The sequence below is a fragment of the Amblyomma maculatum genome, chromosome 10, assembly GCF_055883805.1.
Source record: "Amblyomma maculatum isolate TAMU_Amacu chromosome 10, ASM5588380v1, whole genome shotgun sequence".
Taxonomy (NCBI): Eukaryota; Metazoa; Arthropoda; class Arachnida; order Ixodida; family Ixodidae; genus Amblyomma; species Amblyomma maculatum.
The window spans coordinates 96,342,513-96,414,601 of record NC_139353.1 but is presented as its reverse complement, the minus strand read 5'-3'; the positions used below and the strand labels follow the sequence as shown (position 1 = coordinate 96,414,601).

Sequence of the window (72,089 nt, the reverse complement as noted above, 5' to 3'; positions counted from 1 at the left end):
CGAAAACGTATATTTCATATTGGGAGGTTTGACGCGGAGCCTCAAGGGCTTCGGCCTTATAATACTGGGTGGAGACCCTAGTCAGGGATCCCATTGGCGGTTGCCGCCGCCCGCGCACGCCGCGTTAAGGCCCTTTGGGCCTGTAGGTCGCAACAGCCGAGCAGGGTCGCCTCCCAGTCCTCCCGGGACGGGTTAGCGTTGGGGGGAAGGGTTGGGTTTTGTTGGCAGGCCCATACCATGTGGTAGGTGTCAGCCACCTCCCCACCGTACTGGCACGGTCCAGCGAATTGGGAGTAAAAATGTTTAAGTACTGCCGGGCACAGCATTGTGTTAGTGAAGAGGCGCAGGAGCAGCCTCTCGTTCGCTTTTCCTAACCCTTTGCAGGGGTTAGGGTATTTGCGATGCGAGGTTTGATAAAAAACTACAATATCTTTGAGTGTTCAGACCGAATTGGAATCGATGTCCTCAGCCGATTCGAGTCCCGAGGAAACTGCCCGGAGAGAAAGCGCGCTGGCGGATGCGTCAGCTGCCTCATTCCCTACTTGACCCTGGTGGCTAGGAGCACAGACGAGATATCGGCACGCGGGATCCGTGTGCCGACAGCAATTTTGAAATATATAGGTTAAGGGGGTGGTCCACCCTTGGGCGACGTTCCGAGAAGCCCCTCGAGAGTCGGTGATGTGATATTTAGAAGTGTGGTCTGAGGCAAAGGTGGAAACAAAAACAGAGAGAAAGAGGTGGCTTAGGACCACAGCCCAACAGAGGCTATCGCCTCGTCGCGCTTTGGTGGTGAAACGTCTCCTCTATGGCATAAATAAAGCTGAAACAATACATTAAAGCAATATGTACCTGTCTTCACTTTCAAGCCGCTCCTAAGCGTAGCCATGCAGATAGCTCTCGCGAAACTGCAGTTTTAACCACAAGCTAAACCACAGCTATTTTTTTTCTTGTTTGATACGCAATTGATTATCGCGCTAGCGATGTGTCTCGGCGATGAGAAAAAAGGTTTTAAGGAATCTCCTGAGCTGAATTAAAGTATCTATTTATAGTTTCAACCCGGTCAAAAAAGTATAGAACCGTGTCAAAATTACAACACAGGGTGCAGTTCTGTCGTTGGCGTAATAATGTTCCGTAGATCTGTAATGATTGTCCTTGGTACTACAACTTTTCTGTAGTACTATTCTGTTGTGGCTAGAATGAATTCTGACTTCAGTAAAGACATTTCTTTTGTGAAAATAAATTAACTCAAACCCCCCGCAAAGATATTTTGTTGAGACAAAAAAAATCCTGTAATTTATGTTCTGACTTGGTTGTGTTCAATACGTTGCCTTAGTTTCCTTATATTTTGGCTGGTAGCTTACTCCATGGCGTCATCGGAAAGGTGGAAGCAAAAACAGAGAGAAAAAGGTGCTGTAGTGGATGGCTTCGGACCTAATCGTGCCTTATATAAAGAGGAAGCCCATACCGTATTTTTATGCCTCATAATTTGGTGTCTCGGCCCCTTTAGGGCATAGCTTCTTATAACTTTTGTAGCCGTTTTCACGATCTAGGATTCTTCGATCTTCCAGAGGCTTTCAGAGCCAGTGGTTTTATGGTCTTCATTGTTGTATCGTGTCAACGTTAGAATGAGGGGCTCTTGTTTGACAATTATGTGAAAATTTTTTGAATCGGAATGTCTCATTCGTCCATGTGGCTTTCAGTAAACCAATATCCAAGCAAGAAATTGATGTGTTGTTTTAAGACCATCTATAATTTAAAAAGCAAGCTCTCGACAGTCGAAAACATTCGCACAATTGTGATAAGTGACGGCAAATATACAAGCCGTAGTACACCGCCGCCTAACGCTTTTGTCAATGAATTTATTGTGACCTACAACAGGCAGCTAACGGAAGAAACTGCAGGGAAACATGCCGTTTTGTTAACAGATGAGTGGATAATTTAAGCAAGTTCAAGGTTGCGCTGCGTTGTGATGGGAGCTCAGATCACGTAATCTTTTTCTTTTTTTTTTCAATTTGAGCATGTGTGACATGGAAACCTGAGTAGACCGACTTTGGATTCAGACTTATCTATCGGCACAACAGGGCATGAAATTAGTGGAACCTTTGCGAGTACTATTTGTTTTCGCGGAGCTGTTAAATAAGAAGCCTATTTTGTTGCATTAAACTGCAAGAAAACGAGTTCTTGTTCATTCTACATCTATTATTGTGACAACGTATTCGTTTTACGTCGCGTGCACATTTGCGCGTGTCTCACTTGACCGCTAGCGTCCTTGATAGGGAAGACCCTGTCAACATTTCAGCAGGTTTCGCTTGCCCTGTTCAAGGAACCGTTTCTAAGCAATTTCTTACCGTGAAGACACGATAATTACACCGAAGATAGAGTACCATCAGCCGACGTTTCACGTGACGTCAGTGCAAAGAAAAGGCCGTAGCTAGCGGCTGCTCCCTCTTGAGCGGCAGTGTCCGTTTCTCGAAATAAAATCATCTCACCTGTCATCAGGCAACAATAAATTGTCACGCCTGCTGTTTTCGTATAGCCGTGTAAATGAGACGAAGTTCTCTTTGTGAGAAAAGTAACCGGAGAGGTATGCAGACTCAGGGTTGAAAACTGACGGTTAATTAGAAAACTATCCCGGAATAAATACACACTGATGGTAGTGACATTTGTGTTCAGAATAAAAGACCAAAATAACAGCCGGCCTCGGTCATACGTGTCATACGTGGCATACGGTCATACGCGTCGGCCTCGGTCAGAGAAGCGTCATGAGCGGTGTAGAAACAAATGCATAGTATCGATTATTACTGGAAAGTATCGACTTTTCGTTTTCTAAGTAGCGTACGCTGTGCCATAAAGCACAGAAGAGGCCATTCTTTTTATGGTATCTAACAATGACATAAATTATGATAATATAGTCATAATAATTTTGTTTTCTTTTGTCGGTACGAATGCGGACCTACCAAAGCCTCAGAAGACTTGAGTGGCAGTGCCCGGCAGTAGCCAGGATATATGTCATGCTCCGACCAGAGAAGGTGGAAAAAAAATGATAGGAGGATAAAAAGAAAAAAGCGAGCAAAAAAAAAGAAAGGATTGCAGAAGAAAAATATATTCGAAAACAGCGACCGAAAAAGAACACACAAAAGGAGTGAAAATCAAAACATGTAAAAAGCAGTGTCAAAAATGTATACTGGAACTAACAACGTAATTTTACAAGGCAAGCTTGCACTATTTTTTCGAATTAGCAGAAAATATTTATTTGGGTAACAGGTTAAAAACAGAAAGAACAGAATGTTTTCTAAGACGCTCGACACAACAGGTTCGCGCTCTAGCACGACAAAACGATTGCAACTTCGCGGATCTTGGTGTACAAAAATATGGCGTACGAAAATCATTTGTCCAGATGTGCTTAAAAACTACTCTTTCAGAAACTAGAGGAGAAAAGTCAGACATATCTAAAAGATTGAAAACGCTGCTATCTTCATCTCGTGACATACTATGTAATACCGATACAAGGGTGTATTTCAGTATGCTGTTGACCTCCCATCGCCAAAACGCAGAGCAGAAATAAAGGAGCAAATACCATAGCGTAACACCCTGTAGGCTAAGGCATATACTATTTGCTTGTGTACATACATAGGGCAGAGTGTCGTTACAGAATGCAGCAAACGCGCAACTTTTTAAAGGTGATAACAGAAAAAATACAAATGGGTATTGTAAGACATGTCGGAATCGAAAAACACTCCTAAATATTTGACTGTTGACACCGGCATGATTGAAGGACATTTCCAACGAGCAAAATTTGGTCTGTGCAAACTATTTGTCACATGATTAGGAATTCCTTTTAAGTACTTGTGAAAAAATACTAATTGTGTCTTTTTATTGTCAACATAATTTAAGTTAGGCTGAACGATTCCATAACAAATTCGCTGTCGTGTTTAATAAAAGATAATGCTATCATATAGTCCTTGTGCATAGCAACTAACAGCGTATCATCAGCGCATTCAAAAATACGGCACAGTTTGCAGATAGAGCTCAAATCATTGGCATATGAATTGAACAAAATAGGTACAAGTATAGATCCTTGAGGAACATCGGATTTATTTGCTGCAGGCCACATCTACATTTACCTAACATAACGAGCTGTGAACGATTGGATAGATAATTCCCAATAAGAGACAGAAAAGGACCTATAAACAAAATATTGTGGAGTTTATCTCACAATGCACCATGATAAACGGAGTCAAACGCCTTGGACACATCCAAAAATAAAACACAAGCAAAATCATTTTCTTCCATGAAGGTGTTTAGAAGATAACATAGTTCATCAAAACACTGTTTAATGCTTAGAACGTTCTGTTCACAGCAGTCTAGCTACGACCGCAATGCGGCCCAGGCTCGCACGTGGTAGGTGCGCCTCAATGAAGCCCCAGGTGTAGACAAATACGACTGTTCAAGCTTCATTTCATTGCATCCACTTGGAAGGAATAGCTTCACGTCTAGATTAGGCAATACAGCACGGTTCGGTTACGGAGTCAAGCCCAAGGAGATCATTTTGTGCGTTTCTGTCGACAAAAGAAGGCAACGTAAGGCGCAGCGCCATTTTCACGGATGCACTGTTTAGAACAATAAAATTTGCGTATAGCGTTAACCGTTCTAGTCTCGTTGTTAACAGAAGCTATATAGCATACACCTGAAAGCAATTTCGTTTACGCATTTCAGTTCTTAAATTTTTACTGATTAACGGTTGATGAAGAAAACCAGTGTGGCATTGCGGTTAGATTCGAGGAGCTCTTCTTCAGTGCAAAACATTCTTCCCCAAACATTTACACCACTTCTGATATTGGCAAGATGGCAAATTCTTGTTCCACAAAATTTATCCACCCAAATTATTCTTTCTAATACTGACCATATATATATATATATATATATATTGGCACATGTCATTCATAGACGACGACGAAGCAATGAACGGGCGATTGAGAGAAGACGACGAAGAAAAACTGTGCTCCGTTCGGTTTCGCGATGACCTGAAAACAAGGAACATGACAATGCATGAACTTCCTAGCGCGCTCCATTGACGACATATTCGGCATTTTGTTCGTTCTTATACTGAGATAACGAAGGAAGGCAGCGCTTACAACAGAAAACGTCTGTGTAGTTGTTGTGTCGACAGGGTAAATAAAACAAGAGCAGAATAATTTCTCAAGTTTCAACTCTCGTACGTACAGTATGACGTCTGCAATGGTGAGTCGCTATTTCGCATCGGCACATCAGGAATTTATTTATTTGTTTATTTAGCCACTTAAGGAGTCTAATAGAATGAAGCCGAAATAAAAGTTCCTTTTTCAAAAACAATTATCGCTTCTCAAAGAAAATAACTCATTCCCGAACCTTGTCGATATTTTAAATGACTTTTGAGAACCCACAAATTGGACAGTTATTACTGCAAGTACAGTGACGTGCTTCAAAACAATGTATCACAACAAAACGACGAGGAGACAAGACTAGAAATAAACCCCACGAGCGGCTGCTCTCTCTCACAGAGCAGCGAGTATTCCGTCCTTCAGTTTTTAAAGCTTCCAGTGAAAGTTTCATAAACCGCCTAAACAACTAATATATAGTTTATATAAATTTTTATACTCCGATGCTTTTATTTCTTTTCAGTGCACAGACAATGATATGATTTATAGAGACTATAGTGAAAAAATTGCCGGGGAGCACTTTGGAATATTGAAGTTGTTGGGTGTGCAGGAAGAAGGAAAAGAAACAGCATGCGCTTGCTACTGTAGCTGAGCCACCTGCGCTACCTCGTGGGAATATAGGAGAAATAAGAGGAGGAAAAAAATTAAAAAAGCGGACAAAAAGACGTGCGCCACGCCATCCGCCAGCGAAGAGGTGGCGGGTGCAATGACAGCCTACAACAGGTACAACCTCTGGTGGCAGGCTGGCCGCCGTCGCTAACGGCGGGGGTCTACCATTCTCAGCACTGTAAGGTGAGGAGCTGCAAACCTACCCCCCACTAAAGTTCGACGATGCGAAAGCCTTTATAGCGCTATGATGCGTAGCACTCTAATACAGCATCTTTCTCTCTCTTCTTTCATTCCATTCCTGCAGAGAATTGTGACAGATACTGTGCCTTCTCTTTTCTGTAAACCAATTTTAAAGTACTGCCTCGGCTTCTGTATGCTGTGTGGTGCGGCGTTCGAGCAAGCGCTATTGAAAGGCGCCGCGCGAACGCCTGCACCAGACGCCCGGTGGGATCAGGTTCGTAATATTTTCAAAGAGGTTTAAAAAACTGCTGGAGCGGAGGAGACGCCCCTGAGCTGAAACTGCTATTGTTATTGTGGCTGTAGGAAGAAAAGAATGCACGGGCCTTCTACTGGATTTGTAGCTCGGCCATTGATTTATTTATTTATAGGAAGGGAAAGGCGCAGTAACTATCTTTCAGTGGACACCGCAACCGCGCCGTAAGGGAAGGGAGGAAGATGGGAGTGAAAGTGGAAAGAGAGAAAGAGGAGCCGTATAGGAGGGCTACGGAGTAATTTTGACCACCTGTGGATCTTTAACGTGCGCTGACATCGCACAGCACACGGACGCCTCTTCGTTTCGCCCCCATCGAAATGCAGCCGCCGAGGTCGGGTTCGAACCCAGGTATTCCAGCACAGTAGTCGGGCGGTAGCTCAGCCACCTCCGCTGCCTCGTGCGGACAGAAGAGAGAAATTAGAGAAGGAAAGAAAAAGATGAGGGAGAGAAAGGCGCGCTCCGCAACCACCGTTGTCCACCACCAATGCGGTGGCGGGTGCAATGACGGCCTGCAACAGATAAACATTTGGTGGCTGCCTAGCCCCCGCCGCAAGTGGCGTTGACCTATCGTCCCAGTCCCGTAGGGCCAGGAACAGCCCTCGCCATCATCTTGCCATTGAAAACAAACGCAAGGTCAGGTACGGTGTGTAGTTGCCGTGGTGGCTTCTGGATATTTCAGTGAAAAAGGGCTGCTTCATGCGTGGCGTACGGTTGTAGAATTCGAGCGCGAAAGGGCTCCGAAATACGTTTTTTTTATTCGCATACCCAAAAGGCCCTTTACGGGCAATACATAGGGGTCTGAAAAGTACATAAACTCATTATATTACATAACAGTTAAATATAAGATAGCGAACCATAAAGTACATGCGCTGACAGAAGCAAAGAACATAGCTGAACAAAAAAACATAACATATACACAAGTGGAACACAAGGGTGGATGTAAAGTATAAAAGAGTACAATTCTGACAACAATCTATTATATGTCGGCATGGAGTAAGCACTTCAGTTTAGTAACAAATGTGTCGTAATTTTTTTCAGAAACCACATGCAAGTACCCATTATCGAGTATATTGAAAACGTATCTGTCTATCGACGCTCATGCTGGCAGCTCGCCTTCTAACTCAGCTTTGCCATCTGATGGTCACGTTTTTCTAAACTGGTTTCCCAAGGACCAAAATGTGCGAAGTATGTGGGACCTTGTTGTCCGGCTGAAAGGCTGGCGGGCAAAAGACGGGGACAATTTATGTTCGACGCACTACACGACTGATTGCTTCCATCGGTCATTGTAGTCGATCAGTGTGGTCATTACCACACATCGCTAAGCATTTTTACTCGTTTCCAATCAGTCGTGATCATTTCAAGCCGTCGTTTGACATATTGGTCGTTTTGTAGTCATTAGCAGTCATGTTGAGTCATGTCAAGTCATAATTTTTATTTTTGTATTCACTACATCTACGATGTCTATTACAGCCTATATTAATTATTAACTGCCACCAACAATTACCATAACACATAAAAACCACGGAGGGGCAAGGCATCAAACGCGGCGAGTGAGATGCGGCTCCCGTTTCTTTGCCATGGCAATATGGTCGCGTGGTTAAACCTCCCCCCATCGATTATAATAGGCTGCCTCCGCTTCAGCAGTATTTTTTAAGCCCCCTTGTGCCCCTTGCATATGTGTGAATTGTCTGGTGGTGTCATGACCATCCATGACGTCAAGAAGAAATGTGGCAACATTGTGACGTTAGTTCCCGTTATTAGATATTGACCGGATGTGTCGTCATGATGACGTCACATCTAGCGACTAATGACTATTTAGTAACTAGTTAATTATTACAACTTTAAACAAATAAATTAGCAAAAGTTAGTGACTAGTACTTGATTAGTTAGTGCTGTTTAGTGACTAGTTAGTAGATACGCATAACTAGTGCTTGTTAAGATGTGATAGTCGTGGCCAGACGGGACAGGGTCACGGCCCAGAGTATGAGTCAATAAAAGCACAATCTGCAATATCCCATGGAATCTTGCATTAAAGAGTAACATTTTCCCGTAGCTGGACGGCCAGGGTCATGGCTGCGAGTACGAGCCTTACAATTCTCTCGCTTTAAAAGTGGAAAGTGCTCCCTATAGATGAGGATACCAAGAGGCCAGAGGGCTATGGCTAATGCAAAGATGTAGAACATTCCGCTCGCTCAGTTACAGATAAATATTTTCTTGGACGAGTATAAAGCAGGTGCTCCACGCTCGTTTGTGTTCACACGAATTTAATGCGTGAATAATGCGGGAATTTATTGCTCAAGTGCCTCCTTCAAGGAGGCACTTGAGCAGTTATGGGCGATAGTACTTGGCCCCTTTCCCAGCAATTATCGTACAGCGCCCTTTCTTCCTAGTGAACGTCGTAGACTGGAGATCGAATATCTTCCATCACCATACTACTAACGATCGGGCTCGTGCAGCCAACCCAAGAAGTAGACGCGCTCTGGAATGTGTTCTCTGGTTTTTATAATATGAAACTATTTTCTTTGCCCCGCTAAACAACAACCCTTGACATATAGCGCATCAAAATACACTCGTCACTGAGGGGTACACATCTGAATTGTGTCTGTAAGGAAAATAACAAGTCGATTCACTACATCCTGAAGATAGATGTGAGGCTTGTCATTTTGCCTCATCGTCCGTTGGCTCGTCCCGTACTGCCATTTCCCGAGAACTGCAGCATGATGATGAATAATTTTATTGACACCCGTCAAGGAAAAGGTTTCTCCCCTTTCAGCAGGCTGGAATCCCTTGAGATTCAGCGGTGTCCAGGGCAAGTTGGTATATTTCTGCTGGACTTCATTGTTGTGGCTATTCATTAAAGCCTCCCAGGACTCCGAATTTCTGCCTTGTTCGTTGTATCTTGGACTTGTCCACGCCATATGTATCATAACTGCAATTTAGTTACAGTGTTTGCACCGCGAGTCCTGTATCACCAGATGCTATCTGCTTAGTGCAAGTGGGTTGGGAAAAACACCCGCCGGCAAGTTTCTCCATATAACCTGTTCTTTTCTGCTTAAAATTTTATCTCCTCGAGGCAGTGTCTGTCTTTCTAATTTCTAACGACTGTTAATATCATGGTATGTTTTCAAATCTTCGCTCTGAAAAGGCTCCCTGCTCTACGAGGCCGCACTGGTATCCCAGTGTATAACTCCTCGTGCCAGTACGTGCTCTGTCTCGTATCCTCGCAGGCCATCGTGGGCTGGAGTCCAGACAAGGTTAATCAGCTCTGCCGGTGGCGGTTCAGCGGCCAGAATTTTAGCCGCTTCGGCCGATATCCTGCCTGCCTTGTAGTTTCGGGCAGCCGATTGAGAATCGGTTTAATCACCCTGACATTCCGTTGTATTAGGGCCAGCGCAATGGCCACCTCCTCGGCCGCTGTTTTGTCCCTGCGTCGAATGCTGCAGCAGGAGACCCTATCCCCCTCCTCCCTGGTTGTCAGGGCTAGGAAACCCGTTTCGCGTTCGTATTCCGCCGCTTCCGTGTAAACCATGCCCTGTCTGTTTGCTAGTTTTTTTCTGCACAGCTTTCGCTCAGTCTTCTACCTTCATAGTGTACCGGGTGCATGTTCCTAGGAAGAGGTGGAATCCTTATTTTGTTCCTTATGTATGATGTTGGAATATCATCAGTCAGTTTTAGCCTTGCTCGAGGCTCGACGCCTAGCTTTTCCAGTACTTTTAGTCCCGATTGGTCACGTAGGAGTTGTTGCTGCTGTGCTACTTTGGTAGCCTCAATGAGATTGTCAAACGTGTTTGAAATCCCCATGCTGAGAATTTTCTGGATGGGAGGAAGGCGTAGGGTAGTTTTTATGTCTTTTTTAATTAGGATTTCAATCTTGTTTTTTTTTCTGCTTTTGTCAGGCGTAGGTGTGATCCTACTGATTACAAATGAATGAATTAGTCTCAATAGGTTCGCCTCTTTCTTCCCGCGGGTTTCTTTGTTATTCTTTTGATTTGCCGACACATCTGGCCTACAGTCGATTCGAGTTTTTTGTATCGTTTTGGTGTTCTTGCCGTTTGACTGGATCCGAAGACCCAGCACTCTAATCGTTTCTGCCCGCAGTATTTTGTCCCCATTTACCGTTAGCGTTCTCCGGGTGATTTCTTTGTCTATTTTGTCGGCTGAGGAAGAGTGCTTCCGATTTCTCGGCAGAGCATTTGAGCCCTATTTGGTATTTTCTCCTAGTCTCTTTTTTTCTAGTCTCGTTTTAATTACGTGCTCCAATTATTTATCTACACATGAGGTAAGCGAAATGGACATCAGGTTTTCTAGACTTAGTTCTTTGCCTGGCTTTAGAATAAGGATAAGGTTGGCCTCCTTCCCCGCGGGTAGGATTTGTACCTTGTCCCAGCATTCTGCATGTAAGCTGTTAGCTTAGCTATTGATGCATCATCCAAATTCCTTAGCATGCGATTACTGATTTTGTCAGGACCTGTCGCCGTTTTTGTTGTATGTTTAATTCTGTTCTAACCTCTCCGATCGTGATGGGCTCGTCCAGAATGGGATTCTCTGCCCCCTCGTACTCGAGGAGGGGTGTGGGGGCCATCCATCTCAAGTACCTGTTCCTCACTTGAGAGATCAGTTGGTCACTAATGCCTTCGTAATTATATAAGTTTCTGTAGTTGGCGTGCCTCGTGTTTTGTCTTATTCGGGTCTAAAAGATGTCTAAGCATTTTCCACGTCTTAGCTTTGCTGATGCCGCGGTCCATCGGCTCGCAGATGTTGCCCCAGTTTTGTCTAGTTAAATACAGAGCATGCTCCTCAATATTTCTGCTCTGTTTGACCAGGAGCTTGCGTACATTCTTGCTTCTAGCTCCCTTTTCTTGCGCCACAGGCCTATTACGCGCTTGTCATCACTTCTTGCGCATCGTCTGCTTCCACCTCTTTGGTGGCTTCTTTAACTGCCGCGAGAATGACTGTGCCCCAAGATGCTATGTCTGTAATTTCGTCTTCTGTATGAAGGTTCTGCCTGAATCCGTCCCAGTTTACAGCTGCGAACGTTTTGGGTTTTTGTGCGATGGTCCGGCTTCTACAACGATCCGAATAATTTTGTAGTCGCTTCCTAGGTCCTCCCCCGTGTTAAACGACCGGCCCGTGATTTGGCCTCCGATAAGGGTTAAGTCAAGCGTAGTGTCCCAACTCATGTTATTTTCTTGTCTTGTTGGCTTCATAGGGTCAGTCATTAAGGTTAGCTCATCCTGTAAAATGCTGTCCCAGAGCTCCCTCCCGTTATTGTGCGCAATTTTGTACCCCTATGCGGGATGATACTCGTTAATGTCCCCTAAAATGACTATTGGATTATTGCTTGCAATCTGTTTCGTTTTTGCGAATAGGTTGTCGAAGCCGCAATCGTTTCTCTCTTTCGGAGAGCTGTATGCGTTTAAAACATTTAAGCTTTTTTTCTGCTTTCGCGATATCATTTCAATGAGAGTGACAGGACCGCCAGGGGGCGTCGAGGAGTTCGGACGCGCTCACGTTGGCTCCGCGAAATCAGTGATTTAATGGCAAAAGGTTTCCTACATTAATCGTAAAACGTTCTAAACGTGCTTTCCGAAGGTGGAAGCAACCCGAGGATATCACATGTGCGCTTGGAGATGCATTTTAAGAAGTTTGTCGTCATTCAAAGTTCGCTAGCGTGACACGCCACGATAGGCCTACTTCGCCCGCGGAGGCGGCGACCGGTGAACTCCCGCCAACGCCGACCACAACCGGCTCAACGATAACGATGCAGGTGACGGTGGACGGTACCAACATCGACCCCAAGGAATTAGAGAAAGAAGAACTGATCATGGGGCTCAAGAAGCGAGCTGAAAGAATCACTACAGAAGGACGCTATCATGGAAGCCGACATAGCGCTGGAGAAGTGGCTGCAGCAAACGCCACCCATGTTGCGAAGACCGATGGTGGAGACACCAGAACCTACAAAGCGGTGGGACGGAAACTCGCTGAAAGTTCAATAGCCTATGCTGCGTGATCATGATGTGTTACAAGTAAATAGCGTATGTAAACAGCGTTTTGTAGGATTTTTGCTAAATTTGTTTTTGTGAAATGCGATGGGTGTAAATGCCCGGCAAGAATTGAAAAAAATTGCATCTGTGGTGCAGTAGATTAACACCACTTATTACAGCTCTAAAACAAGTAGTTCGAATCCTGTGAGTGTCATAATTGTTTATTTTTTTTTATTTCACAAGATTCAAATAAATTACGAAAACCTTTCCTGGACTGCGTTTCCCTTTAGGTTGCATAATGTAACGGTTTTGATTGTTGATCGCTGCAAAACCGATGGTCAAAACAGCCAGGGGGGGACGCTATGATAATGGTTGCCGTATGAATTTACTTACACCATAATCAATTCCCTTCAGTGAGTGTATTTTAACTTTAGGCTACGTGCAGAGGCATCTGTCAGCAACAATCGCCGTTTACCTCGCTGAAGGATGACCAGCGAGGAGAAATGTTGCCGCAGCTTACCGTTGAGTATAAGGAATTACGCCGAGCCAATATCCAAGTTTGTTTATTCAACTTAGCAAAGATGGCGCGACGGACGCAACCGATGTGTTAAGCCCTCTGCTGTAAGTATTTTTAATTACGACAACTCTTTATAATTGTCCATTTCAGTTTGCGTGCGGCGCTGTATGCTCGAACAAAGTGTTTGGCTTTTATTGCCTTGCTTTGAGTTGTGTTTTATTTTTAGTGACGTACCCAGCACTACAGCTGCTGGAGTCTTCGGAAACGGCAATACGCTGGCTCGTCAGGATAGTAACTTGAGAACACCTAACGGTGTTTGTACATATTTCCAGGAGGAGGAGGATAGAACATATTTTCTTCGACAGTAAGAAGTAAAATTTTGTGGGGTTATAGCTCCCTCAAGGGGCCATGAGCTCATGGCGCTCGGCGACGTCTAGGGCTCTCTCACGACCCGGATCTTTGTGCCCGAGTCGAAGCTGAGCAAAGCGGCCTCCCACTGGTCTTGATTCGAGATTTGCAAACCTGCGGGAGGGGTATTCCGAGTTCAAGCGTGAGAGAGTGGCGTTTTTGCCAAATAGCATAATGGATGAGAAGTAGACGCCAGGATATATGCGAGCATATATCGCAGGGTTCGGGAACGTGTTCATTTGGAGTCGCCTCAACGCAACCTCTTGGGGTTTCGTGAGTGAATTATGGGCGGGGGAATAGATACCTCTACCTAAGCGGTAGTGCATTGTGACGTCTTCAAACGTAATCATACGTTCGCAGAACGGGTGACGCCACTACCTGGTGGACGAATCGTCGCGCTTAATTGTGGGCCGCCTCGTTCCTTGGATAGAATGAGTGCGCTGGGACCCAGGTCAGTTAGATCAGGCGGAGATGGAAATTGGTGGAATTGAGGAGGGATTGAATGACGAGGCAGACCCGGCCTTTGGCGAAGTTGGGAATTGGAGATTTGGAATCCCCGAAAGGGATCGCAAGCAGCGTACACGTCCTCCATCGAATTCAGGTAGACTAATTTATTAACGGTTATCCTTAAGTAGACTGATCTGGAAGTCTCATTCGGAGAATTCAGCAGAGTTAAAGATTTCCAACAAGGGGCCGCGTTTCGATAGAGCCGAAAAAGCAAAGAGGTCCATGTGTCGCGTGACGTCAGCGCCCATTAAAGATTCCTAGGCGATCAAAATTATTTCGAAGGCCTTCACTGCGGCCCCTTTTCTATCTCTCCACTTTCACTTGCCACCTTACTCCCTTCCATTACGCGCGGTCCAGTTGTCAGAGGAGAAGGTACTACAGATAATTTGCGTTTTCTTTTCTGTAGACCAATTTAAAATTTAGTTTTCCCCCTTGCAGTAGTACAGCTTAGGCTCCAAAGGTTTGGTTTGGATTATGCTTTACCGTCCCAAAGAGCTCACTCTATAAGAGACACCTTAGGGCAAAGCTTCGGAAATTTTGGCCACCTGCGGTTCTTTAGCGTGCACTGGCATCACACAGCACATGGGCGCCTTTCTTTTTGCTAGATCGAAATTCGGCCCCCGTGAGCGGGATTATGACCGCGGTACCACCACGGCGGTGCTTTTTACGTTCTAAAAAGACCGTACGAAATCGATATTTGCGCAAATAAGAAACAACGGGACATGACATCTACGATGCTTCACATCCACCTTTTTTCATTTGCGACAAAGAAGCGCGCGCACAAGGGACGAATAGCGAAAAGCGCAGTCTGTGTGCGCCCTTCACCAGTAAGTAAGAGGCACAAGTAGATGCTCTCTCTGCGGGGCGCGCCATCGCAGACAGGATTGATCGTATGGGCACAGAAGCAATTTCTGCTACTTTTCACGGTGCCCATTATTGTAGGATTTTGTAGACAATATCTCTCATACCTGAACCTAGCCTTGGCTTGTTTAAAATCTCCAAATCTTGGTCAGTAGCCTTTTACTGTTGAAAAATCCTGAGGATTGCAGGTTTCCAGTCTGCAGAGCTACTTTTCAGGACACCTATATTCAGCACTTTATTACATGTGTACTCCTCCATATAATATTATAAACTTCATAGTGTAGTCGAACCAGGTATGCTTCCAAATATTACCTAACTAGTTGCTGTATTGCACGAACTGGCAGCTGGGGCACTACTGAAATTAGGTTTTAGAGCAGACAACCAAACAAAGAAAGGAACGAAGTCATAGTACTGAGCGCTGTCTTCTGTCAGATCATTCCTAGTGTTTATCTTTGATTAATCCCAATTTCACAAATAAATAAAGAACTTTGAATATAGAAAAAAAAGGTGTAGTATCGGTCACCTCCCCGTGGACATCCTAACGCGCCTTAAGGCAACTAGGAAGGTGGGAATGAAAGCGCAAAAAAAAAACGAAAAAGGAAACAAAGAGATGCTTTAGTCGAGAGCTGCCGAGTAATTTCGATCACTTGGTATAATTTTAACCACTAGGTGCCTTTACCGGCCCTGCCGCGTTTGTCTAGTTAAGATCAAACGGCTCTAGGTAGTGCGGCTGAAGAAGAGTGCGACAGGGGTCTTGCCAAACAAAAGCACGTGTCGCTGCTCTGAGGCCGGGAAGGGGAAACAGTTTGGGAGGAGGGAGGAAAGGCACCTTTCAACTCCGCCGTTAAGGGAATCACATTAAAGCGTTAATGTCCTCGTTTACGAGATCTACAAAGGGACCCTCGTTCATTCACAGTACATTCAGTGAGCTACATTCAGTACATTCAGTACGCACAGCAAAGCCACAGCGTACTCAATGGCGGCAGTGGTTGGAAGCACAAAATTGCGATGGAATCGAAAAATGAAAGTTGTAAAAAGCGGTGTAGAAATTTTATTTCACCTGGAATTTTATATGTCCGTAAGATGCAATTGCTAGACTATGAAATATTTAGCACGGGACCCTGAAGCAGCGGTACCATCTCAATGGATATTCTCGTTAAATGCGCTAGTTCTCATTTTTTCTCTTTGCTAAACCAAGAATTGCAAGTTCATACTCTCGTTCAGTAGCGCCTTGCTGGCCTTTTTCGCATTGTCTTTTAAGGTGTCTTTTTCAGAAGTGCTGTTTGAGACATTAAATGTTGGGTTCTAGACAGCGGCGCTTATTCGAGCAAAGAATCATTAGCTCTGTTCTGCATGATTCCCGCGAAACAGCATCCGAACGAAAGCGCTTACTGTATTCACATGCCTGTTTGCAACTGCACACATCTTTAACAGCACTGCTATAGCCACGGTTGTTCGTTGATTAACGCTTTCGAGCTCCTAACAAGCCGACACATGAAAAGGGCTCGGCGGAGAGACATATAACTTTCACATCTCATGAATGTTTAAAATTGGCAGTAATTTCAAAACTGATGTCGTGCCTCCTTAATGCGGACACCTTGGTTTCCGCACAAAAATGTGTATAAAGCAAGTTGTTCGTAATAACGAATCAGATTTTTTTTATCTGCAAAAAGAACAACCACAACGCTAAAGACAAGTTCTTCTTTAGAGCATAACACAGGCCTGCAAAGTTGGCATTAAGAGCTACAAGAACATTATCCGAGTGCCCGTTATGCTCCAAATGTGAGGCAATGGAAAGTGTTGTGATGCAATTGCATATTGTTCTCGATGGCGTTTAAATAATACATTACTTGACTTCTACTTTTCATCTCCCACGAACCCCTGCAGCATACATTTAGTCGAGTTCACAAGGCGCAAGCTGCTGTCAGAGAGTTGTTAAGTGAATTCATGCAATAAAAAAAATCGTAACGTGCATCGACTGCGCAACTCCGCATTGTGAAATGTGAAACCACAAGCGAAAAGGGCAATCAATCAGTCATTGGCACTCCGTTCATGTGGCATATGTCAACAAAATATAGAAGAGAAATTATCTTTGAAGCAGTGTAACGATTTGGTTTTCATGACTGTCCATATTAACACGACAAAAGTACGTGGACCCGAATGTTATTTTTGCATGTTCTCCATGTCCATTGTCCGGGAAGCAAGTTTTCATATTAACGAGACGTAAATGCATGGAACACGTTTGGTCACCAGCAACACTGTCCATAATTCAAGTCATCCTTATTACCTGGGGTCGTATTAACAAGGCACAACGTATGCACACGCTCAATATTCAACGCAAAAAAACTTTCATTTTTCGCCTGCACCAGCCAGGTAGGTCAGGAAATCACACATTTGTTCCACTATGTTAGCGAACTCTTTTTATTCCCTCATGTCTTTGGGCAGGTCCGCGTTATCCGGAACCAAAGGAGGACCCCTGAATGGTGGCTCTTTACGAGAAGGTTCTTTGGATTCTCTGCAAGGATCATTACGGCGGCGGTCCCACCAAGTCCACCAGCTTCGTTGTCTGTTAACGACGACGGTGCCGGTCTTCACGAATTCTTTGATGCGCCCTGTCACGTGAGTGGGGCATTCTCTCAGCGGAAAGTGTCCGGCCCCCTCGTAGTAGATCAGCTGTGATTGCGTTAGCCACTCCTGGTTGTACCGAGCAACTCGCCTGGTGATGAATGCGTCACGCTGCCCCCATAGTATGAGAGTGTGTACATTGATCTTGCGGAAGGGAAGCTTGTTAAACTGATCGCTGTCGTTGTTGAAGGCGCGGTAGTAGTTTATTGTCCCTGTGAGTGCTCCTGCAATTAGAAAGCATCGGTTTCTTAAAATTTATCTTCTCCCATCCCGCGCGGAAGGCACATGACGAAAGCCTTGGCAGATTTTGTCTTCCTTACCCAAGTTATTACTTCGTTCTTTATTGTAATTAAGTGTGCTGTTTACTGGCATATTAGAGTTAAACGGCAATATGTTTTCTTTCGAGTGCAGATATGCCATGTTAAGGCCTCTTAGAATTATTATTATTATATTTAATCCTCCAAGAAATTAACCAGGAATAGTTTATCATATTTTAAGCGGTTAAGTCTAGAGGATAAACTCGCAAATATCAAGATTCCCTATTATAATTTACGTTTGAGGAAAATAAAAATATACAATAAAAAATGTGATTTGTCTTTTTTTTGCTTTCATAAAATATTTACGAAATCAATTATTGCTCATGTGCTTTCATCAAATTTTCTTAATCATATGCTGATTCCTCAGTGGTAAACCGCTAGAAGCTTTTTAAAAAAAAAAGAAATTCAGCTGGAAGTGAATACGAAGTGACATAAGAGTTTCGTATAGTTTCCAATGAATGTGCTATACTTTAGACATTTCACTTTCCTAAAAGAGTCGCTAATATTTAGTGATATCGCGGAATAATAGTGATGCAACAGAAGCACTTAGTCATTAATTACTTGAAAGATAAAGTGGCACATAGGCATGTAAATTGGCTTAAGCCACTGCTTCCTAAAATATCAGAAATATTTGGCTGGACACCCACAACCTCAGCAACAGAGTCAACTTCCACTACCTATCAAACGCCATTAAGTGACGGTCTTAAAACGTCGTCAATAATTGAACGTAGCCTTGCTTCGCTTCGGGGCAGGCCGCTTGTGGGATACACAAGTGCCAAAAATTACAAAAAAAGTCTAGAAAGACATGATTTGTTTCAACGCATCGTCGCGTTATACGTGTCCTGAACAACCCGAGGTATGCTAAACTCGGCGCTGTCTCTCCCGCGTACATAGCAGCCAAGCAGGCTTCTTGTACACCTTAAAATATCTATGTTTTCTACCGGCGTTACCGTTCAGCAAGAAGCTCTGTCAGGTGCTTGACACCTATCCCCTGCTTTGTTATTGAATCGCAGGATCGCATTTCTTTTTCGGCTCGCAGAAAATGCAACAGGTGGCATGAAGTAGAAGAGAGTGACATAAGTACTTTAGTTCCCCCAAACAGAGCGTGATCGTATGACATCAAGTTGAAAAGTAGGAAAGCAATGCAAGGCAGAACGCATTGATTGAACTTTGCATGTCCTATAACAAAAAACGAATATGATTCAGTTTTTTATTCTACTATGTGTCTTCATCTTCCTTTTATTGATTATATGTGGCGTACTACGCACGTTGTTCTTTTCAGTACTGTACACCGCGTGTTGCGATTCCTCCCTCGCATTGCTCTTCACGCAATCTGGGTTCAACACGACGAGATTACGGCTGCCAAACATTGCCGGGAAGATATTTTTGCAATTCTAGGGTGCGCAATCACGTCGTAGAAGAATGAGGTAGGGTCTACATCGTTTCTGCTTGCCCTACAAGTGCTGCGTTTTTAAATTCTATTTGGAGGAAGTGAGTCGGGGATGTGTGCCACAAGCCCACAACGACTCTCCGAAGTCCGATGCGCGCAAGGATGAAAGGAAGGGCTGGTGGGCTAGCCTGGTGGCCCTGTACTGTTGTCTTTAGGCCTAATGCCTCAGGAGCCAGGAAACGACACATACGGCGCATTGCAATCGGAGCGCGTACAACCGAGTGACCGCTTCGGGCTATCCTAGATGCTAGCTGAATCGTGGGGTGGGGTCTAGTTCTCCGCGAGCAAAGCACAGAACATCAAGCACACTTCCTTCTTTTCACCCTTAGCAGTCAGGTTTGGGATGCGATGAGCTGAGCGGCAGCTGAGGCTGATGTGAAAATTCCCCTCCTGTGCACAGCCCGTAAAGCACTATAGGCTCAATCGGCCGCTTTTGTTTTTTGTACCTAATGTGACGGCATTAAATGTGAAACTGTATTCTGACCGAAACTCGTCCATCCATCGGCTCATTAATTTAATTCCATTTGTATAATTCCAAGCATGAACGTAAACAAGCTCTTTAGCAGATGCTGTCAAATAATGATTATTTATGCCCCGCTGGTGCGGTGCAGTGGTTAGGGCACTCGACTACTGTGCTCAAGTATGCCGGATAATATCCTGGCCTGGGCTGCCGCTTTTCCCTAGGTGAGACACGTTAGGCACCCGTGTGCTGTGCGATATCAGTGCAGGTTAAAGAGCCCCAGGTGGTTGAAATTTTCAGAGCCCCCAACACCAGCGTCTCCCATAGCCTGAGTCGCTTTGGGACGCTACACCTCATAAACGTTAATGTAAATAGTTATTTATTTTCCACCACTACAAAAGTATAAGTGTGTGTGGGTGGGCCCCTTACAGCAGGAGATCAATATACCTGCCGCACTGCATATGGTTAGTACATATGTACATTTCTAAAGAAATGAGGAAAGCAAATGCACAATTTCTGAGCGCTGCACATAAGCAGACTCCTGACGACTCTCAGCGCCGCTTCGCGTTCCAGTCACCCTGCCAAACCGCTGTGCGAAAAAGAATGACAGTAAAATATACGGACGCACAGAATCGCCGCTCACATGCATCCATTCCCGCCCATTGAGCTTTTTGAATAAGCAGCGTGCTTCACTCGAGGGAAAAGGAAAGAAAAAACATAATACTCGTGAATCTGACGTATACTCGGTGTCACAAAGTGTCACGTGATTGCGCGCTCAGGACCTGCAAGAACATGTTCTCCCAATGAGGCCAGCACGCGACTTTTTTTACCACCAAATCAGTCGGCAGGCCCTCTCATGCAGAGTTCTGCCCCATGAAGCAACTAATCATGTATAGTTTGGAGACATCATAAACTGACAGCTCATCCGCGATTTGTATGGCATCTGACTCTGCATGCCACAAGCTAATATGATTTCTGATACAACCTCATTGAAAATCAAATACCTATCTTCAATGGCGTGTTGGCTCCTGTTGTGAGAAAACTATAATTTTGAGTCTAGCACAATCTTTTTGTACTAATCATTGTTATACTACGACACATACCTGGCTGCGAGTACACATACTTGTGGGCATATTCTTCTCTTTCCGTGAACCCTTTATGCACTTTGTCGAAGAACTGCAAGTCTTTCATGATGAGATATTGTTCTGGAACAACCGGACGCCGGAATGGGAGCATGTACCTGCGTACGGGACAAGAGCCTGTAGCAAACCTCAAGCAATAAGGCGGTAACATGGTCTTTTCAAAGCCATAAAGTTCTCCTTAAAATTGGTTTTGAATGGCTTCTAGGATTAAGGTATTGTGCAGAAAACATATTGCCGCGAACCATTCAAATCTCTATTTGTTGTTGTTTTCAACAGCCCCCAGCATTCCACCTTATCACTGTTATTGGATCGATAATGTACTTTGCGCTTGCTCATTGTCACGAGACGCGGCTTTATCATTTACCTCGTTATTGATGATGCTTTGAGATGTATTTCAAAAGATTCAAGCCACACGCTTGTGTTTCAACAATTTTCCTGGGTATAATATTGAACGTTTGCCGTTTATCTAGATCTTTCTTCGCCACATTTAAATTCAGCGCTGACTAATGAAACTGGCACTATTTGTTCGACGAACCCATTTGCTGCTACGCTGACGCCGAGTTGCTCAGTTCTTTTGCGGGCGCAAGTCAGCCCAATTAATTGTTCATTCAGTCCAACGCCAGTCACTTCGTTTACTGGTGCTGCCCCTTCGATAACCGGCAAGAATGCGAATCACCACGCACATGCGCTGTGAGCGCGAGAAGTGAAGTCACCTTTGCGTCGTCTGCTACAGCCTTCTCTCACGCCTTTCTTTGTGGAGGGGGAATATCTAGAATGCTAAATCGAAACTATAATTATAAACTGCATTCTACTCGCTGATATTTAGAAGGCGAGTATTTTTCATAATATATTGCATTCATTATCATTCATTTTTTTACTCTTCTGCATTATAGAGGAGATAGGGGAGGCATCTATTTCTGTCCTCTTTCTGCTTAAAGCTATGACATTCTCCTATTACTGCAGTGGGGCGATTATAATGTAGAAGACTAGGCGACCTGTCAGGGTGTTCTCCCTGCTTTGTGCTTTGTTGCGTCGCCGTCAGCTCGATCAGTACTTATTTTAATGTGATAGCTTTTACTGCCTCCTGCTTTGTGTCACCGAAACGCGTCACCGGAATGTGTGAGCAGAAAATATTCTTTGTGCCTCTCAGTAACACAGAAATTAATAATAATAAAGTCAATTACGGATAATTTATCGTAATAATAAGATTTATATTAATAGTCATAATCATAGTCATAATTAGTCTATGATCATGACTCTCCATGACTATGACAAACAACACTGTTATAATGCCTTAAGATGAATATGAACCACTATGACAATGCCAAGACTGACAGTTACTAACTTTGATAATGGCTTATCTTTATACTGCATAAATATGAATATGAATAACCATAGCTATAACCATAACAAACTATAATTATGAGTAACCAGTATCCTGATTACCAATAAAACATAGCTACCCATAAATAACAATCAATAGCGGCGAGAAAATATGAATATCTTTAGTCAATCATGGTTAGTCAGTTAAGGTTAGTCAGTTAAGGTTACTTATCATATCGCCGCGAAACCTTCAAAACTGTATTTGTTGTCTTTTAGCAGTGGTTAGGGGGCTCGACTACTGTGCCCAAAGACACGGGATCGAATCCGGGCCTCGGCGGCCGCTTTTCTGTGGAAGCGGAAAGCTAGGCACCCGTATGCTATGCGATGGCATGCTCGTTAAAGAACCCCAGGTTGTTAAAATTTCCGGAGTCCTGCACTACGGCGTCTCTCAGCCTGAGTCGCTTCGGGACGTTAAACCCCAAAACCAAACCAAGACTAACCATGACTAAGCGTATGACTGTGACTAGCCGTAAGTATGACTAACCATGCCTATGGGCAACCGTTTTCATAGTTTGTCATAGTCAGTCATCGATAGTGACACTTATGTTTAAGCGTAGTCATTTTCATAATCACAGTCATGGCTATTTATTCATAGTCAAGGGTACTTATCAAAATTTCAGTCGGTCAAAATTAGTCATAGCATAGTATAATTGGTCTGAGTGACGTTAATCACAGTGAACAGCAGGCATAGTCATGACGTGGTTAGTCAGAATCATAGACATAGATGGTCATATTCATGGTTTGTCATAGTCATCAATAATTGTAGTCATAATTGGTTAGTCATAAGTGTCGCTAGTCATATTCCTATTAACGGTTAGTCATGGTCATGATCATAGACTTAATTAAGCGTATAAATATAACACATAACCGCAAACAATGATTATAACCATGAATATATTATGACTATCACTAATGAAGACTACAACTAACATTTGTCAAGGCCATGGTCATATTCATAATGATATTCATGGTTAATAATAGTCATAGACATCAATATCAATAGTCCTAAATATTTTATAATCATAGTCATGGCTAGTAATGATCATGGACTAATTATATTGGTACGAGCTAAGGGTGCAGATGTGTCAGTAGGCTTAGGGTCATGCAGGCTGACCCAAGTGTGCTTTTAATCTTCGAACACGGTCTAGCCCGAGCACTCTGAGCGCGTCAATAACCTCTTGGTCGTGATTGCCGCCCTGTGCGGAGACCTCCATGCGACGATAAACCGGTGTCCAAACATGTTTGTTTCACACGTTCCTTAATCAGAGTCCGGAAAAATTTATTACTGGCCACAGTTTGCGTCCAAGGTAAAGCATTCATAAGAACCTGCCGGCATTCAAGCCGTTAAACAAACATGCACTAAAACAAACAGGTGCAGCGGTGGCGTAGCGGTAGAACATCCGCCTCGCATGCAAGAGGACCTGGGTTCAAATCCCAGTGCCCCGCAATTCTCCACCGGATGAAAAAAAAAATCCGCGTGTCGATGGATTTGCATAAACAGGTTTGGGGTGCAACCTGATGCCGGTGAACACCTCCGGCAACGCACTCTCTCACCAGAACAGGATTTGGCCACCCTGGTGCAGTAATTGGCCACAACCTCCTATGATAAGCTCCATAAAACCCCGGCCCTCAGTCACCAGCGGCTGCGGAACGACTGACCACGGCGGCGGTCAGACTTGTGACGCAGCAGGGGGTGCTAAGAAAGCCTGGCTCCGCTGGACAGGCCGCCATTGGAAACTGACCATGGCAACGTTTAATGCTAGAACCCTAGCTAGTGAAGCTAGTTTAGCAGTGCTGTTAGAGGAACTAGAGGGGATGAAATGGGATGTCATAGGGCTTAGTGAGGTTAGGAGGCCGAATGAGGCATATACTGTACTGAAGGATGGAAGGATGGGCATGTACTGTGTTATCGAGGTTTACCACAGAGGCGACAACTAGGAGTTGGTTTCCTTGTCAATAAGTATATAGCGGGTAATATAGATAAATTCTATAGTATTAATGCGAGGGTTGCAGGCATCGTAATTAGGCCTAATAAGCGGTATAAACTGAAGGTTATACAGGCCTATGCACCTACATGTAGTTACGATGACCAGGCAGTTGAAAGCTTCTATGAAGACGTAGAATCGGCAATGCGAAAAGTAAAGACGCAGTATACTGTACTAATGGGCGACTCCATTGCCAATGTAGAGAAAAAACAGGCAGGAGACAAGGCAGTAGGTGACTATGGCATTGGTTCTAGGAATAGCAGGGGGGAGTTACTAGTTGAGCTTGCAGAGCGCAATAACTTCCGAATCATGAATACCTTCATCAGCAAACGGAAGAACCGGAAATGGACATGGAAAAGTCCTAACGAAGAAACTAAAAATGAAATCGACTTCATAATGTGTTCAACCCCCGCCATTGTGCAGGATGTAGAGGTAATCGGGAAGGTGCGATGCATTGACCACAGGATGGTGAGGTCCCGAATTAGCCTAAATCTGAAGAAGGAACGCAACATATTAGTAAGAAAGAAACCCATTAACCAATTAGCGGTGAGGAGGAGTGCAGAAGAGTTCAGGATCTCGCTACAAAATAGGCATTCAGTTCTAACTGAGGATGGCGACATTACCCTAGCGGCAAGGAACAATACTTTCAGAGATATCATTACTGAGTGCGCGGTAGAAGTAGGCGGTAGGATAGTTAGAGAGGATACCGGTAAGCTGTCTAATGAGACGAAAGATTTGATTAAGAAACGCCAGAGTATGAAAGCCTGCAATCCAACAGACCAGATCGAATTGGCCGAGATATCAAAGCTAATCAATAAGCGCAAGGTGGCCGATATAAGGAAGTATAACATGGAGAAAATTGAGCATGCTGTAAAGAACGGGGAAGCCTTAAAGCGGTAAAGAAGAAATTGTGCATAGGGAAAAACCAGATGTATGCGATAAGGGACAAGGCGGGTAACGTCATCACTAAAATGGACAAGATAGTCAAAGTAGCCGAGGAGTTCTATACAGATCTCTACAGTAGCCAAAGTAGTCAGGACCGTAATGAGATTGGCGGTAGGGAAAAACAGTCAGACGTTCCACCAGTGACAAAGGACGAGGTAAAGAAAGACCTAGAAAATATGAAAAGGGGGAAATCAGCTGGAGAGGATCAGATAACTACAGATTTGCTGAAGGACGGGGGGGATATTGTGCTAGAAAAACTGGCCACCCTGTATACGCAGTGCCAGGTGTCATCGACGGTACCGGAACCATGGAAGAATGCAAAAATTATCCTCATTCACAAGAAAGGGGACTCTAAGGACCTTAAAAATTACAGACCATTCAGCTTACTGTCTGTTACGTATAAGGTATTTACTAAGGTAATCGCTAATAGAGTCAGGACAACCTTAGACTGCAATCAAACAAAGGATCAAGCAGGGTTTCGGAAACGGTACTCTACTATCGATCATATCCATTCCATCAATCAGGTGATAGAAAAATGCTCGGAATATAACCAGCCCTTATACATAGCATTCATTGATTACGAAAAAGCATTTGACTCAGTTGAAACATCGGCGGTGATGCAGGCATTGCGAAATCTGAGGGTAGACGAGCCGTACGTGAAAGTGCTGGAAGATATATATAGTGGCTGCACAGCAACCATAGTTCTGCATAAAGAAAGTAACAAAATTCCCATAAAGAAAGGTGTTAGGCAAGGAGACACAATCTCCCCAGTACTATTCACAGCTTGTCTAGAGGAAGTATTTAGAGATTTGGAATGGGAGCAGTTAAGGATAAGTGTAGATGGAGAATACCTCAGTGATCGGAGATTTGCTGATGACATTGCCTTGCTAAGCAACTCGGGGGATGAACTGCAAATAATGATTGATGACCTAGACAGAAAAAGTAGACAGGTGGGCTTGAAAATCAATATGCAGAAGACTAAGGTAATGTTCAACAGCCTCGGGAAGGAACAGCAGTTTACATTAGGTAGCGAAATACTGGAAGTAGTAGGCTAGTATGTCTACTTAGGACAGGTGGTAACCGCTGATCCGGACCATGAAAAGAAAATAACAAGAAGAATAAGATTGGGATGGAGCGCATTTGGCAATCACTCGCAGATTATGACTAGCAGCTTACCGGTATCGCTCAAGAGGAAAGTATACAACAGTTGCACCTTGCCTGTACTCACCTATGGGGCTGAAACGTGGAGGCTGACCAAGAGAGTTCTACTTAAGTTCAGGACAACCCAGAGGGCTATGGAACTAAAAATGGTAGGGGTAACATTAAGAGATAGAAAGCGTGCAGAGTGGGTCAGAGAAATAACTCAAGTTACCGACATTCTAGTGGAAATTAAGAAGAAGAAATGGACATGGGCAGGACATGTAGTGCGAAGAGAGGATAACCGATGGTCGCTGAGGGTGACAAACTGGATTCCAAGGGAAGGAAAGCGTAGCAGGGGGTGGCAGAAAGTTAGGTGGGCGGATGAGATTAAGAAGTTCGCAGGGGTCAAGTGGATGCAGCTAGCTCAGAACCGGGTTAAGTGGAGAAATATAGGAGAGGCCTTCGCCCTGCAGTGGGTATAATCAGGCTGATGATGATGATGATGATGATGATGATGATGATGATGATGATGAAAACATTCCCGCACGCATGCTTCAGTCTATCCAACTCCCACAAATGCCATTCGGCAAAGTATGCATGAACGTCCTGGTGCCCTTCCTCTGTCGTCGACGGGTCACAAATTGCACAAATAAATCCTAATTGCCACGAACTAGTTGACTCGCTTTGCTGAGCAAAGAACTACCAGCCAAGTGGCTCAACCCTTTGTGCCCGACGGCGCGCCGTCTACCATCATCCACTCACAGGGAAAGATATTGACGGTTCAGCTCCTAGGAATCTCTTCATGCTGAACAGTACTGAACATCAATGATCCAGAGCATACCTCCCGCAAAGAAATGACCTAAAAGAACGGCTAAACAAGGCTTTGGTGGACATGACTTCGATGTAGGTGGACGTTGAGAATACTACTTGGGATGAAATCTGCTTTACATAACATTCGCTTATAATATCGCGAGAATGGAAGCAACCTGTCTGGCCCGTTCCGTGTTGTGTACCGGATGGAGGTACTTGTGATGCTAAGCGCCATACTACCAAGCGACGATAATGAGATCTCACCAGACACTGGCCAATTTGTGAAACAAGCAGGGCAAGCATGTCAGCTAGCCCGTTTGCACATGAAATATCAATAAGTTGCCGATGCCCGATGTTGCAAACGTAGCCACAGGACTGTGAACTACGATCGGGCAATCAGGGGCTAGTCGGCCCCTGTGCGCCGCAAGAGCCTCTAGGAAGGCTCCTACACTGCTATTTGTGGTAGTACAAACTTCTCCACAGCGTCGCCAATGTCAACTACGAAGTAGTTCCTCACGGAACTGTGTCAGTGGGTCATCGGCGTCAGCGGCCCGAAATCGTGCACATAGTGAGGTTGAAGCCCTAATTTTTGCTTGACTTCATAACCGACGCTCTATTCGCCTCGTATTTCTTCGTTTCCCATGTGGCCCTGACAGTGTAGTGCTTCTTTTTTTAGTGAATGTGTAGCTATTTTTCTGTTTCTTTATTCTTCTTCCACGCAACTTTGTTTCGCACCAAGACAGTGCTTATTATTCTCACCAGGAATAATGCCATGTGCATAGCATCGTGCGGCATCCGCGCTGAGTCACAACGAAGACGGTGCGGTTATTGGCGCGTGAGCAGCGCTCCGGCTGGATCATGTTCGAAGAATAAACAAGAACGCTTCTTATGCTGGTCTTCAGCGGCATTACCACAAAAGGAAACGCCTAGGTTGAGAAGTCTCGAAACGTAAGTCTTGCACGATGTACTGGGTGGACCCTAGAGGCAGGGGGTGGCGTTGTCCGACTCAGAAGGAAGTATTGATGGCATCTCAACTAGTCTCACGACCCAAGAGACTACAGACGTGAGAGTAGGCGTAGGGTAATACAATCTCAGCAGAAAGCTTGGCTAGTTGATAAGTCATCAGTAATTAAAAAGACTAGCGCATGTAACTAGGACACAGACATACAAGAAGGATTCGTCCTGTCCTCTTCTGTGTCTGTGTCCTTGTTACATGTGCTAGTCTTTTTAATTAAGGATCATGCAGAGGTGCAGGAATGGACAGGCCGACACGAAGAGAAACGTAGTTTTTTTATTTTCAAACATGATCTAACTTGAGTGCTCCTCACGCGACAATAATCGCTTCGTGGTCGTTGTGCCCATCGCCGAGGCCGCGATAAGCTAGGCTCGTGGCACTATCAATAACTAATTATTATGAATATCACCATGAATTACTATAACTATAACTGATCAAGACTATAATTATCAATATGACTATGACTAAACATAGTTGCGATTACCGAAGACTGATTAACCATTGCCGTAGCCATGTCCATTATAACACATATTTACAGTTACTCATAATCGTATTCTATTCACGCCATGATTATTCAAAATCATAGTAATAATTAGTCGCCAATAGTTATAGTAGTAGAGAGAGCTAGCAAATGTATAATCATAGTTGCTGACAGCCATGGTTGTCATACTGATGCCATGGTTTTCTCACATTTATTGTCATAGTTACTCAGTCATACTCATTTTAGTTATATTGCAGAAAGAGTTAATAAATCGTGTTAATGGTTGTCATACTCATGGCACGGTTTTCTCACAATCCTTGTCATTGCTACTCAGTCATAGTCATTTTACTTATATCACAGTAAGGGTTATTCAATCCTAGCAATAGCCATATACAAATTTTGACTAATCATGACCAATAATAAATATAACAATAAATAACTTTTGTTATGAATAACCATGACTTCGACTATGTATAAATAAATGTTTACCATAATCGATGATGAGTGTCTGATTACATTGTTATCGATTTCTGAGGGACTGATAGGTGCAAAGAATGTTTTCAGGTCAGACGAAGCATGAGGCAATAAATGCTATCACATTATTAGAAGTGCTGGCCGAGTGCTACCGCAGTGCAATAAACCACAACGCCACGACAATGTCTTAAATGATTGCTTGGTCTTTCCCATTATGATGGTTCCACTGCAGCACCAGGAGAATGTCGTAGGTTCAGCGCAGAAAGTGAACGAGAAGTAGATGTCTCCACCATCGCATTTGTGGCAAGGATAAAATTGCATTAAAAAAATCAACAATGACAGCACTCTATGTTGAATAATACTCGCCTTCTATATACCAGCGAATAAAATGAAGTTTATAATTTCAGTTAATCCTTCTCATTTAGATATTCCACCTCTACAAGGCAAGCCTGGATAAGCGCCGCAGCAGATGTCGCAAAGCTGACTCCACCTTTCACACTCACTACGCATGTGCCTGGTGTTTACAATTCTCTACCGTTATTGAAGGGGGCGCTCAGCAGAGTGTTGTGGCCAGATGGCCGAATGTACCATTTAATAGAGGACATCACTCTACATCCACGTCAGTGCATAGTCATGTTCCGACGTGCCATTTTCACTATTTTAAAAGCCTCATTTTGTTGCGTGGTAAAGATATCAGCAACAAGTGAATTGATAATTTCTAGGATGGGACTGCACCGAAAGGATGGTCTGGAAACATATTGACAAATACACTTAGCAGAAGAGTGGTAACAAACGATTGACTCTAACGCGGAAAAATAGCGAAACGTTAAGGCTTTAAATGTTTCGCGGTTTTTAGGTTATACGCGTCGCAATGAACATGCTTAAATTCAGTATATCATATAATACAGCGTTGGTGCGTTCTTAGAAACATATTTTTTATATCTGCAAGCAATGCAGGACTAGGATAAATCTCTCACAGAAGCGAATCATCTTGCGCATTAGACAGCATCGGTTAATGCTGGTAATAGCCGCAGCAGGAGTGGTGCATTTATGAACACTTTTTTAGGCTGCAATTCTGTTTACTCTACTTTGTCATTCTCCAACTCTATTAGCAAAGACTAAGGGCAGAAATGCTACACTTTTTTAAAATTCAAGATCCTTGCCACCGCTTTATTTCCCTTTTGTAATCTCCCATGTGCTGCATGATACCTCTCGTTATATTAGCCAAAGTATCAATATTCTATTGGGCTCGCGTCGCTGATTTTTACTGCAATGAAATCACCGAGAACCACGGAAGTATTTCTCGTTTTGTTTTCCATTCCCTATAGTGGCATAAATAAGTGCATGCACAAGACAATGCGGAGGAGAAAAGCCGGTTAGTACGAATATATGTAGGTATATATAGGTTGATCCACACTAGTCAGAAAAGAAAAGACGAACTCACCAGGACATTTTCATTTGCGTTGGACTCTTAAAGAGTTGTTTCAGGAATGCTTTGGGGTGCATTCCATTTATGATGACCATCTTGTCGATCAAAGTCTCGTGCAGGGTAGCGAAGCATAGGCTGATCATGCCTCCCCAGTCGTGCCCGACTAGGACAACCTTTCTCTTGTGACCAGGATCTAGAATGTGAAACTCGAATTTATGCCTTTCGGAGCCTTCGACAAAATATCCGCGCCCGCCTGTCGCTTTCATAGAAATAATACATCTTTTCCATTTGTTTATTCTGCGTGCGTTTATAGTCATTATTAATTCCTTAACCTGTGGTGAATTATAGAGGCCTCCGATAGAATTGGGACAATAACATAACGCAAAGCATGAAAACGACTGTTTGACTTTGAGCAACGACAGTGGCAACAATAACTACTAAACAGGCATTTAGGGTTGCAAAATGTCAGAAGTGAAAACAGGCACGTGTGAATGTCTTTGTGTGAAATGAGCATACACAATACCATTCAGCACACGACTGACGCTACTTTTAACCTTCAGTGTGTATAAAGGATCATCTCTATATTCAGCGCTCTCGTCTCAAGATTAACCTACGACAGCGGTGTTCATGAACTCAATTTCAAAGGCAAGGACAGGAGTCCTGGGTATTGTAATTGCACTGATACACATCATTCCGTTAACGTATCTTACTAACGTGCGACTAAAGTAGCATGTAATGTATTTGTTTCAATCAGCCTACCAATAAATCAGCTGGAATTATAGCTTCAAAGAAAAGCACAGGTACGCATTACTCTTCATCCTTAAATGTTTCGCATAGTCGTTTTGCGCATGATGGAGCTCCTACGCAGCTCTCCATATGCTCGCCTTCGCTACTTTACTGGGATTGGCTTGATTGAATACCTTTTGCAGAAACCATAATTCACGGGCAAAGTCAAGATAAGCCTTGGCATTTAATGAGCTTAGAAGACTTCTGACACAGAGGGTTGCACAGGCACGTCGAATAACGAACGTCTACATATCACAGCCGTTGCCTCAAAGGCCGCGCGATCTACATTTCATGAATAATTCATAAAGACGAAGACTTTTTCTGTTATATGTGACACGCTCAAAGACGTCCCTAAAATAAGTTTTTGTACGTCTTGAATAGATTGTGGGCAGCGCGAAAACAAATCCGGCTTCGTTATATCGCCGGTGATTTTTAGAGCATAGGACCCCTTTTCCTAACGCAAATTCCAAGGTCATTTTCTTGCACCTTTGGCCATGAACCGCCGGAGCATGCCTGGCGCGAGCGCTTCTGACCTCGCCACTACCCGTTTCTTCTCTTCCTCGCCCACAGCATTATCCTGGGTTACTGAGTGATCATCCAGATTATGGACACGAAAGCTCTCCGCTGTGATACCACGTGACTGGGAGGGCGCCTAACTGCTTCGCTGGAGGTTGTTCGCTAAGCCTCGCCATGGTTCAGGTGCGTGCTGATTCGAGTGCGGCAGCGCTTCGCCCCAGGCGTCAAGCTGAGGCGCATCCGTGCTGAACAGACCTTACGCCTGGATAACTACGTTTAACGTAATAAGCTTCGCAATTTTTATCAGTATTCCTGGATATTTGAAGGTAGCATCTTTAACTTGTTCCAATTGTTCATTCAGGAAAGCTTCTATGTTCCGATTATTTACTAGATGTTGTGTTTCGGACATGTTATACAGGACTGAAACCAGCTTCGTGGAATTTGACTTACGCCTAATATTTTAAACAGCACATTCAGAATGCTTGCAAGTCGGCGCGCATCCTTTAATTGAAGAATATGGTCGCTATGATATGATGGTGTATTTGGTGGAAATTTATATCACACCTTTATTTACATACTGCCAACTGCTACTTTTTCACAGCCGGATTCCTCCTATTAGTTAAATATTGAGCACGACGTGGAGCGAAAAATTAAGCGACATAGTTTGACAGAGAGTACAAGAATACATACGAGATTTCATGTTAGCAGATGCCTCTCGCTAAAGGGTAGAAGGCGTGAAATATTCCACCTTTTTCGTAAAGCGCTGCAGTTTTTTTGGTGTAGCAAAACTTCCTCTGCTAAAGTTTGATTGCAAGCGCACCTGGTAAAAGCAGGTATGACATGTTTCAACGAGGCGCCAAAGGCTTGAATAAGTATATATTGTGAGCCTTCCGTGGACCTTCTTTCTTTTGTACATGCCATCATCATCTTCTTTCATTTGTACATACCATCATCATCGTCCCGCGGCGCCGGCTCTGGCGCGTGCCTGGGTTGGTGACCGGATTAAAACGCTGGACAAGGCTTCGCTGTCCTTGCCGCCACGACCTCGCCATCTTGACCTAGCCTTCTTCCACAAGTGGTGGAGGTGAGAATTGATCCCCTTGCGGTTTTGTGCCCTGCCTCTCGCTGGAGCTACGTTCCGGTCGCTGTTTACCGCCTGCCACCATCGTTATGTCTACCGAGAGCACCCACGAATCGGCAGGACCCTCTACCTCGACTGCACCCCCCCCCTCCGACTATGCCCGCACGACAACGCGACCCGCCGCTGTTCGCTGGTCGTCGCGACGAAGATGTCGATGACTGGCTGGACACCTATGAACGCTGCAGTAACTACAACCGGTGGGACGACGCTCTAAAATTTCTGAACGTTTCTTTCTACCTCATTGAGGTCGCCAGAACCTGGTTTATTAACCGCGAACCCCACACCACTAACTGGACAACATTCAAGCAGCAGTTCCGCCAATATTTCGCCGACCCAGCAGTTCGCACTGAGGTCGCGAAGAACAAGCTCGCCTCTCGTCTCCAAGGTCCCGATGAGTCGTACGCGTCTTACATAGAGGCCATACTTGCACTCTGCCGGCGTGTTAGTCCCACCATGCCGGAACCTGAACGCGTACACCACATCTTAAAAGGAATTAATTCTGTGGCTTATAATACCCTGACTGCCCAGAATCCTTCTACTGTTGACGCCATTATTGCGACCTGCCAACGCATCGACCAGCTGCAGTCCTCCCGATTGCAGCCCAGCATTGCTACTGGCCCGACCTATGCTGACCTTGATCTACGGGCACTGATTCGAGCCATCATCCGGGAGGAGCTCCAAGCCCTCAAGCCTGTCTGTCAACACGGGTGCGATCATTCTTCCGTACCTTCTAACGACGCCGGTCTACGCAACATCATTAAAGATGAGCTGGCAACAATCACGCGACCTACGCCGTCCGACCCTCCTGCAGCCCGCCAAGCATCGACTTACGCGCACGTCGCAGCATCACCCCCTCCTTTTGTTCCGCCGCCCCAACTGGCATCGCCCTACAACCACATCAACGCCGTGACGACGGCTCAGCCTACGCCACCCTATTACGCACCCTGGCGCCCCTCTCGCCCAGTGTGCTACTACTGTGGAATACGAGGACATATATCCCGCTTCTGCCGTCGCCGTATTCAGAACGAGCGGCGTGTTTATGACGCATTCGAAAGTGACGTACCCTCATATTATCAGCGACGACCTCCTATTTCCAGCCCACCTCGAAGATCATCCCCACCTCCAGAATCCTCGTCTGAGCCTCGTGGAACCCATGCGTCCCGACGTCGGTCCCTATCCCCATACCGCCGCTCAGTTTCCCCTCTCCGACCCGCAACAACTCTCCCTGTCCGCCATCAGGAAAACTAAGCGTTGCAGTTTCCGGAGGTCAAACTGCAGCCTGCGAACTTACCAAAAGTCCTCCAGATCGCCCGTATAATGTGATTTCTGTTTTCGCTGAAGGATTACCGGTCGAAGCATTGATTGATACAGGGGCTGCAATTTCTGTCATTCATGCTGATTTGTGCTACCGTTTGCGAAAAGTTACGACACCATATGATGGGCCTGAACTCCGTGGAGCCAATGACGTTCCTTTGCGCCCTTTAGCAAAGTGCACCGTACGAGTTGTTATTGACGGCGTCAGCCATCATGTGCAATTTGCTGTGCTCTCTCCATGTGCGCATCTGATGATTTTTGGATGGGATTTTTCGTCAGCCGCTTCTGCGTTAATTTCTTGTGGCGACCGTGTTATCCATATGACAGAGAGCGATTTTTCATCTGAAGTTTCTGAAAGACATCATCCCCTCGTTGCCGCCGCTGATACTGTTCTGCCTCCTCAGTGCGAAAAACTGCTTACCGTTGTTTCTGATCACATCGCTGACGGGGACGTACTCATCGCACCATCTTATCGTCATCTTGAATGCGGTATCGCCTTCCCGTCTAGTCTTGTGAGGTTCTGCAACGGCTCAGCGACAGTAGCGGCCACTAACACTTCACGTGAATCCCTCGTGCTCCGAAAAGGAACTTCTCTCCCCTACAAGGTGGATGTTCGACCTTTGTCCTTGATGGTGCTCACCACTCCTCTGCCTCAGCACCGTGTCTCGACAGACGTCTCTCCTTCTGTTCTCACAAAGACTATTAATCCTAACCTCACGCCGAACCACCGCCGAGAACTGCTGACATTGCTTCGACAACACCAAGCCATTTTTGATGCCACTTCCCCACCACTGGGACGGACTAGTGTTGCGCACCATCGCATCATTACTGAAGGTAACTCTATCGTTCGCCGACGGCCTTGTCGAGTTTCCCTCTCTGAACGAAAGGTAATTGAAGAAAATGTAAATGACAGGCTCCATTGCTATATTATTCGTCCCTCGACAAGTCTATGGTCCTCCCCAGTAGTGTTAGTTAAAAAAAGGACGGCTCGGTACGCTTTTGTGTTGATTACCGCGCACTCAACAAAATTACCCGCAAAGATGTATACCCAATGCCAAGAATTGATGACGCCCTTGACTCTCTCCAAGGCGCCGAATATTTCTTGACTTTGGACCTCCGCTCAGGTTATTGGCAAATACCTATGCACGAGGACGATAAAGAAAAAACCGCTTTCACAACTCCCGATGGCCTTTACGAATTTAATGTTATGCCTTTCGAACTTTCTAACGCACCAGCGACATTTGAAAGGATGATAGATACTGTGCTTCGTGGCCTAAAATGGAGAACCTGTTTATGTTACTTGGATGACATTGTCATCTTTTCGTCAACTTTTAACGACCATCTCACGCGCCTGAATGAGGTCCTCACGTGTCTCGCTTCAGCGGGCCTTCAGCTCAACTCCAAGAAGTGCCACTTTGCACAGAAGAAAATTAAAAGATTGGGACATCTAGTCAGCCATGACGGCATTCGTCCAGACCCTGAAAAAATCATCGCGGTCTTGAAATTTGCTTCGTCCACAACGGACTACAGAATTGCGCAGTTTTCTCGGCCTGGCGTCTTATTTCCGGCGTTTTATAAGGCATTTTGCAAGTATTGCTGCTCCACTTCATCAACTACTTAAAGCACGCAGCCCTTTCGTGTGGACTGAACAGTGCGAAGCTGCTTTTAATAACCTGAAGCACGCCCTCAGATCAGACCCTGTTCTTGGCCACTTCAGTGACAGCGCTCCAACCATCCTGCACACTGATGCCAGTGGTGTCGGTCTTGGCGCTGTACTTCTGCAGCGCGATGCAACTTCGCGTGAGAAAGTGATTGCTTTCGCCAGTCGGACTATGACTACAGCTGAGAAAAACTACACTATTACAGAACAGGAGTGCCTTGCCGTCGTCTGGGCTGTCCAAAAGTTTCGCCCTCACCTATACGGTCGGCACTTCACAGTTGTGACCGATTACCATGCTCTTTGCTGGTTGTCTTCGCTCAAAAATTTGACAGGCCGACTTGGCCGTTGGATTCTACGCCTGCAAGAATACAATTTTGACGTCATTTATAAATCGGGCAGCCAACACCAAGACGCCGACGCGCTTTCTCGCTGTCCACTTTCGGAATCGGCTTGCTGTTTTACTTCCCAATGCATTTCCACCTATGACCACAGCCGACCATCTCTTTCCCCGACGTATATCACAACAGTTTCATTTGACGACTCAGAGAACAAACACATTCTCCGCTCACAGCAATTAGCCGATGCCTACTGCCGTCCCATCATCGACCGCCTTATTGGCGCTTCGGACCCACCCAATTCACGGCTTCGCCGACAACTTCGCAATTTCAAGCTCGAAGATGGCATCCTACTCCGCTTCGTGTATTGCCCTGATGGAACTCGCTGGATACCAGTCGTGCCGCGTGTGCTTCGTCAACGTATACTGGCGGCTCTCCACGATGACTCTACTGCAGGTCACCTTGGTGTTGACAAAACCTACGACCGCGTGAAAAAAGGATTCTTTTGGCCTGGCCTATCTTCCAGCGTTGCCAAATACGTCGCATCCTGCCCTCTATGCCAACGTCGCAAACGGCCGACTTCTTCACCCGCTCGCCTTCTACAACCTGTTCCCTGTCCCGCCACGCCATTCGACGTAGTCGGCATCGATTTATATGGTCTCCTACCTCTCTCCGATGGGGGTAACCATTGCATTATAACAGCTGTCGACCACCCTACACGCTATGCTGAGACAGCACCTGTACCGACCGGTTCCGCTCAAGAAGTAGCAAATTTCTTTTTGCAATCAATTGTATTGCGTCAAGGCGCTCCTCGGGTGCTCCTAAGTGACCGCGGGACGGCCTTCTTATCGACAGTCGTTGCCGAAGTTCTTTACGCGTCATCCACCCTTCATAAGACAACGTCGAGCTACCATCCCCAGACTAACGGGCTGACTGAGTGATTTCACCGCACCTTATCGGATATGATCTCCGTGTATATCACACCGGATCATCGAAATTGGGACACTATTCTACCATTCGTCACTTTCGCCTATAACACAGCCGTACAACGGACTACCGGTTATTCTCCATTTTTCCTCGTTTATGGCCGTCCTCCCACTACAATTCTCGACGCTTCCTTCTTCTCTACGCCCGACTACTCCACATCGGTACCTACCCAGTTCTTATCTCGTGTGGCCAGATGCCGTCATCTTGCCCGCCTCAACACAGCAGCGTGCCAGGAAGACCGCAAGAGCCGCTACGATTCTACGCATCGCGTGGTCTCTTATCGTTCCGGTGACGAAGTACTGCTTTATACTCCACTGCGCACCCCTGGCCTTAGTGACAAATTCCACCACCGCTACCTTGGTCCCTACAAAATCATCAGCCAAACTTCTCCAGTTAACTACAAAGTCACGCCTGTTGATCCCCCAGCCGATCGACGCCACCGTGGAACTGAAATTGTTCATGTCTCTCGCTTGAAACCGTTTGTGCGCCGCGGTACATTGGTTAGTTAGGAGCGGCCAGGCTGGCCGCTTCCGACCCCCCGGGCAGATTGTGTGAGCCTTCTGTGGACCTTCTTTCATTTGTACATGCCATCATCATCTTCTTTCATTTGTACATACCATCATCATCGTCCCGCGGCGCCGGCTCTGGCGCGTGCCTGGGTTGGTGACCGGATTAAAACGCTGGACAAGGCTTCGCTGTCCTTGCCGCCACGACCGCGCCGTGTTGACCTAGCCTTCATCCACAATATATAGCATTTGCGTTCTTTACAGTGGTCGCCATCTGTCCCTTAGGCTAGTCGCTAACATAGACTACGCATCCGCTACGAAAAATTGAAGTCTATTCTCAGCCAGCGGTGCCAACGGGCCCTGTGATAATATCGGTTTTCGAATTCTGAGTCCAGGACCGCTGCGTAAGACGTTTGGCACCAAAACGTTCCTATTGTATACACATAGATTGTTGCAACACGGTCTGACATTAGTTCATTGGTATGGACACATATTCCTATCTTGGATGCATAGTTTTTGGATCCATAGTTCACTAAATCCCGAACTTTTCGCATGTTGATCTCGCACATAGAGCGTGGGAGTACTACCTTGGATTGATACTATTTTACCGTGGTTTACACTGGGCAAATCTTAAGCACAGCTCAGCTTTCTATTCAAACAATCTCCTAGATGTTTTTTTTGTGACGAATACTCACTTAATTCTTCAATCAGTCCTTTCACGTCCTCAATAAGCTTCGGCATAAGGTATTCAGCAGTATCAGTGGGCCTCGTGGTATTACCGTAGCCACGAAGATCAGGGGCCACAACACTGCGTAAAGGCCGCAAATGCAATGAGCCTGGTATTTCACAGCAAAAGCTCAGAATCCAGACATAAAGTCATAAACAACCAGGGAGTGTGAAATATCGTCATGCACGATGTTGCTCTAACCTGTAGCAATACAGCAAAGTGGGCAGGTTAGTATTGTATTGCGATAGGACGTAAGAGCGCAACGTAAACGCATGACTAGGTATAAAAATGGCGCAAGTTATAAATGCTGCCTTGACCTTCAGGGAACGCGCCACATATTTATTCGTACTATGAGTGATCTGACAAAACGATTTAACCAACAGGCAGCTGACTTCAATGAAAGGTTCGGCCAAGAAAGAGCTCACACTCGAGCTCCTGTTCATGCACTGAGTCTTGTCGCCACTCGCGCTTTCGTGCCCGGCCAGGGATACGAAACAATAGTTAGCTTCGGTTTCAACAGCTTCTTTGGATCTGTAGCAGAAGTTATGTTTACACCTAGTTTTCAGCTCACCAAAGAGTTGAAGGAAACGAGCCTGCACACGCATCGGCCGGAGCGTTTCTTCCCCGGGATCCTTCAACATCCTTCCTAATGATTTAGTTTCCTCCTCATCATTAACAACATCTACAAATATAATGCAGCATTTGCGCCTTGAAAGGCAGATACTACCCAGGCCCCCTAATTGTCTTTACAAATCAGAAGATAGTCACCTTCAAAGGCTAGAAACCATGTCATTTAATAATCCAACAATGGTACACGCCTTTATCCCGAGTCCTTTTCAGCTGAGTGCAAATGTTGTGGCCGGAAGCAAACTTATACCATATGGTATGGGCTTTCCAGCAAAATAACAGACTTTGAGATAATAACACAGTCAACTAGGGAAGGTTTAGAGGCGGCCCTGTCCGGCTCCGACCTAGAGGAATAAGAAGCCTTCGTCGAAAGAGCACGGACGGCGGCTTTTATCAACAGTGGCCCTGACTAGGGATCCGATCAGCCTTCTCTTGCCCAAAGTCTTTGATGCAATCATAAACGTTTTCATCATCATCATCGGCTTATTCGGTACTCATTTTATATTTAGTAGTAAAGACTAAAGCTGAAAGCCAGCTTCAGTCTTTACTGCTAGTAATTTTTTAACTTTTTGCTTGTGTTCTTCTCTAAAGTAGATGCGCATCCGGCTATTGTGAGAATGCGACTATGGAAGCACTATCTAGCCATAAATCATCGGGAAAAGATCCAGTTATGCTCTGCACTGACTCTAATACGGCCCTGGTATTAAGTATATTTATTTAGATGCAGCGAGGTGCCAGAACTTCTGCCGCAGTTTAGGCGGGAGACCCCTATACCAGAGCTTCTTCCTGCAAATCATTGTTATCGTTTATTATGCAGAATGTGCGTTTTAGTAGAACCGCTAGCGCTTCAAGTAAGTTAATTCTTGAGTTACTATAAGAGCACGAGAATTTTATGGGCACTATTAGTAAGCTTCATCTTATTGTAATGAAGCCGAAAAACCTGTACGAACCTGTACCTACCAAAATTCTTTGCTGAGCTCTGGTATCTGCCTATTCCAGATGAACCAGAAGTCGAGGAAGCCGTGCAGTAAGAGCAGCATAGTACGTTCTTTGTCTTCGCAGCCTTTCGTAACATAATGAAAAGTAATATTCTAGAGAACAGAAAATTTCAGATTTTAATATTCATCATGAATAGTAATTAGAAAGACAGCACTGGGTACGTCATTGCAATCCTAGGTAGAACAACAAATTTCCTTCTTTGTAGTTGACACTTTTGAACGCTGTACACACGGCTTCAGGTAGAAAATGAAAACGTTGATGAAAAAATATACAGTCTACATGGCTCAGTAGACATTTAAAACAAAAGTATGAACGTTCAACTCTTGACTTTTTCAAAAGAGCCAGGCTTTTCTCGGATACTGCTTTTTAAGTATGACGTCCTGTCGAACAAGTGCGCAGTGTGTTTAGTTATTTAAACTCTAAAACGAGCACTATTGACCTTTCAACAATGTTTAAATCTCTTACGGCTTATACAAGCTTGGCTGCACACTGTACAGTACACAGGAAACAAACTACGTCATTTATATTCAACAAAATACAACGTCAAAATAAGTGCTCGGTGAAATAATTTTTCTTCCAACAACGATATCGAAGTTGAGAAAAAAATGGTGCGTGGAAAATGATTTATCAGAATGCCATTTCTGCTGGGAGAACGAATTCTTTAAATGTCTGTAACCCTGATCCAATTTCTCTATTGCGTTGTTGTGTGCACAGCGACACCCAAATACCGAAGCAAATACAGAGGACTGCTTCAGTAAGTGCTAATTAACTTCAATAACGTTCCGAGCAAATGGAATAGACAGTTATGCACATGTTATTCGGAAAGCCTGTTTCCTTCTTAGTGTGTGCGAAGATCAAAATTTACGCCACCTAGTAGGTAGCTATGATTTACTGATTATAGATGGTGATGTATGATTGCGAATGCATTTAACTTGAACCTGTATACTTAACCTTCGAGCTCACACTATAACTACACCAGATGCTCAGGATGTACTACCATCTTTCGCTGCCTCTTCATCAGCCAAGCAATAACTTTAGCATACTTCATTCGTTATTAAACAGAATCGTGTTGTTCTGAGCGCTTGGTAATGGTTACGTTTAACTTATCGTTTACCTTTAAATTCGCAGTATCTTCGATTTTCGGAGGCTTGTTTTGTAATACTATTTACTCACTCGTTATATTGGTTAACCAAATATGTTTTGTCGGGTTAAGGTAGTCGTATGGAAATTCGGTAAACAATTTTTTTTTTACTTTAACGAACCGGATCCGATGCCTGTGTCATCCAAGAATGATGAATGGATTCCTGTATATGCCTAAACTTTTTTAACACATCAGTGATATTGATACGTGGCAAGGTAAGGCCAGGAGATTAGTCCAAGATGACACCGCACCAAGCACACAGAAACACAGCAGCGTGAACTGGGCACCAACCGGCACTGCTCGAACGTCGTCTTCACCAAAACTCTCGAGATTCTTCTTCTTCCGTCCTTATGTAGATATCAGTGCGTGCACCGCCTAATGTAACAACATGAACGGTTATACCTACATTAGCCTTTACCTTCAGTAAAAAAAATTGAAAATTGCTTATATTACCCTTTTTGGAATAGCTGCGATTTTTGTTGAAGCCACGACATCATTCACTTGAGCTGTGCTTTGTCCATGTACTGCTTCCAGCTCCCGGACTATTCCTTCGAACGCCTATTGATATAATCTGCTGTTTGCATCGAAACTTTTGTTCTGTGCATTAAGCAAAGCACAAGTTTTGATATGGCTCGGAAATATTTTCAGTCTTGTCGTTATTATGCTATGAAAGCAAACCACCAAATCTCAATCATGCTAACAGAAAGGCTAAGTCATTTACGTTTCTGACGCGGCAATATTGTAAGTACTGCTGGAGCTGATCACTGACAAGTATAATTGCTGGTGGCACGTAATGTTTCCAACACACGGTCCCTCAGCATCAACCTGTAGTCGAAATCATAGAGACCTCTGCATATTTCGCCAGGCAAATCCAGAGCCACACGTTCAAATCTCTGCGGAAGTGCATGAGCTTTAAGCTCTATAGAGGGATGAGGATTGCCGTTTTCATTTTTCGTCCAAAGCTTAGGTGAGGCTGCGTGTCCAGTTTGGAAGAAGCTGGAAAGCATTTCACTGTTGTACTAACGCCGAGAATTAAAGGATTGTTCACTTTCTGCAGGTTCTAACAGCTATGGCCGAACTGAGTGCTTCGAGAGTGCGCTATGTGCTTGATTGTGTAATACGTAACTTCATTCATGTATAAAAATTAAAACACCGTGTCACTGGATCAGACGCGTGATTACATTCAACAGAACCTTCGCGTGAACTATTATCGAGGTCAAATAGTAAGGAGAGCAACGTTTGGCTGGCTAGCCGACCAAAGATCAGTTCGGTTATGGCATATTCTAGTGACGACTTCTTCAATGTCACGATGAACAAGTCATAACAGCAGACCCAAAAGATCTGGGTGCATCTGGGAAGACACGGTTAACACATTGAAGGTCAAATACTCGGCTATCACATTTAACTTCCCGTAAGCAACTGCCTGATACGGACACTGTTCTGTATCAACCGCTTGATTCGCTATGGTCTCGATTTTCAAACTGCCCAATTCATATGCCTGACTTAGCCATCAACCAGCAGGATATTCAATAACATTGAACGATTTCAAAGAGTGGTGCCTTTTGTAAATAAGGCGAGATGCTTCTCGTGAACAAATGCAGACAGATTTCCCTGCTAACAATTTGTTTTAGGGAGCAAGTGTAACTTCTAAAGGGCTAGGTTCTTTTTTTTATAAAAAGTCAGCTGTGACGTCGGCAAAGGTCATCGGCAGAGACGAAGCTAGTTCAAGAAATGAACAAAAGCTTCATTCTACCTATAGCTTCATTCACATATAGACATAATTTTTTATCTTTGATGAACTTTTATATAATATCGCAAAGTGCAGTTGTACAATGTCAACGTTATACAATTTTCCAACTTTGCTCAGATAGCTGATTACAATTCTTCAGCAGCGCCTCTGCTTTAAGGAATCCTCAAAAAATAGGATATTGGGTCGCTTCCCTTCCTTATACAGTTGAAGTACTCATGCTCAGTTTCCGAGAACGCCACCGGATCATCCAGAAAATATGTGTTATATAGCATGATACCTATATCTAAACGTTATATATGCCAATTATTAATCGTACTTAAGCGGATATTTACGGTACGTTTGAAACCGGTTCTTTCTTAACCAATTGGTAAAACTGTTCCAAACGCAGCATAACACTTCCTACAAAAAAGTTAAACACTCCAGTACATAGTCCAAATTAACAGCTTTTTAACAATTATTCTATAAGATTAAATACCTCAGTATAAGCTGACATCGAACCTGTGCTGACGTGTACCGGCGTTGGCATGCTTAACACGAATTCTCGAAAGCGTGACCTTGGTGAACAAGAGCGTCGTTCATCATTGGCTGGTGGTCAAGATGGTGCCGATGGAACTACAAGGAAATCTATAACCACCAGTCCTGAACACATTATGCAGCTCGTGGTTGGAGCCAACCGCAAGCGGTGATTGGAGCTAATATCAGCGAAGGTTACGCACTCGACGTTGCACTAAGGCACGCCTGGATGTTGGGACGTACACAATCCATTATCTCGGCAGCACTAAAAAGCGGTGGTTATGAATGTATCCCATAAAGCATTTCATAGGCAATAATGAATGGTGAGCACACGTCGCTTGTACAACTACTGCTTGAATACGGCGAACATGTCTGGGACCTGCACCCGGTCACAAAAATGAACAGGCTTGAAAGCTTCCAAATAAATCAGCTCCGGTTTCTTTCTAACGCATTAGAGAGGCTGGACAGCATAGCTTATCTCCTCATTCGACCAGGTACTTCCCCTCTAGAAACGCCTTTGAAAAACCACAAGATAAAAATGTCTTCAAACCAACAAATCACACCTGACATTTCGCACTTACATGCAAACAGCTCAACATCCGCAAAACCTTACGTAAATATAACAGTACCGCTTCGATCCCAAATAAGAGTTATAGCTTATTCATTTTTCTTTCTTTTTCTTTCACGCACAATACCCGAGCGTAACGAGCGCCCGCGTAATGTAAACGACTCCTCATAATAGGTATCTTTCCCGCTGTTCGCATATATTGTGGTCGTGCGTCTAGTGTGCTTTGTATCTCCTTAGCTTTTGTTGCTTTTGTTTGACTGTCTTTGGATCATCCGGGTGCATTTCCTTCTTATTTATTCTTTTGATGGATTAAAATTAATTGTATCATCTTGCCATTTTGCCCCCTGATGCTACTTTTAATTCTTCTACATCTTTTTCCTCACTCTTTATATGGCTATCAAAAGGCAGTCCGCAGTTGTCGTTACACAAATAGACCAAGGAGCAAAAAAAAACATTGGAATTACTCCGTCTTTTTTACTATCTATTATCTGCAGACGGAGTCCACTGGCCCGGCTGCCTTTGAATATAAACACCAGCATAATGATCCTGAATGCTCTTAGCGGCAATTACGACTCACATGTGGGCAGCAAAAGAGTCATGGCAAGTATCCTGCTCCAGTTCGTGTAACTGGTCTCTGTTACGTTTCGAACTTGGTCTCGAGCAATCATATCTTTTTTTTTTCATTTCCCTACAGTGTTAGATTGTCTCGAATATAAGTAACTACTACCGAGGTTTCGTTCCACAAGATGTCCTCCTAATACAGACTCTGTTGGTTCCTTATGAGACGACATCTGTTTCTTTAGTAAAGCAGACAAAATTTCCTTCATGCGGAGGTATCTGCAAAACTTGCAAAAGTTGTATATGCAAAAGTTGTCGTTATTCTTTCGCTGATGCACTCTTTACTCAGCGTAGCATGACATAGATACATAGAAATTGCTTATCCTTTAGATTTAGTCAGCACTTCTTCCAAAATACAAAACTGGGATTAAACAAGCGTACATTTCGGAAGTTCATGTCATGTGCTAACAGTATTTATAATGCCGTATGCCGTTCAGTGAACAAAATCATATTTAAACCATCCGTCGTTTTTTAATGGAAATCATGGAACATATGCAACTACTTTTTTAAAGGCAGAAAAAAAAAACGCCTGTCGTTATGCGCCTTTGAGTGTGTGCTGAGTCCTCGGAAAGAGTAAACAGTGTGGAAAAGGCAAGAACTGTCGACGGTTTGTCCAGTTGATAGTACTCATCGGAGCCAGTAACTTACAGACACGTTCACGTATTTGTGTTCTCCGTAGTCCTCATTGTAGAATTCGTTCGGTACTGTCCGGTTTTTTGGAATGAGTATAGATCTTCCGTGGAAGAGAATATTCGTTTTCACGTATGCTTGCATCCATATTCCCATACTGGTGGATATGGCAAAGAAAAGAGCCTGCCCAAAGATCGGCAGCCCCATTTTGGCTGTTTTCTTTGTAGTGCAGCCTGTGAAGTGCAAGAAACGGGCAGAAATGTTTTTTTTATAGGATTTGAAATAGAAATCACGGTTCATTAACTGCAGCAACCTTCCCAACTTCTAAAGATAAAGCATACCGTGTATCACGCAAAATGCCTACCTGGAATCCTTTTGTTAGCAGTAAAAAAACAAACGGACAAAAAGGACACCACTCACAAGAAACGCCCGCTAGGTGGTTCCTTGTGTGTCGTGTTCTTTGTGTCCGTTTGTTTTTTACCGCTAAGAAATTGAATCCAGCAAGTGCCAACCTGTCCAACTTTAACTGGCCCAGTTTTAACGCGAAATAGAGGTGCCTCAAACTAGACACACACACACACACACACGCACACACACACACACAAATAAACAAGGCAGTAGCACGGAAGTTCTAGCCAGATGTTTTTGCTTTGAATCTACTGCTTTGCAGCAACTGTTCGTCATAGGTGCCTCTCTTACCTTTCAGTACTGCGGCACTTTTTAGCACATTAGCGTGTACATTGCGATCAGAATAGATAGCTCTGAATAAATTATAAGCGACAACAATGTACGCTCCTAACTTTCTCTTACCACAACACGGACATCTGAAATATAAAAAAAAAACGTTCTTTCGCCCCCACACGAAGACTAATTTTTTTTTCGGCGTAAACTGTCACACATGACAACCTCATTATTCGCAGCAGTCCAATTGATTGGCCGGAGCCAATTGATTCCGGCCGACGTCTAGAGGGGAGATAGACGGAGAAAGGGGGAGCTAAGTCTCACCCGATCATCCATACTCTCTGACGAGTGTAAAATAAAGTGCTTTCTCTCTCTCGCACGCGCAGAACTTTGGTGCTTTCAACGACCCTTCAACGTGCTCCGTGGGCACAGTTGTTCCAGAAACCAGAAAAAATCGGTTTTACCCTATGTTTTTTAGGGTGATGTTCGGAGTACAAGACCCGGGTAAAATCAGGTTTTACCCAAAAAGCGAACAACCCTAAATATATCTAATATCCGCGCTGAACAGCAATTTCTTGTTTGCAGCATTGTCTAGCTGAACACCAATGCAAGACCAATGCAAGACCAGCATTGGCTGATCGAGCAGGCGTGCGAGATTGCAGCGGATGCCGACATCTTGGTCTGTGGAGGCCACCCGAAGAGAACACAATAATTTTCTCACCGAGTACCTTAAATGGGGTCTCAATAAGGGTTTTTTTCCCTTCTTCTTGGTTTCAATGATTTGTGCTCACATTGTAAACAACTGCTTTATTACGCGAGCGAACAATCTGAAGAGTTAATATATGCAATACTACCGACCGTTCAAGTGAAAACAATTAATCACAATCTCGGTACTTACCTACCTCGCACCTTTTTCCCTTTAGCAGGCAGCCTGAGTGTGAGCGCCCCAAACGTTCGTTCTTTATATACCATATGAAATAAGGCCCCTTACGTAGGCGATGATGGATTGTTTGATAAAAGGAAACGTTCAGCTAGCCCTGGAAATATGGAAGTGGCACTTTCCCCGAACGTAACCAGAAATGACACGTTTCCTTTTTTTACTTTCTTGCATGTGCGATATTCATGCTAGTCAAAGATCAGAATAAAAGCAAAACGTTTTCTAAAGGCTGTGCTGACGCGACGGCGGGAAGACAAGCCACAACTTGACTAACGGCTCGATTGTTTTCGGCTTGTCTGACGTAAATGGAGGAAAATTGATTTTATGACTACTGCACGTAGGACTTTGTCTCTGAAGCCGTCCTTACTCGAAGTAATATACTCTGGTTTATTCTCCAAAATAATTGGTTTGCCTCTTGAAGAAACCACTAATTTCTCACGAACAAGTCCAGAAGTTATTTTCTTCGTTTTATCTCCAGTCGCAGAGTCCCTGCGTTCGACGTTTGCGCACTCACTCTTTGTGCTGATAAACATCAAACGTTCGGTAATTGCGGAACTCGTTAGGAGATGCCCACAAAAGCGAGCCAACAGCCACTGACACGAAGGAAAACATAGGATACATTTTTTTGTGTCGATGAACATGGATCAACAAAGTTATAATAGATAATTTATTACAAAGTGTAAGAACACATGACCACATTGCGCCGATGAAATTTGTTTCCATGCCCTCCGAGGTTCGCCCCCAGAGCTTATTGGACAGAGGTATGGCGATGGCTGTGCAATTTTGTACATATGTGTTAAGTTAGGTGTTTCTGCTGCGTGTACCCTATACCTGAGAATGTTTGCCTGCGCCACCTTCTTAAACAGGGGTAGCCGTGAAACGTACGTCTGTCACGTAGAAGGCCGTTTAACAGCGAGGGTAACAGCTGTACAAAGCCTTCTCGCTCTAGCTATGGCAGCAAGGCTGCCGGGTTCAGGTCCTCATCGGGATAATTAAAAAATAAATATATAGAAATTGACTACAGCCGCTGAGAGCAAAGAAGCACGGAGTGAATTTTAGTATTGACCTGTCTGAAGTAACAACATAATCGTTAACTGGTGCCGATGAAGAAGCATAAACAGGTGCATGCCACTGTGGACGACTGTGACGCTGGTGCATATTACCAGCAGTATGTTACTTACAGCATAAATATCTAAATAGAAGGTTTATTAGCGTAACCCTTGTCTGGTAGATAAGGCACCAATGTAGAGGTCGTTGGTCCGGATCACAAACCAGCACATGGGTTTTCTTGTTCCTCATGATAACTACCAAAATTATTATTGTATTTCACGGTTGATGAACACCAAAATAATCTCCTATCCTTCTCTTATAGGCAATGACTGCGTCCTCCCTATGTGTGCACCTTCAGGCGGGAGTAAGTTTTTCTTGCTCCAGAAAGCTCGCTAGCCAGCACAGGATCACATGGCTTATTTTACTCAACGCACATCGATGCGAAAAACCGACAGCTCGCCCAAGAGCTTGATATTTTGATCTATTGTACTGTGTGTGCTAGAAAGTGTAGCAAAGTGTGCATTATTGAAGAAACATGGGCGGCGAGAACAGAAACTGTTTCCTTTAAAACAACCTAGAAAGTAGCTTTCTTTCTTCAAGCGGGCATGCGAAGCTGAAAGAGGCAAGCAAATGTGGCGAGCTACTATATTTGTCTTGAGAAATTCTGTTTGCAAAACCCACTAATGTACGTGGCAGAGCCCATTCAACGGGGGAAGGAGCGGCCGTATACGTATATCACTAATGACAATCAATTCAAAGGACACTTAAAGAGCATTGTAAATCGTGGACACCTAATTTTCCTTAGTTTGATTAGTGGCTCAAGGCAAAAGCTTCTAACATTCAACGATCTGCAGTGGTAACTTATAGCCATTGAAAGCAACAGTAGGGGCTACGCGCAGGAAAAGCTGTTTATGCGAAACTATCACTCCCTCGTATCCACACCCAGCAGAGTATACAGCTTTTGAACGCTATTACCACTCTAAAATATAATTTCGCCTGAAATCGCGAAAGCGAAAAAATATCATAGCTCATTTGTTTTTCTTTGAATCATAGTATATGCGTGTACGTGGCCGTCAGAGGTGCTCTTTATATACTCTGGCGCTAAACATCTTAGTTCTGCTACGATCGTGGGATATTTTAAGCCCTCGTAAAGCGGATAGTGATTTGAGTCCAGACCAATGATGACTATGAGCATTTCTAGCAATCATAGAAAGCCGAAGTACGATGCTTTCCTTCAAAGGACCGCGAGGCATGAAAAGATTCTGAATACACGTTTTATCCAGGTTGGGTGCTGTTCTTGTTGAGCCTCCCCTATTCTAAACTATTTGCAGGAGCGACCTATAAAACACCTACAGTCGAAGCAAGACGACTCCATGGCAACAGTGACATGGCGGAAACAATGGTGTGCCTCATTTCGCTACGCCTTATTCACGTCCTCCTGTCAGTTGAGCGGCTTCAGTATTATGGTTCATGGTCGTATCAGGCTACAAACACTCTGTTCACGCATGGTAACGTCAGTCACCGATTGATTAGAAGGTATTCACAAAATTAATGTTGCTATGGCCACCTTCGTACTGAGCTAGCGGCAGTCGTTACCTTTTCAGCGCTGGCCAAAACAATGTGACATCAATCAAGGTCCCGTACTGAAGAAAATTAATTTTCAGCGTTTTAAACAACAAATCACCGGCGTGTATCAGGCAGCTAGCAGGTGGTAGGTGACATGGCCGTGCAGCGACTGATGATGGGTTGCCGGAAGTCATGAGTCACATAGTCTGGCCGAGATGACTCTAGTAGTTCCTTTGAGATGGGAGGTCGCCATAGGAATTGATGTCCCAGGGGGCCTTAGATCTCGAAATCCGACGTGCTACCCTTGCCTCGCAGTTCCGTACGTACTGCTTGGCTAACCCGGGCTATATATCTACGTCGAGTGCTCTTTCACATTACGTGGCACCTTACGATTGTATGGTAATGAGTTTGTGTTTAATAATACATGATAGCAGAGACAAAAATTAAGAGAGTAGTAGTTAAACCAACAGCAAAGTGCACGTGCGCAAACGAGGATCTAGAAAGGAAGCCCGCAAGCGGGAACCATTAGCGCTGTCGCGTCATTCTCTTAAACTGTTTGAGGCACTAAATATTTTGACTTCTCAATCTTTTTTTCAACGCTGTGTATTGCTCCGGGACACGTGATATAGGCGCTCCGATTATTATCTGCGTGTTAAGTAATTTAATTTTTCGCGACGCATATCGAGCGATGTCGGTTTCGGTTTCTCACTTACAGGAGGCGCCGTGGCGTCACATTCAGAAAAAAAAAACCGAAACCCTTGCTCACGTAGACACACATTTCATCGACACATCAAACATATATGTGGCGTGTCTGTTCAAGTAGAAGTGGTCCGCATACCAGTCGGCCAAATGCATGGGTTGGCGCAGTGATATGCTTAGAACAGACAAGAGGGAGCGGGCGACAGCGTGTTCTTAAACCGAGGGGTTCGCTAGAGCTATGTCGACCTTAGTGTTTAGCCTTGTCGCACAATTTTCGGCGGACGTCTGTTTCGATCGGTGGCCGCAGCCACAAGAATGCGTCAGTTCGCGGATGCGTCGCTCTCTACTTCGCCCAGCTCTCAGCCACGCTACGAAAATGCTCTGGGTTCTGTGGCTTTCAAGTGCTGTTATTTCGCTATATGCCTTTCGCTTATTTCTTCTTTATTTCTAACAAACTGTCCATATGTTCGCTTCAAAATAAGAACACTGGATTCAACACTCACCAAGCTAAAGCATAATTCCCCTGGAATGCAGCAGTGATACATCGAGTCTCTCCAACCTGACAGAGCACATGAGAGTTGCTTATTTTTACGAGATACGTGTGCAACAACTTCGCTTGGAATCCTTTGACAGGAAATATGCGAGTCGCGCCCTGCTACGTTTTGCAAATAATTATACTATTCACCATATATATTATTAGGCGGCTCCCATAACCTGAGTCGCTTTGGGACGTTAAACCCTGCATATGAAACAAAACAATTTGTATGTTACTTGTTTACGCAGTGCAATAACTCCGCAAGAAGTACGCCTGTAAATATTCGAAAAGCGCCAGCTTGTTCAAATACACTTCATAGACTGGTTGTTTACAGAGCGTAGGATCGGTGTTTTTCACTCAGAATATCCGCTTTCAAAGAGCATAGCGCAGGAACAAGACGGGAACGACGACGAGACAGGTTAAGCGCTTGTCCTGTATCGTCGTCGTCCCCGTCTTTTGTTCGTGCGTTATGCTCTTTGATTTAAGATGTCTAACCAACACGCCCAGTCCTAATCGGATTTTTTTTATTTCATTGGTATACTCAAGGCTAACGAACACGATTCTGCTTGAGCTGAGGGCAACAAGAGAGCAATGGAGAGGGCGAAATTGTAACGTTGAAATGGGAACCGTGCAGAATGTGTCAACAAACATTCTAGTGAAAATCAAGAAGAATAAATGGGCATTGGCAAAGCATGTAGTGCGAAGAAAGGATAACCGATGGTCGGTGAGGGTAGCAAATATGTCGTGGTTTTGGTTTTGAAACCAAAGCTTATTTGCATCAGGGGGCGCTGTATTATTGTCGCTGAGTCTATTTAAGGCGCCGCGCTGTGAACAAAAAGGCTCTCAACGTCGGTCCGCATCTGCGTCCGTGTCTCTCTGAAGGCCGCCGCCCCGGTGGGCCCCACAGTGCTCCGGCATGGCGTTCCTGGCTGCGACGCCAACACAGCAAAATAGCATTCCAAAGGAACGAAAGCTTAGCAGGGTGCGGCAGAAAGTTAGGTGGGCGGGCTAGGTCAGCAATTTCACAGGAGTTAAGTGAATGCAGCTAGCACTGGACCGGGTTGACTGGAGGCATAAGGGAGAGGCTATCGCCATCCAGTGTGTATACTCCGGCTGAAGATGGTGATGGGTCGATTTTAAATTGATTTATCTATAGTTTTGGAGCCTATTTTAGTCGTTAAAATGGTGTAATATGTTCGCAAGCAGTACTGACGAGACAAGGACTGCTGCCGAGAGCCGGCAGCATTCATCAGCTGACTTGTCACGCCGCCTCACAGTGCCGCTTTCCGCTCATTCTTTCCGTATCCAAGGATGACACTAATCGACGATCTAAGATCATTACTATCAAAAATTACACTCGATGATTGTATGCATTCGTTGAAATTTCCGAATTATTTTTGCACAGTCGCCGACATCGCGCACATGAACCCAGCGGGCTACCAAAGTCTACATGTCGAAGGGTGGAGGGAGAGGGCGGGTGGCCTAAATCAGCTCAAAATACGATCCGTGTCTACCCTGAGTTTAGACGTGTAAAGATATGAAAAAATTTCGTTTGCTTATTTATAATTTGAATGAAGTACATTAATGATCTACGCAGGTCGTAGTATTGTCGCGGACGCGGCGGCTTCGCTCTGGTTCCGATGCGTCACCGCGATGAATTAGTGGTTAAGATGCCTGACTACTGCGCCGGAATACCCGGGCTCGAACCCGACTTCAGCTGGCTGCGTTTCGATGGAAGCGAAATGAAGAGGCGTCCGTGTGGTGGGCGGTGTCAGCGCCCTTTAAGGATCCCAATTTGGTCGAACTTACACCGTAGAATTCCACTACGGCTCCACTTTTCCACTTTCATTCATCATTCATCATAATCATCAGCCTGACTATACCCACTGCAGGGCGAAGGCCTCTCCCATATTTCTCCACGTAACCTGGTTCTGTGCTAGCTGCATCCGCTTGACCCCTGCGAACTTCTTAATCTAATCCGCCCACCTACCATTCTGCCGCCCCCTGCTGCGCTTTCCTTCCCTTGGAATCTAGTGTGTTACCCTAAGCAACCATCGGTTATCCTCTCATCGCACTACATGTCCTGCCCATGTCCATTTCTTCTTCTTAATTTCCACTAGAATGTCCGTAATTCAGAAGGGTGGATACTTGGGCTTGTTGGTACATGATCGAAGGGAAGAAAATGTAGCGCACCAAGACAAGGACGGAGAAAAGCGCTGTGTGTGTCTTCTTTCTCTGTCCTTGTCTTGGTGCGCTACATTTTGTTCCCTTCAATGTCCGTAACTTGAGTTATTTCTCTGATCTACTCTGCACGCTTCCTATCTCTTAATGTTACCCCTGCCATTTTTCGTTCCATAGCAATCTGGGTTGTCCTCAACTTAAGTAGAACTCTCTTCGTTAGCCTCCACGTTACAGCTCCATAGGTGAGTACATGTAAAATGCAACTGTTATATACTTTCCTCTTTAGCGATACCGGTAAGCTGCTAGTCGTATTCTGCGAGTGCTTGACAAATGCGCTCCATCCCAATCCTATTCTTCGTGTTATTTCCTTTTCATGGTCCGCATCTACGGTTACTACCTGTCTTAAGTAGACATATTCGCCTACTACTTCCAGTACTTCGCTGCCTAACGTAAACTGCTGTTCCTTCCCGAGGCTGTTGAACATTACCTTACTCTTCTGCATATTGATTTTTAAGCCTTTTTTTCTGTTTATAGGTCATCAAGCATTATTTGCAGTTCATCCCCCGAGTTACTTAGCAAGGCAATGTCATCAGCAAATCGCAGATTACTGAGGTATTCTCCATCTACCCTTATCCCTAACTGCTCCCATTCCAAGTCTCTGAATACTTGCTCTAAGCAAGCTGTGAATAGTACTGGGGAGATTGTGTCTCCTTGCCTAACACCTTTCTTTATAGGATTTTGTTACTTTCTTTATGCAGAACTATGGCTGCTGTGCAGCCACTATATATATCTTCCAGCACTTTCACGTGCGGCTCGTCTACCCCCTGATTTCGTAATGCCTGCATCACCGCCGAGGTTTCAACTGAGTCAAATGCTTTTTCCTAATCAATGAATGCTATGTATAAGGGCTGCTTATATTCCGAGCATTTTTCTATCACCTGATTGATGGTATGGATATGATCGATAGTAGAGTACAGCTTCCAAAACCCTGCTTGATCCTTTGCTTGATTGAAGTCGTAGGTTGTCCTGATTCTATTAGCGATTACCTTAGTAAATACCTTATACGTAACAGACAGTAAGCTGATTGGTCTGTAATTTTTAAGGTCCTTACAGTCCCCTTTCTTATGAATGAAGATAATGTTTGCATTCTACCATGGTTTCGGTACCGTCGATGACACAGGCACTGCGTATACAGGGTGGCCAGTTTTTCTAGCATGATATCCCTCCCCGTCCTTCAGCAAATCTGTAATTATCTGATCCTCTCCAGCTGATTTCCCCCTTTTCATAGTTTCGCATGCTTTCTTGACCTCGTCCTTCGTAACTGGTGGAACGTCTGACTGTTTTTCCCTACCGCTAATCTCATTACGGTCCTGACTACTTTGGCTACGGTAGAGATCTGTATAGAACTCCTCGGCTACTTTGACTATCTTATCCATATTCGTGATGACGTTGCCCGCCTTGTCCCTTATCGCATACATCTGGTTTTTGCCTATGCCCAATTTCTTCTTTACCGTTTTAAGGCTTCCCCCGTTCCTTACAGCATGCTCAATTTTCTCCATGTTATACTTCTTTATATCGGCCACCTTGCGCTTATTGATTAGCATTGATATTGATATTCATTAGCTTTGATATCTCGGCCAATTCGATCCGGTCTCTTAGTTTGGTAGCTTTCATACTGTGGCGTTTCTTATTCAAATCTTTCGTCTCCTTAGATAGCTTGCCGGTATCCTCTCTAACTATCCTACCGCCTACTTCTACCGCGCACTCAGTAATGATATCTCTGAAATTATTGTTCCTTGCTTCTAGGGTAATGTCGCCATCCTCGGTTAGAGCTGAATACCCATTCTGTAGCGAGATGCTGAACTATTCTGCCCTTCCCCTCACCGCTAATTCGTTGATGGGTTTCTATGTTATTAATCTGTTGCTTTCCTTCTTCAGATTTAGGCTAATTCGGGACCTCACTATCATGTGGTCACTGCATCGCACTTTCCCGATTACCTCTACATCTTGCATAATGGCGCGGGTTAAACACATTATAAAGTCGATTTCATTTTTAGTCTCCCCGTTTGGACCTTTCCATGTCCATTTCAGGTTCTTCCGTTTGCTGAAGAAGGTATTCGTGATTCGTAAGTTATTGCGCCCTGCAAGCTCAACTAATAACTCCCCCCTGCAATTCCTAGAACCAATGCCATAGTCACCTACTGCGTTGTCTCCTGCCTGCGTTTTTCTTACCTTGGCATTAATGTCGCCCATTAGTACAGAATACTGCATCTTTACTTTTCGCATTGCCGATTCTAGATCTTCGTAGAAGCTTTCAACTGCCTGGTCATCGTAAGTACATGTAGGTGCATAGGCCTGTACAACCTTCAGTTTATACGGCTTATTAGGCCTAATTACGATGCCTGCCACCCTCTCATTAATACTATAGAATTCATCTATATCACCCGCTATGTACCGATTGACAAGGAAGCCTACTCCTAGTTGTCGCCTCTCTGGTAAATCTCGATAACACAGTACATGCCCATCCTTCAGTACAGTATATGCCTCATTCGGCCTCCTAATCTCACTAAGCCCTATGACATCCCATTTCATACCCTCTAGTTCCTGTAAGAGCACTGCTAAACTGCCTTCACTAGCTAGGGTTCTAGCATTAAACGTTGCCAGGGTCAGTTTCCAATGGCGGCCTGTCCAGCGGAGCCAGGCATTCTTAGCACCCCCTGCTGCGTCACAGGTCTGACCGCCGACGTGGTCAGTTGTTCCGCAGCCGTTGATGACTGAGGGCCGCGGTTTTGTGGAGCTTATCATGTAGGTTGCGGCCAATTACTGCACATGGGTGGCCAAATCCTGTTCTGGTGAGGTAGTGCGTTGCCGGAGGTGTTCACCGGGATCAGGTCGCACCCCAAACCTGTTTATGCAATTCCATCGACACGCGGAATTGTTTCTTTTTCTTTTCTTTTTTTAATCCGATGGAGAATTGCGCATCACCGAGATTTGAGCCCCGGTCCTCTTGCATGCGAGGCGGACGTTCTACCGCTACGCCACCGCTGTAAGCGGTGGCGTAGCGGTATGATTCATCTATACCTTAATCCTTCCCTTGATGTGCGGTAAGGTGCCCACCGAAACAATTGTGACAGATAGTGCGTACTCCCTTCCTGTGAACCAATTATATTATTATATAGTGCCGATGCTGGTACGGTAACAGCAGCTTCTGCCGGTTATCCCACCGACCATCGACTTCGAGCAAGGCGGTGCCGTTGATAGTTCGCAGCGCCACTGTTTTGTGACCATCATTAGCATTCTCTGATATTTTATAGCAAACGCTGAACCACGGGGGCCCCTTCACCTCATCGCCGTGATCGGACTTTTGTCCTGGTCGCACCTTGGCCATGGCTACAATGACCTTGAGCCGTTAAGAAGAAGGAAAAGGAAAAGAAGGTGACATAGCCGAGGACTAACTGAACACAGGGCTTCCTGACATTGAGTTTGGCAGAAGCTGCCAACTCGGGTCTCTCTTTTCATATGGGAGAATGGAATCACAGTCAGCCTGCCAAATAGTTTGCATTCCCGTTATCCCTAGGCCATGGAGGCATGTTCATACGGCTCGCCTAAAGCGGGGCTTTATACGTTGACTGGTAGCTTACGCTATGGTGGTGGTGAAAACGTTTATTTCATATTGAGAGGTTTGAAGCGGAGCCCTAAGGGCTTCGGCATTATAATACTGGGTGGAGATCCTAGTCAGGGACCCCATTGGTGATTGCCGCCGCCCGCGCACGCCGCGTTAAGGCCCTTTGGGCCTGTAGGTTGCAGCAGCCGAGCAGGGTCGCCTCCCAGTCCTCCCAGGAAGGGTTAGCGATGGGGGGAAGGGATGGGTTTTGTTGGCAGGCCCATACCATGTGGTAGGTATCAGCCACCTCCCCACAGTGCTGGCACAGTCCAGTGAATGGGGAGTCAAAATGTTTAAGTGCTGCCGGGCACAGCATTGTGTTAGTGAAGAGGCGCAGGAGCAGCCTCTCGTTCTCTCGTATTTGCGATGCGAGTTTTCATAAAAAATTACAATATTTTTGAATGTGTAGGCCGGATTGGAATCGATGTCCTCAGCCGATTCGAGTCCCGAGGAAACTGTCCGGAGAGAAAGCGCGCGGGCGGCTGCGTCAACTGCCTCGTGTCCTTCAAGACCCTGGTGGCTCGGAGCCCCGATGAGATATCGGCACGCGGGGGTTCGTGTCCCGACAGCAATTTTGAAATATTCTATAGGCTAAGGGGGTGGCCCACCTTTGGGCGACGTTCCGACAAGCCCTTCGTGAATCGGTGATGATATATTTAGAAGTGTGGTCTGAAGCGAAGGTGGAAACAAAAACAGAGAGAAAGGGGTGCCGTAGTGGAGGGTTAGGACCACAGAGCAACAAAGGCTATCGCCTCATCGCACTTTAGTGGTGAAACGTCTCCTCTATGGCATAAATAAAGCTGAAACAATACATTAAAGTACTATGTACCTGTCTTTACTTTCAAGCCGCACCTAAGCGTAGCCATGCAGACAGTTCTCGCGAAACTCCCGGTTTAACCACAAGCTAAACCACAGCTAATTTTTTTCTTGTTTGATTCGTAATTGATTATCGCGCTAGCAATGTGTCTCGGCGATGAGAAAAAAGTTTTAAGGAATCTTCTGAGATGAATTAAAATATCTGTTTATGGCTTCTTAACCCGGTAAAAAAGTATAGAACCGTGTCAAAATTACAACACAGGGTGCAGTTCTGTCGTTGGCGTAATAATGTTCCGTAGATCTGTAATGATTGTCCTTGGTACTATAACTTTTCTGTAGTACTTTTTTGTTATGACATTCTGATGTCAGTAAAGAAATTTCTGTTGTGAAAACAAGTTAACTCAAACCCCCCACACAGTTATTCGGTTGAGACAAAAAAAATCCTTTAATTTATGTTCTGACTTGGTTGTGTTCAATACGTTGCCTTAGTTTCCTTATATTTTGGCTGGTAGCTTACTCTATCGCGTCATCGCAAAGGTTGGAGCGAAAAGAGAGAGAAAAAGATGCCGTAGTGGATGGCTTCGGACTCACTCGTGCTTTATATATAGAGAGGAAGCCCATACCACATTTTTTATATCCTCATAATTTGGTGTCTCGACCCCTTTAGGGTATAGCTTCTCATAACTTTTGTAGCCATTTTCACGATCTAGGATTCTTCGATCTTCCAGAGGCTTTGATAGCCAATGGTTTTATGGTCTTCATTGTTGGATCGCGTCAACGTTAGAATGAGGGGCTCTTGTTTGAAAATTATGTGAACATCTTTTGAACCGGAATGTCTCATTCGTCCATGTGGCTTTCAGTAACCCAATAAAAAAGCAAGAAATTGATGTGTTGTTTTAAGAACATCTATAACTTAAAAAGCAAGCTCTCGACAGTCGGAAACATTGGCACAATTGTGATAAGTGACGGCAAATATACAAGCCGTAGTACACCGCCGCCTAACCCTTCTATCAATGAATTTAATGTGACCCACAACAGGCAGCTAACGAAAAAAACTGTAGGGAACCATGCCGTTTTATTCACAGATGAGTGGATAATTTCAAGGTTCCGCTGCGTTGTGATGGGAGCTCAGATCGCGTACTTTTCTTTCAAATTGAACATGTGTGACATGGAAACAAGCGTTGAGCGACTTTGGTTTCAGACATATCTGTCGGCAAAACAAGGCATGAAATTAGTGGAACCTTTCCGTGTACCATTTGTTTTCGCGGAGCTGTTAAATAAGAAGTTTATTTTGCTGGATTAAACTGCAAGCGTAACAAGTTCTTGTTCATTCTTCATCTATTATCGTGACAACTCATTCGTTTGACGTCGCGTGCACATTTGCGCGTGTCTCACTTGGCCGCTAGCGTTCTTGATGTGGAAGACGCTGTCAACATTTCAGCGAGTTTCGCTTGCCCTGTTCAAGGAACTGTTTCTTAACCTTTCTGACCGTGAAAAAAAGATAATTATACCGAAGATAGAGTACCATACGCCGACGTTTCACGTGACGTCCGTGCAAAGAAAAGGCCATAGCTAGCGGCTGCTCCCTCTTCAGCGGCTTGTCCGTTTCTCGAAATAAAGTCAACTCACCTGTCATCACGCAACAATAAATTTTCACGCCTGCCGTTTTCGTATAGCCATGTAAATGCGACGAAGTTCTCTTCGTGAGAAAAGGAGACAGCTAGGTATACAGAGAGAGGGTTGAAAACTGACGGTTAACTACAGAGATTTAATGGAATAAACGTACACTGGTGGTTGTGACACTTGTGTTCGGAATAAAAGCCCAAAATAACAGCCGGCCTCGGTCATACGTATTTAGGCTAGATACAGATTTCATTGGGTTAGAAGCATGGATTACAGAGAAGTGTCATGAGCGGTGTAGAATAAATGCATAACACCGATTATTACTGGAAAGTATCTACTTTTTGTTTCCTAAGTAGAATGCGCTGTGCCATAAAGCACAGAAGAAGAGGCCATTCTTTTTATGGCATCTAACAATGACAAAAATATTAATAATAATAATAATAATTTTGTTTCCTGTTGTCAGTACGAATGCGGGCCTGCCAAAGCCTCAGAAGGCTTGAGTGACAGCACCCGGCAGTAGCCAGCATATGCGTCATGCGCCGACAAGACAAGCTGCAAAACAAAACAATGATGGGAGGAAAAACAGAAGACGAAAGGGAGCAAAAAAAAAAAGAAAGGATGGCAGAAGAAGAATATATTCGATAACAGCGAACGAAAAACTACACTCAAAAGGAGTGAAAACCAAAACATGTAAAAGCACAGTGTCAAAAATGTATACTGGGACTAACAACGTAATTACACAACGCAAGCTTTTACTGTCTTTTTGGAATTAGCAGGAAATATTTATTTGGGTAACAGGTTAAGAACAAATGGAACATAATGTTTTTTAAGACGCTCTAGCACGGAGAAAACTATTGCGACTTCGCGGATCTTGGTGTACAAAAATATGGTGTACGAAAGTCATTTGTCCAGATGTGTTTAAAAACTACTGTTTCAGAAACTAGAGGAGAAAAGTCAGGCATATACAAAAGATCGAAAACGCTCCTAGCTTCATCTCGTGACCTAGCATGTAATACCGATACAAGGGTGTATTTCAGTATGCTGTTGACATTCTTTCGCCGAAAGGCAGAGCAGAAATGAAACCAGCAAATACCATAGCGTAACACACTGTAGGTTAAGGCATAAACGGTTTGCTTGTGTACACACATAGGGCAGAGGGTCGTTACAAAAGGCAGCAAACGCGCAACTTTTCAGAGGTGATAACAGAAAAAAGACAAATCGGTATTGCAAGACATGTCGGAATCGAAAAATACTCCTAAATATTTGACCGTTGACACCGGCATGATTGACGAACATTTCCAATGAGCAACATTTGATCTGTGCAAACTAATTGTCACATCATTAGAAAATTCCTTTTGAAATCTTGTGAGAAAATACTAATTGTGTCTTTTTATTGACAACATAATTTAAGTTATGGCTCAACGATTCCATAACTAATTCGCTGTCGTGTTGAATAAAAGATAATGCTATTTTATAGTCTTTGCGCATAGCAACTAAGAGCGCATCATCAGCGTATTGAAAAATACGGCAAGGTTTGCAGATAAAGCTGAAATCATTGAATATAAATAAACAAAACAAGTACAAGCATGCATGCTTGAGGAACACCGGATTTAATTTGCTGCAGGCCACTTCTATATTTACCTAACACAACGAGCTGTAAACGATTGGATAGATAATTAACAAGGAGAGACAGAAAATGACCTATAAACCTAAATTTGTGGAGTTTATCTGACAACGCACCGTGATCAATGGAGTCAAACGCCCTGGACACATTCAAAAATAAAACACAAGCAAAATCACTTTCTTCCATGAAGGTATTTAGAAGATAACATAGTTCATCAAAATGCTGTTTATTGCTTAGGACGTTCTGTTCAGAGCAGTCTAGCTACGACTTCAATGCGGTCCAGGCTCGCACGTGGAAGGAGCGCCTGAATGAAGCCCCAGGTGTAGACACATAAGACTGTTCAACCTTCATTTCGGCACACCCACTTGAAAGGAATCGCGTCACGTCGAGATTAGGCAATACGGCATGGTTAGGGTAGGGAGTCAAGGAGGTAATTTTTTGCGTTTCCGTCCACAAAAGAAGGCAACGTAAGGCGCAGCACCTTTTTCACGGATGCACTGTATAGAACAATGAAGTTTGCTTATAGCGTTAACCGTTCTCGTCTCGTTGTTACAGATGCTATATGGCATAACCTGAGAGCATTTAGTTTACGCATTTCAGGTTTTAAATTTGTACTGATTTCCCAAACATTTACATCACTAACCTATATATATATATATATATATATATATATATATATATATATATATATATATATATATATATATATATATATATATATATATATATATATATATATAGATTGTAGCGATCCTGAGGAAGAGGAAAAACACATACAAGAAGAAAGGGAAAAGGACGTTGAGAAAGACGAGGAGACTCTCGTGCCCGTGCTGGACTCGCAGCCGCTCACCAGCTTAGTTCTCTGCCCCCTCGACCTGTGCAGCGCTCCGACGTCCAACTCCCGTCGTAACAACTTGGTGGAGGTGCTGGGTACGAATACCCTCACGAAACATCCTCAACCGCTGGAGCCTCACCGAAGCCGTCGCCACACTGGTCTTCCTCCTATTCCTCCGAGAATCCAGCAGACAACTGAGCAGTCTCGAACATCAACGCGAACCATTCTGTCACCGTCAGGTGATGTACCACCAACTGCCTCAAACGCGACGCTACCGCTTCGAGAGCCTCGTTCTTTTGCAGGTCAAAGCAAGGGAAGATGTTGATGAGTGGCTCGCTCATTTTTAACGTGTGAGCCGCTTCAATCGCTGGGATTCGGTGGCGAAACTAGCGAATGTGGCATTTGTCTTGACGCAGACCGCCAGTGTGGTACGAGAACCACGAAGACTCTCTGAATACTTGGAAGGGCTTTGTGGAAGCTATCAAAGAATGTTTTGGCGACCTGACTGCAAAGAGGAAGCAGGCTGAGCAGACACTTGCTCAGATAGCTCAGACAGCAGGTGAGACTTGCACCACATACATCGAGACAGTACTCAAATTATGCAAGACCGTCTACAGTCTGATCACCGAGGAAGATAAGGTAGGCCATCTGCTCAAGGGCATTGCGGAAGACGTCTACCACTTCCTCATTGCCAAAGACAACATGAATTCGGTCACCGACATTATTCGACACTGCCGGACATTCGAGGCCCTCAAGACCCACTGGATTACACCGAAGTTTGGGCGACTAGCAAATGTCACTACCGTAGCCAGTGTCGAAGAATCTCCATCCCCAAGTCTTCTGTGGGCCATTCGTGAAATCGTTAGGGATGAAATTTCACGACGTGAGCTGCTTGCCCGACCGCCCTCTGGCTTCGCGAATGAAGCATACGCTTTTCCAGCCCACGCACGTACGTGCCCACCAACGTCAAGCTATACACCAGCCAATGACACCGACTTCGCCTTCTGGGAAGACCTGGACACCCCGCGATCAAGGCCCAACCAGATTTACCGGAAATTATCTTATCAGCGCCGAGACCCTTGGTCCTACTCAAACCGTACACCGCGCCTATTGCGGGAAAGCTACGTCAACCCGGAACCTACATTTCAATATTCGTCGCGTCCTACCTGGCAAGAGTCCATTGAAGCGCAGCTGTTTGATCGGCCTATTCCCGTGTGCTACCTGGACCTCGCATGGAGTCTCGCTACTCCGCTCCGCCAGTCAACCAGCGACCCTGTAGAAGTCAAGTATGGCAGCCCCGGGACCGTAGGCCCCTGTGCTATCATTGCTGGGGAAGCCAGTCACCTGTAGCGGGCGTGCCCGTACCGCCGCGTCAACACGCGGGATCTCGGCCCGTGGGACATCTACCCTCGGAATGGCGAATGGCCGACTGAGATCGCAAGCGACCTTGCTGCGCGACACTATCTCGTCACGTCCGTTTACCAAAAGCGTCGGTCTACGTCCCCGTCGAGCTATCCTTCGCCACGTCCTAACTATTCCCGACGCCGCTCTCAGAGCCCTCGCCGGGAAAACTAATACAAGCGGCCTTCGAACGCAGGGTCGCTGATGTCGGGAAATCTGAAGATCATCCGTCATCGTCAGGCCGACCTGACGAGATTTCGCTTGTGTCAGGTAGCGACAGCATCCCACATACTGCCTCCGATTTGTGCACAACGATTGATGGAGTGGATATCACCGCGCTACTCAACACTGGTGCCGATTATTCAGTAATGTGCCATGGTCTCACCCGAGAATTGAAGAAAGTTTTGACGCATTGGTCCGGCCCGAAAATTCGCATGGCGAGAAATCACTTGATTGAACCTGCAGGCAAATGCACCGCGCGGTTCGGCATCCGTGGTTTTGTGTATGTCGGAGAATTCGTTGTGCTCCCTGAGTTTTCGAAAGACTTGATTTTTGGTCTAGGCTTTCTGCAGACGAGCCGCGCTGTCATTCACCTGAAGGAAGCGCGTGTGACCTTTTCGACGAAATGGGCCCTGGCACGCATTGAAAACGATGATTCGGGTCTAAACGTTCTGCGTATAGTCGACGATGATGTGAGGGTTCCAGCACGGTCCAGTGTGCTGGTTCTTGTAAAGCATGACTTGTTCCACGATTACGAGGGCATCGCAGATGGGCACCTCCCGCTACTAATCGATACAGAATTAGCCGTTGCTCGAGGACTCGTACAACTCCAGAGCAGTTGTGCCGCTGTTCTGACAAATTTTGCTAAGGAGATGCGGCATCTCGCCAAGAGCTTGGCTGTTGCCGTCTTTCACGATGTTACTGCCTTGCCTCATTTACGCGCCGCCGGGACGAGCCCTAAAGAAGAGGCCGCACCAAATTGGCCCCGACTTTAGGCCCGATCAGAAGAATCCTCTCGGCTCTTCTGACCGATTTCTCAGACTGCTTCGCCACAGGCTCCAAGGTCGGTCGTACGCCTGTCGCCAAGCACCGAATCATCACCGATGAGACCATGTTACCGGTATGCCAGCGCCAGTACCGAGTTTCTCCTAAGAAACGTAAAGCCATTAAAAGGCAAGTGGATAAAATGCCTGCGGATGACGTGATCTAGCCTTCGACGAGCCCATGGGCGTCGCCAGTGCCTTATCAAAAAGAAAGATGGCACATTGAAACTCTGTGTCGATTACCGAAAGCTAAATAAAGTGACCAAAAAGGACGTCTATCCGCTGCCCAGGATTGATGATGCCCTCGACCGACTACGCGAGGCCAGGTACTTCTCCTCATTAGACATCAAAAGCGAATACTCGCAAATGAGGTGGATCAGAGAGACCGAGAGAAGACTGCATTTGTGGTGCCAGACGGTCTATACAAGTTTAAGGCGCTTCCGTTTGGTGTTTGCTCTGCACCGACCACGTTTCAACATATGATGGACATGGTTTTATCAGGTTTGAAGTTGCAGTCGTGCTTAGTGTACTTAGATGATGTTATCTTCTCGCCTACTTTCGAGCAACACTTGGACCGGTTGAGCATCGCGCTTCAAGCACTCAAAGGCTCGCAACTAACGATCAAGCCTGAGAAATGGCGCTTCGCTTTCAAGGAACTACGCTTTCTCGGCCATGTTGTCAGTGCACAGAGCGTTCTCCCTGATCCCGACAAGACTACCGCAGTGTCAAATTTTCTACGCCCCACCGACAAAAAGGCACTTCGGCGAATTCTAAGTCTTTGCTCTTACTACCAACGCTTCGTCCAAGGTTTTTCTAAGGTAGCTTAGCCACTCACAGCACTAACCAGAAAAGACATACCCTTCCTGTGGGGAGGCGATCAACAACAAGCCTTCCAGGAGCTCATACGTCGCATACGTCAGACATCGCCCAATACATGCCCATTTCGAGGATGACGCCGAAACCGGCGTGCATACTGATGCCAGCAGCGTTGGCCTCGGGGCGGTATTCATCCAGTGGTAAGGCGGTGTAGAAAGTGTTATCGCCTACGCAAGCCGAATACTCTCACGATTGGAAGCGAACTATTCGACAACAGAGAAGGAGTACCTTGCGGTAATCTGGGCCATTAGCAAGTTTCCACCATATCTGTATGGACTACCCTTCCATATTGTCAGCGAACACCATTCCTTGTGCTGGCTGGCAAGCCTTAAAGACCCGTCTGGACGCTTGGCACGTTAGAGCATCCATCTTCGCGAGTATGGCGTTACTGTTGTTTATAAGTCGGGACATAAACACCTAGATGCGGATTGTTTGTCACTCGCTCCATTGGAGTCCACTGCAGTGGAAAACGCCGACAATTTTTCCTTTATTGGGGCCATTACCCAATCCCATATGGATGACCTTCAGCGCAAGGACGCGGAGCTGGTGCCGCTCACCGACTATCTGGAAGGACGTAGTGATAGAGTACCGCTTGTTCTTCGTCGCGGCTTAAGATCATATGCTTTACGAAGTGGAGTTCTCTACAAGCGCAATTTTGAAAAATCAAAAGAGACATTTCTACTCGTAGTACCTACGCGCCTGCGGCCTGATATCTTGAGCGCTTGTCACGACGAACCGTCTGCCGGCCACTTCGGAGTAAGTCGTACGCTTGTAAGAATTCGGGAGAAATACCAATGGCCGAAATTATTACCTTCAGTGTGCTCCTGCGTTGGAGCCTGCCGTGACTGTCAACGCCGAAAGCCAGCACCCGTGAAACAAGCTGGATTTCTTCAGCCGATCGCTCCACCGAAAACATTCCAACAAGTGGGGGTAAATCTCCTTGGTCCTTTCCCGAAGTCAACTAATCGAAGGCATTGGGTTGTTGTCGCGACAGACTACTTGACCCGGTATGCTGAAAGCGCGTCTCTCACAAATGAAACTGCCACCGAAGTAGCAGAGCTTTTTGTCCACGACATCGTATTGCGTCATGGCGCTCCGGCTGTTATCATTACCGACCGCGGGGCAGCTTTTACGGCCCGCCTGACTAATGCTGTGCTGAATCTCACACACACTAGCCATAGATGGGCCACGGCATACCCCCCGCAAACTAATGGCTTGGTGGAACGGCTAAACAGAACTCTGGCCGACAAGCTGTCTATGTACGGGGATATAGAGCAAGAGACCTCGGATTAAATTCTGCCATATGCCACGTTCACGTATAATACACTTCAGGAGAAGATGCGGCTCACTCCCTTCGGCCGTTGAGTGACCACTTCCCTGGATACAATGCTGCCCGTATACGCCGATGACGAACATGAGCTTGACCTGGACGTCGCTAGTTTTACTCAGCGTGCGGAAGAAGCGCTGCAGCTGGCAATGCAGCGCATATACCTACAACAGCAGCTAGACGCTGACCGCTACAACAAGGGACGGCACTTCGCTGCCTACGCGCCTGGAGACTATGTCTGGATTTGGACGCCCGTTTGTCATCTTGGACTGTCTGAAAAATTGCTTCTGCGGTACTTTGGCCCATACCGTGTCCTCCGACGCATCAGCGACGTTACTTACGAAGTTGAATCCACGACCCAAGACCCCTCAAGCCACAGACGACGCAAGTTCACCAATGTTGTACGCGTCGTCCGGAAACCTTACCATGACCGCCCTGCTGACTGATCTTGAGACTGATGGCGCCCCGATTTTGTGCTGTGGTCTTCTCATACCAACCTAGCACACTATCTCTCAGCTCATCGCATCGAGCAGCATCGTGGCGATGCAGCCTAGAAGGGGGGCAATGACACATGTCATTCATAGACGACGACGAAGAATTTAACGGGCGTTTGGGAGAAGACAACTAAGTTAAACGGTGCTCCGGTTTGTGCTGACCTGACTGGCTGTCGGTGTTCCTCGGTGCCAGAGTGCCTTCTGTGTAACGTTACGTTACAATATATATATATATACGGATATATTTCGCGTTTTGCGGGCCATGCATTTATTTCAAATGGCAAAAAGTGCATCCCTGTTGAAGAAAGCGTCGTGTTCTGTCACGTGCCAGTGCACAACCAATATGTTCGCTACGTTGTTTTACTGGGAGCATTAGTAAGAAATGACACTGGTCACATTTGCATTCGGAAACATTTGATTGCACTGGCATCCTGTTGGTGTATGCTATTTTTACCTGACCATGTCCGACGAGCCAATCTCATCACTAGGAACAAGTATTACTCTACGAGATGATATTGTATTTGTCCTATTATCTTGCTTATTACAAAGGCAGGCAGTCTTTAGACAGCAACCCAAAACGTCTGCTTTATGACGGCGATTCGTTTATAGGAAAAAATCCGTAAGGAAAAGCAGCAGCTGTAAATAGCCATCACTTTTAACTTTCTGCTTTTCAATATTCCTCGACTGACAGCTAGCCAAAGAATATATCTGGCGTGCCCTAAGCACGCATTTAAGTTTCAGAGCACATACAAGGTGAAGTGTCTACCTGAAATTACATTTCCTGTACTCAATGAAGGAAACCCACAAGCGGAAAATATTATAGGACTAAACATTCACGTTATTCATACTATCCAGTAACAGTGATTTACATTGGCAGCCGTGTTGGCCGAAGCGGAAGTTTCGCACTTGGCTGCCCATGGCCATGTGGTGCCCACATGCTAGTCTGCGTGCACACTCAGCCTTCTCTTAGGTCATTGTTTTCGCATGTATTACATTCAGCTTCACTAATATGTCGAACCTTCAAGAGTCGTATTGTTCCCTTCTTATCTCTATTGCGGCGCTCATGACACCGCGAGGCGTGTCTTTCCTGTGCTTTACGACTGTGTCGGAAGTAAACGCCTCTTTTAGGGTGGCTCTGTTTGGCACGAGGTACGGATGCGTCATATCAGGGAGCCAGAGGGTCTCTCAACTTGGTGGGCAGCCATCCTGTGGCCCGCTTGTGAGAGGCGCGCCTAATGTTTTATAAGTAGGACCAAGGTGAGCCAGAGAAATATTGTCGAATTACCGAACTAGGCACCTGAGGTTGTTTTGTTTTGTGAATATCTCAGCTTTCTAATTAAGACAAATTACCTTTCAGATTGAGAAGTACCGTTCACTGGCGCATTGTTATTTTAATGCGTAACTTATTACTCGGCGCATGCGCGCCGTGGGAGGAACGTGTGTAAAGACAGTGTATGCACTGGCTGTCTAGCTTATGGCGAGTACAATAGCCGCCCGTGATATGTTGCTGGATGGCGTACGTCGAACCTAATTGCGCTGCACAAAGTTTTACTACGTTTCATATAACCACTGCTAATTATTATCTTCGATAAAATAAAACTTAAAACGCTATAAATTATTATGTTGTATGCCGTTGGATAGCTTAAGTCGTGTATATTGCACTAAATAAATTGTAGGTACTCATTAATACTACCTAATCAGTTATTTAAAAAAATAACTCCATACTTCATCATGTGCTATAAACTTTGATAAAACATGTATAGTATATTTACACTAGACTAAGTTCAAGTTTAAATAGTTGAATTTGAATATTTATTTGTCTTGCAAATATAACATTACACTGTAATATAATGTATATTTTTTTATGGGGCAAATCTAGTGTGATTGCACTACACTATTTACCGCTCTTGATAACTCTTGATTGTAAGTAACCGTAGTACGGTTCGTGAGTCATGCTTATGACTCAGTTACATTTGCACGTAACGTGCTCAGCATCACCTTATCAGTGTGCTAGTTGTAATGCACTTAGTCATGCTACCTTGCATATGACTAAGAGCCACGGGCGTATGAAAAGGAGAATGGCAGGTCCAACTTCAAGACATAAGAAGCGTGTAGGGTGGGTCAGACAAATAACTTGAGTTAATAACATTCCAGTGGAAATCAAGTCGAAATGAGCATGCGCAGTACATGTAGCGCGAAGACAGGAAACCGTGTGTGTGTGCGTACGTGCTTGCTGCGTGCGTGCGTGTGTGTATGCTCGCACGCGCGTCGTTTCGGTTTATTGCTCTGTTGTTATAGGGCCTAATATCCCAAAGTCATTTGTCCCATGAAGGTCACTGCAGTGTTGGGCTCCTAAGAATGTTGACCGCTTGGGTCTTGCTGTGTCTTGGAGGAAGCACGTCACGGCAGCCAAGCAGTAACCGTGAGATAGGTTTATTGTGATCCGGCAGAGCTGGCCATCGACAGCTCGCGGCATACACAGTGCAGTGCGCTTTTATCGAGATACAAAGCGGTGACAAGGGGCCGGACACAAGGGGACGGAACCCCAACACCGACACGTGTCCATGATCTGGCTGTTTTCATACCAGCCAGACACTACAGTTCTTAAAGTGCTCTGACATCACAGTGTGCACGGCTGCCTTGAGCACCTCCAGCAATACAGAGTGACGTTGAACCAGGGACGAGAGCTCCAACCGCTGGGTTATTGTGCGCTACGTTGCGCTGTTGTCTACATACAGGGTTAACTTGCACGGCTATTCCTTATTGTGAAGCAATAGATTCCACAACATGACAAAAAGTGAAACCAGTCTAAAGAAAAGAACTCGACCGGACAAACACAAAGATAATTCGATGGCCTCGGTATGAAATCTCCCTAGCTGGCAACATGTAAGACAATTCGCTGACCCAATCGAAGATTTCCGTGATGGCACAGCTCCGCTTATAAAGCACGTGAGCTAGGTTATATTGATATGTCGTGAAGATTTTTCATTCGTCAAATGTTCTATCGCAAGAGGCCAGTTGACACTTTTCGCAATGAACAGTGAAATTTTTGTCTCGCCCCGATGCCATCAGTGACGTAGTGTGCTTCTGCAAGCGAAGTTTAGAACACTCATCAGTTTGATTGATGCACGAACGCCCACAACAAATCAAAATGTCATACAATACACCCTCTACGAATTTTACACAGCTTGTGTGATGTTTCTTGCGGCAGCTCTGCACCTTTATTTCAAAATTGTTTACGCCGTTTCGTAACCTGGTCCCATTAAAATAGTACACATAACGCTCAAAACAAAAACAAAATGAGAAGAAATAACACAGAACTGCGCTTCTATTATGTGCTGTCCTTCTTTTTTGGTTTACGTGTTTAGTGTATTCTTTCGAGAACGAATGTCAGATAACAACGTAGTGTAAATAGCAGCCATATTTCAGCAGAATTGTCCGAAATAAACCTAATCAGAATACAGCCCTAGCGCTGATCTTATGTTTACGAGCGCAATTTTTAACCTAACAGCCTCAATATGAGCTATTACAGCCAAAATTACAAAATTACAGCCTCTCATATGAGCTATCTGCCCGGATGTTTTTACTGCAAGGAAGTTATACATGTCCATTTACAATAAACGCACCAATTTGAGTGCAAGGATTGTTTTAGCAATAAAAGCATGTGGTTAGCTTTTTCATTTCGAGAGAGTGTGCATGAATGGCCTGCTCCTCGGAGTTAAAAAGAGCTACCAGATGCTTCTGTTGCTACAACAATTCTTCACAACTGTCCACTTTCTTGCGAGCTGTCATAGATCTCACATGCTCGGTTGCGTTTCAACAGTAGCTCAGTTCAGCTCGCTGTAGCAGTGACGGCGTCTGGACAGAACAACCTCATGCTTCATTCCCAAAAGCGAAGAAATTCAAAATTAGCACCGAAATGTGAAGCAATAAAATTTAGAACACCGATGAAAGCCCACACGCAAAGGAACGACAGGTGTCGCACTCTGCTAAAAGAACACCGATTGTGTCGGTGCACCATCTCTGTCGCTGCTAGAGCACTGACAGCTAAGCAATGACCACGACCTTTGAGTTGTTTCTGCATAGTTGTCTCTCTTATTGTCCATCCAGATTCCATTTGACATTTGTTTTGAACGCTGTTTATTGGGAGTCACATAACACACTTTGCTGACAAAAAACAAATTGCATGTGGTCGCGCGAACAAACACTCACATTTGTTTTGCACCACCATTTACAGCCTTTTTTCCGGAATTCTATCTCTTCTGTCGCCAGTATGGGTCACTGTCTCTGTAATTCCCATGTGAGGCTCTGATACTTTGTTGCAATCGATAACCAAGTAGTATAATTAAATAACTGAGGCTTTATTTGTTTCCTATTCCCCATTCCAAAGCCCCAAACATGTATGTCAGTTGACAGCGCTCCCACTCTTTTGCAAAAATCATTGACCGTATTCACTGCCTGCCTACCACTTTCCTGGCATACATTAAAATGTGGCTATATTATTAGCGTATGCTTAAATTCGTGCTTCAAATGACCAATACAAACACAAAAATTAAATTGCTAGCGAGAACATTAATGCTAAAAGATTCCACATATATAACGAAAAGTAACGGCGACAGAAGACACTGCTGCAGCACTGAGCGTTTAACCGAAATTCTCTCGCTAAGTGCTTTATTCAAGATTATTATATTATTGTAAATTCTGTGCACCATGCGTACTCCCTCCGCTAAGACCGGCCCGACGTATATGGGCTCAGTATCGCAAATAACACTTCACGCGATACTGGCTCAAATGCTTCCTCTAGGTCAATCTGTAGCATGCCTATGACACCATTCGTACAATCTCAGCACTCCCGTATACTTCTGGTTACTTGAATGTTAGTAACAATTGATCTACCATTTTTGCCACATCTCTGGAGGGGGCTACAATATCTACAATAGCACGTTGCTTTCCGTGCTCTAGATTGGGAGTATGCACAGAGGGTTTAGCTAAGCATTTACTAAACACATCTCCATCCATGCTGTATAAACGGAGGTATACGAAGAAGCATTGTACCAAACACGCCGATAAAAATAAATGCTCACTTGCTGCGCTTCTTCCATCACATGCTAGGAGGGGACAGTCAACATCGATTTGACTTCTTACGGTGCGGTTGGTTCAGAGAAAAATGCGAATTGTCACTACGGCTATATCATTTTCTCAAGTAATAACCGCGATGTTTTTTCTTGGAAATTCCAGCAAGGAAAAAATATTAAATCATCGAATCCTCGGTTTTCATAATTTTTAAACCGCTCAAGAAATTGCAACTGTGCGTCTGTCTTATTGCTTGCTTGGTTACGTCGGTTTTTGATTGGCATCCTCGGGTGTAGCAAGCACTGGTAGGCTGCCGCTTCACAAATCTGCGGCAGTTTAGAATATCGAACTGCACTTCCGCCGCATGTGAAAAGGCGTTTGGGTTACCCGGCTTTGATGCTGATGGGAAACATTTATTTCCGCCTTATGAAGCTTGCCCTGTTAGAGAGTGGTGCTTAGTCCAGGGCTCCCGCAACAACTGCCACATTGCTGTCTTCGTCAGAGAGGTTGAATGGTTATCCTGGTCCGATCTGGACATCACTACTTCCCAATGGGCAGGGGTTGGGTTGGATATTATGTGAAATATCTGTTTGAGTCAATGTGTAGTGGTATA

At 44.9% G+C, this 72,089-nt stretch overlaps 1 protein-coding gene across 2 annotated transcripts; it reads right to left on the bottom strand.

The window, feature by feature from the left end:
- Positions 1-16,980: 16,980 nt before the first annotated feature.
- On the bottom strand, positions 16,981-46,730 carry LOC146177058 (uncharacterized). Of its 2 annotated transcripts, none has more exons than XM_084583081.1 (7): positions 46,635-46,730; positions 45,070-45,284; positions 39,793-39,923; positions 38,174-38,286; positions 30,249-30,426; positions 20,533-20,669; positions 16,981-17,426 (listed from the first exon to the last, which is right to left on the bottom strand). In XM_084583081.1, the coding sequence occupies exons 1-7, from the start codon at positions 46,702-46,704 to the stop codon at positions 16,999-17,001; spliced, it is 1,272 nt and encodes a 423-aa protein (XP_084439207.1). In that variant the 5' UTR covers positions 46,705-46,730; the 3' UTR covers positions 16,981-16,998. The 2 variants fall into 2 exon arrangements, with proteins under 2 accessions (XP_084439207.1, XP_084439208.1); XM_084583082.1 differs by having other exon boundaries at positions 46,631-46,668.
- Between the last annotated feature and the right edge of the window lie 25,359 nt (positions 46,731-72,089).

Bases quoted from the DNA above. Each gene is read 5' to 3' on its own strand.
- LOC146177058 (XM_084583081.1), bottom strand. From the start codon at position 46,704: ATGGTATATAAAGAACGAACGTTTGGGGCGCTCACACTCAGGCTGCCT. The intron at 45,285-46,634 runs GTAGGTAAGTAC...TGCACTTCACAG, and splicing joins TAAAGGGAAAAAGGTGCGAG to GCTGCACTACAAAGAAAACA. The intron at 38,287-39,792 runs GTAGGTACAGGT...GCCTTTACGCAG, and splicing joins GAGCTCAGCAAAGAATTTTG to TGTTGTGGCCCCTGATCTTC.